The sequence below is a fragment of the Sarcophilus harrisii genome, chromosome 5 (assembly GCF_902635505.1).
Source record: "Sarcophilus harrisii chromosome 5, mSarHar1.11, whole genome shotgun sequence".
Taxonomy (NCBI): Eukaryota; Metazoa; Chordata; class Mammalia; order Dasyuromorphia; family Dasyuridae; genus Sarcophilus; species Sarcophilus harrisii.
Window position 1 is genome coordinate 198,291 of NC_045430.1, and position 71,449 is coordinate 269,739.

Genomic DNA, 71,449 nt, shown 5'->3' on the forward strand with positions numbered 1-71,449 from the left:
GATTACTGTATTTCCTTTCATCCTTCTTTTTTTTGGTTTTTCATATTTCCTTTCATCCCATTTTTTTGTTTCTCTCTCTTCTAATGAGAGTTTGTTAAGGGTTAGGGAGAACTGGGCATATTTGTAGCCAGCAGGGAAGCCGTTGGTAATTAGGAAGAGAGAACAGGGATGACAAGCTTAATGGGAAGAAGGCAGGAGGGGATGGCATGGAGGGTGCACAGAGAAGGGCTGGTCTAGACAAGGGGAGGAGGCATCTCTGCATTTGAGAATGGAATCAAGGATGGGAAAGGAGCAGATCATGGCAAGAGGAAGGAAGGAAGAGAGAAGAGGGAATTCATAGCAAGTGTTTTCAGGTTTCTTGACACAGGACAGAGATGAGGTTTCCTCCTGGGATGATGGGAGGGGACTCTTTTGGACACCTGGAGAGGAGAGAGAACCACAGCAGCACTTATGGTAGTCAAAAAGTGGAAGCAAAGTGGGTGCCGATCATGGGGGAAATGTTAGAACTAATGATGGTCAAAGCACGGGATGGAATATGATTATACTGTCCAAAATGGGTTCTGAGGACTTCTGAGGAAACCTAGAGACTGACCCAGAGAATGAGGAACAGAAGCAGGGAAGTAAGCCAATGAATCCTGACTTCAATAACGCCAGTGCAGAGGCCATTAGACCAAACTTTTCTGACAGGAACTGTTACTCTTGGTTGACCCAATGGAGCCTTTAACTCCTTCCTCTGGACACAGTCTGGGGGACTGCAGGTACAGAAAGGTGAATATCCTGTAAAAACTGATGATTGGGTCATTTGGATGTCAGGAGGAGGTGCCCATGGTATTGGGGGATGTAGCGAAAGAAATGTGATAGAAAGCCAAAAGACATTAGAAATGTGTATTTTTTTTAAATTATGAAAAGACAACTGGAGTTTGGGCCTCTTGGCTCAGGGATTGGGTCTGGATCTTCAAAACACCTGGTCCTTGATTTAGGTTGATGGGACCCAAGGACAAAAAGTGATGGGCTATGTTTAGTACCCCTAAAGGAAGGACGGGACAAGTCTTGTTCGGGAGTTCCAGGAAAGAAACCACCCAAAGAGGCTTGGCACAGGCCAGGAAAACAATGTGAAAAAAGTCTGCCTGAAGTTTAAGGAGATCGAAAAAAGAGAGAAGATGAAAGTGGGGAGGGACTGCGGACTCGGAAGCGGCCATGGCTGGAAGGAAAAGGCAAAGTTGCCCAGAGTCATTGTGGGGAAGGATGGAAGGAGGAATGGAATTTGGAGGAGGAAAAAGAAGGAGGAGAGAACAGGAGGAGTTCAGGGGATAAGACTGGGATTTAAAGTGGGGAGAAAGCACAAGTTATCTAAAGGGTCAAAGGCTGGCTTTTTCCTGTGGGCCTCGAGCTCTGAAGACTTTTGTGCGCACTATCTTTGATCCAGAAGCACTGGCTCTTGGACGGACTATCAACCTTAGGTTGGAATCCCAGGGGGAGAGCTACCCTGGCCCTAGTCTACATTGGGGGCCTGGGGCCAATAACCCTTGTTGTATATGTAGGTCTTCGCCAAACTCCCCAGGGTAGGGTTTCCTGAGCTCCAAAAGCACTGCCACACGAGATCCTGAAAGCTCCAGCAAGGACAGACTAAGGTTCCCAGGAGGCTCTCATCGTGAGGGTGGAGCTTCCCAAATTCTTTTGGGGTAGAGCTTCCAAAATGAGGGAGGTTCCCCACATCCCAAAGGAGTGGGGGCGTGGTTCCCAGGAGCCTTTGTTGTCTAGGGGCGGGGTTCCCCAAATCACCCTGGAGACCTGATGTTCCCGGTGGTCCCTGCTGGACGTAGGAGGAGGGCCTCCTGGCCTCAGTGCTTCTAACTTGTTCCATCCTTACAGACTAGACCTGAAGGCGACCTGACAGCTCCAAAACGGTAGGTAGAGACCAGCTGATCAGTTCATGTTAGCCCTGTCTCAGTTAACAGCAATGGGGTGGGTGGCAAGTAGACCCCAAGTTAGTGCCATGTTGGACTACATTAATGCGGGAGGTATTGGCTCAGCTCGTCACATCATGGGGCCGGATTAGTGCGGGCAGTGCCGCTGGGCTCGCCTCCCCTCCCACCACCTGAGCAGCCCGAGCCCCTACACTTTGGGTTGTATCATTGCAGGTTCAGATGGGGGAGCCCAGTTTGCAGCCAAGCCAGCCAGGGTTTCTCGGCCTCTTTGATGCAGGAGCTGCAGACCCTGCAGCCGCCCAAACCGAACCCCTGTGGGCTATATTACTGTGGAGGAGCATGGCCTGCAGAAAGAGTTAGCATTCTTCTTGCCTCCTATGAGCCTTCCAAATTGACTCCGGGGTCTTCTGAGTCCCGGGGTGTGAGACGGGCACCAGTGAATCAGTGGGCGTCTTGGAGAAGCCAGCCAGCATGGGAGGGCCTGGAGCTCCCATGCTCTCATGGATTTGGAATTGGTCAGAAGAGCCAGGGGATTCAGAGATTTCCAGTATCTGAAGTTCTGTCCCTGGGAGGAGGGTTCAGCCTTGTTCAGCTGGGCCCCAGAGAACTGAAAGGGGGCGGGGAAGAGGATTAGCAAAGAAGCCCACTGAGGCTGGAGGCAGGAGGAAAGTCTTCCTCCTGAGAAGTGACCTCCTGTGAAATGGAGCCCCTTCCTTGCAGCCTGGAAAGTAGACTAGAGACCACTTGAGCCCCTCCCAGTTCTCACGGCTTCTTGTGTCCATACCTCCATAGGTGATCCAGACAGACGCAAAACCCAAGATGTATAAGTTGGTGGTGATGGGCACCGGTTCTGTGGGCAAGACTGCACTGATCATGCAGTTTACTAAGAATCATTTTGTGACCGAGTATGATCCCACCATCCAAGATACCTACTGTAAGCAAACAATAGTGGACGAAAAGCCGTGCCAGCTGTACATTGTGGATACCGCAGGCACTGAAGAGTATTACCCTCTGAGGAACCGTTCCATGCTCTGGGGAGAGGGCTTCCTCTTGGTCTATGCAGTGAATGACCCCCACTCTTTTGACAATGTGAATGTCTTCTGGGACATTCTGCAGAGGCTCAAGGTTACCGACCCTATACCCATGGTATTGGTGGCCAACAAAGTGGATGTGACCGACAGGCTGGTGGACCCCATACTGGGCCAGGAGATGGCCAGGAGATTCGAAGTCCCTTATGTGGAGACTTCAGCCAAGACTGGACAAGGTGTAGAGCAAGCCTTCCATGAACTGGTTGCTGAAATTCGTAGGATCCAAGCTGAGGAGGAGCTCAAGAGACTCTCTAATACTGAGGAGAAGGAGGCCTGTGGGTGCAAGTGTTGCACAATCCAGTGAGCAGGTACTCCATTACCCTGATCCTGACCCCTAATTCCCTTCTCACTTGTCCAGGAAAACCTCCAAATCCCCTAGCCACTCCCCAACCTTCAAGACCTTCATCTGGACCCTGCCTTTTGCCTGCTTTTCACTGCCAAGTCCTTTGGGACCTTATCGGGATTTCTCCAGGACCCTCTTGGAAGGACCCATCTGTGTTTCTCCATTAGGGACTTTATGGATTTTTGCTTTTGTTTCCCCTTTTGAGCAGGAATGACTACCTCAGTGCTTGGGTATCTTGAACAGGCAAGGAAAGACTCCATTCCTCCTTGAGTGTGCAGCCTGCCCCTGCGTCTCAGCCTGCCAGAGGCCCCAGAGACAGCCAGCTCCCTGGCTGCTTTATCTCCAGTCTGCCACTCATCTTCAGCAGCCTCCTCTGCCTTCCTGGAGGATGTGTGAGGGATTTTCTTTATTGGGCTTTCCCCTGCTCCCCCAACCAAGACTCTGCCTCTGGAGACCAGGACATCAGTGCCCCTGGGATTGGTGTATTTGCTGTCTGGAGCCAGATCACCACCCCTGTGACGGCCCAGACCACCTTGTTTGTGGTGTTGGTGAGCAGCCCTGCTCTGAAGTGGTCCCCATTCAGTGACCCTCAAGACCAGACAGGGGGAATATATTTTTTTTGGTTACTCACATTGAGTGTGTTTATTCTCAACTTTATCATCTGAAGCATTTTGGATAGCGGTGAGAGGTTGAGGTGGAATGGGGCTGCCTCCTCCCAGCAGGATGTCTTTAGACATAAGTGCCATTAAAATTATAATTTCTGTTTTAGCAGCCAGATACACCCCTTTTGGAGGGGCCTGGCTGTAAATGTTCTGAGTAGATACCTCACAGCTGCAGGTCAGGTGGGGAAAGCAGGTCTGAGCTTTCAGACCTGGGCATCTTTGCATTAACTCAGGAACTCTGGTTAAAAGGGCAGTGGGTGATTCTCCTGTTTCAGTTATAAGTATCAAGAATTCTAAAGCTACCCTGTGGCTTTGGGCAGGGAGGGGGGAGCTTTGAGTAGGAAGAACAATTCATTTTAAAGGGACTTCATTCACACCTGGATTCTAAGTTGATTATTTTTCTTGTTCTAGGATTTCTTATAAAGTTGTTGATTTGTCTGTAAGTGTGTTTCTGGTAGTTTCTCATGGGTTGATATGCTTGGGGTAGGAATCACATGAGGGCAGTATGGCCTAGTGGAGAGAGAGCTGGGCTTGGGAGTGAGGAAGGCATGGGTGTTTTAGTTGAGAGCTTGGGCTTCAGTCTTCTCACCAGTAAGATGTGGGGGAGGAGAAAGGGAGAGTTATTCTAGACTCTCAGGTCCTTCTTAACTTTACCACTGGAGTGGGTCTAAGTCTATGAAGTTCAGGTTAATGAGATGATAGTGATCCCTAGAAATAGTCTTATGTATCATCTGGCCATCATGTATCATAATATTTATCTCTGAGTCTCTCATCTCTATAGTAACTAATCATCTCTCTTATTGTCATCTATTGGAGATCAGTTCTATACCATCTATTATCTCTCATCTTTTTATATAGTTTTCATTTCTCTCTCTCTCCACACTCTTCCCTCACCTCATTTTTAATTTAACATAATCAAAAATACTCATTTTGCATTCCATAATGTTCTCCAATTCTTATTTGTCCAAAATTTCCTCTCTTCTCCAAATATCTAACAATGTAGACTATGCTTTGCTCTTTTAATTTGCCCATAATATCACCCTTTATGTTTAAATAATGAACCCATTTTGACCTTATGTTGGTGTTGGGTGTTTGAAGTTAGTCAAAGCCTAGGTTCTGCCATAGTATTGTCCAATTCTCCTAGCAATTTTTCGTCAAATAACGAGTTCTTATCCCAGAAACTTTGGGCATCTTTGATTAAGGGATGAAGTATTTGATAAAACCCAGTCATTGACCATTGTGTCTTATATACTTAATCTATTCCAATCTAATCTACTTATATACTTTACTCTTAGTACACCAAATGAGTCTGAAGATTGCCTCTTAATAAATATGGGATTAGGTCCAGTGTAGCTAGGCCACCTTCCTTTTTTAGCATTTGTTTACAAGATTTTGAATTCCCAACTTTTTTCCCCTCCTTCCTTCCTCTCCCCTCTTCTGAAGAGGGGATGTAGTTTGATCTAGTTTATACCTGACCTATCATGTAAGACATAATTCAACATGAGTCACAGTATGAAAGATCAAAAGGAAAAAGTGAAAAAAGAAAAAAAAAGTGCTTCAGTCTGCATTCATTGTCCATGAATTCTTTATCAGGATATGGCATTTTCTTTTATGAATTCTTTGCACTTGTCTTAGATCATTTTGTGGCTGAGAAGAGCAGAGTTTCTCATAGTTGATCATCATACAATGTTGCTGATGCTGTGCAGTGTTCTCTTGGTTCTGCTCATTTCACTTTGTATCAGTTTGTACAAGTCTTTCCGGGTTTTCTGATATCTGCCTGTTCATTTCTTAGTACACAATAATATTCCTTTATATTCCTATACCACAACTTATTCAGTCATTCCCCAATCAATGGGCTTCCTCTTAATTTCTAATATTTTACCACCCCACAAAGGACTGCTATAAATATTTTTGCATATGCACATATTTATGTATTTATATCCTTCCCTTTTTATATGATCTTTTGGGCTTACAGACCTAGTACTGGTATTGCCCAGTAAAAGTGTATGCACTGTTTGGTTGTCCTTTGGGCATAGTTCCAAATAACTGAGAATGGTTGGATCAATTCAGGACTCGAACACTACATAAGGTGTTTCAATTTCCTCCGTTTTCAACATTTATCCCTTTTTTGTGTATCATATTGGCCAATTTGATCAATGTGAAGTGATCTCAGAGTTGTTTTAATTTGTATTTAATTTCTCTTAGAGCACTTTTTCATATGTCTAGAGATTGCTTTGACAGTTTCATTTGATATCTACCTGCTCATATTCTTTGATTTATCTTTTGGGAATGATTTTTATTTGGCTCATATTTCACCAAAGAGGCTTTTTTTGGGAGGTACTTATTGTAAAAATTGTTTTCTGCTTTCTGCTTTCTTTTTAGTCTTGGTAGCATTTGGTTTGTTTGTGTAAAAGCTTTTCAAATTTAATTTAATCAAGATTATCTATTTTGCATTTTGTAATGTTCTATTTGATCAAAAATATTTCCTCTTCCCTTAAGTTTGATAAATAGACTATTTTTTGCTCTAATTTGCTTATTATCCCCCTTTATCTCTAAACCATGTAGCCATAAAGACTTATCTTAGTATAAATTAAGAGATACTGCTCTATACATACTTTGTGTCCAATGCCCCCCCCCCAGTTTTCCCATTTTTTGTCAAATAGTGAGTTCTTACCCCAGAGGTATTTGGGTTTATCAAACAGATTCACTATGGTCTTTGGCTATTATATCTTACGGACCTAATTTCTTTCACTGATTCACTATTTCTTGGCCAGTACCAGATGGTTACTGCTTTATAATGTAGTCTGAGATGTGATATTGCTAGACTACCTTCCTTTGTTATTTTGTCCCCTTTATTTCCCTCGATGTTCTTAACCTTTTTTTTCTTCCAGATGAATTATTTTTTTAAACTTCTCTCAGATATTTTTGGTAGTTTGATGGACATGACACTGAATAAGTAAATCAAATAAAATATATTTAAAATCAAGAGTTAACATTATCTATAATGGAGATAAACTACAATCTTTTCCCATAAATTCAGGGTGCAACAGTGATGTTCATTGTCACCACTTCTGTTTGACATGGTATGAGAAATGTTGACTGGCACCAAGATGAAAAGAAATAACTAATATGGGAATAATATAGGAAGCCAAGAATATTCAGTTATTACCTTTGCAGATGATATATTGATACCTAAAGAATTTAGATTCAAGTAAAAATTAATTGGAACAAAAAATTCAGCAAATTTGCAAGAGATAAAAATATCCCCACAAATCATAGTCATTTCAATGTAACACAAATAAAAACCTCAGTAGGAAGATAGAGAAAAATATCACTTACAATGACTATAAAATATATAAAGTACTTTGGAATTTCCCTACCAAGATATATACATAAGAATTATAAAAATACAATTGCAAGTAACTGCTTACTTACCCAACTGAAAAACTGAAAAAATAAATCTTACCTGCTCATGAAATTAAATAAAACAGTTTCTGGCAGATATGTACCTCAAAGCATTGTATAGTATTCATGTTAACATTTTGTATTAAATACTAGTAGCATCCCATAGTATCAATTGGGGGAGAGGGGTTATTACTGCTCTTGTTAGTTATTCCCATTGCTCTGGGAATTTGTGGGAACCAATGAACCAAGGGTTGATCTGCATGGATCATTAGAGGGAGTTTTCTCACTCACTGGTACAGGAGTACATTTTACTACCATGGATCCAGTCCCTGTACACATACACACCCCAGTTCTGAATGTTATGCAACAATTAAAATAATTCCTTGTAAAATTATTAGCAAACACTGATTGTTAACTTCTCTGGGCAAGACCCTTGGCTAGGCACAGTAGGGAGACATAAAAATGGATGAATCGTACATTTGACTTAGAGACTAAGAGAGAGAGTTTAAGTTGAGAAACTCTTGGCTATGGCTTCACACACAGCATAAGATTCTATGAGCATCCCTCTCTGTCTCCTGCGTGGTTCTCTGCCATCTTGTAGACCAGCGATCACTGAAGGGTGCAGGGCCCCAAAAGCTTAATTTTGAACCAAACACTGGAAAAAGAGGATGGGAATTGGAATCAGTATACCTGCATATAAGTATGATAGGGAGCTGTGTGTGTATTAGCATCTGCCTCAGATTTTGATTATCCATGGGATAATGGACTGTGAGAATAGTAAGGAAGCTGACTTTATATCAGGAGTGTAAAAGGGTGATATGGGAGGAAGGTCAGATGGCCTGTGAGTATATGATGTTTTTATTTGAGGTCCAGCTGCACTACACAGAACAAGAGGAGTTTCATTCAGGTTGGCTTCTGTTTTACAGGAAAGAATTCCACAAGAAATTTAAAACAAAATAATAAACCCAAAAACTCCAGGGACTTTTAAAGCCATATTTGCTTTCAATTTAGATTATAATCTAACATTAAATAGTAGACTAAATTGCAATATGTAAAAAGGTTTATTTTATGCTGCTTGGAAAATAAATGTGTATTAATCCAAAATTATAGTACTGGACTAGAAACAATAGTCAAGAACTATATTACAAGACTTCCTTTAAAGCACATGATCAGATTACACTGTATACACATGTAGTAATTCTTCAGGACCGGTAAGTTCTTTCACACACTTTTGATCATATTTTGAATTCCTTACACCATGCCAAGTTTTTAAGTAGCAAAATACAGATCATTCTTGTTTGACACACAATGCAGTATTTCCTTTTACTTTAATTCTGGGTATTTTAAAGTATTTTCTACAGTTACATTTTATGTATGCCTGATCAACTTGCTGTCTGGTTTACTGGTCAAGGGCTTGGTTAGATTTATACTGTAGTATGTAGGAGATGAGTAGGAAGTAGTGTGAATGTAAAATTAGAGATCACGTATTGTAGAGGGTCGGAATTCTGGAGAAGCATACTTACAACAAGGTGTTAACTCAGTGGAATTGATGAGATGATGGTTCTTTAGTACACATATATTTAGTACTTAGTATAGTGATGTATAGTGATATAATGGTCCTGTAGTTGGCACACATATTCAGGATGCTGTAATGAAGTAATTATAAAAAGGTATTTAAAGGCCAAGAGGACTAGAAATGGGACATTCCATTGTGATGACTGTCCTACCTTCATCATTTCTCCACTAAGACCAAGGTCTCAAGGTCCTCTAGGAAAACTAGCCTGACCATTACATTTTGGTCAAAACGTGAACATAAGGACCTACACTCATCAGTTTGAGTGATGAGATCTTAACAACAGTGGAGAAGTCCCTGTGACCAGGAAATAGGGTGAGTAAACTAATCACTTTCATTTTTCAACTGAAATGGGGGAAAAAAAAGCCTTCCCCACCCTCCCAGGAAGACAAGATAGAATGAAACCTTCATAAAAATAGTACAAGGCCCAAATGAACCCTTTGCTGATTTTGTGGGACGTTTGTAGACAGCTGTCATACAAACTATTGGTGAAAATGCAGCAACAGAAATTATGATAAGACAATCTGCTAAAGAAAATGCTAATGTGGTTTGTGGAAGAATTATACTAGGACTACGCAAGGATGCTCCTTTAGAGGAGATCATAATACGCTGTGCCACAGTGGCACAAATGCCTTTTATACTCAGGATATGATGCAGAACGTGGGAAGACAGGGCATTGTCTTGGCAAGGAACTCCCAGAGAGACTCATCGAGGCTTTCAATGTAGTAAAGTAGGGCATCTGAAAGCACAAGGTTGGCATAGAGACAGAGTGAGAAAATAGGGTGGGAGAACAAGATCCAACACCCCATGTCCAAAATGCAACATAGGCTTCCATTGGGCCTCAGAATGTAGATTGACTCAGAAATAATAACAGAGGCCCAGCCCAAGGGCCCCAGGCAAAAAAACAGGTGGGCATGGTGGCAGCAGAGGTTACACTCAGAGAGTCTTTAGAAGTTCAGTACCCAGACATAATTAATCCATCAAGAAGGAACCTGATGGGGGGAAAGATTACAATTGGGGAGAATAGAGTTGTATGCAGCTGGGACTAATGAGATACCCCCTAGAGAAGTCAAATCTGTCCCTGTCTGACCTTTGCCTCCAGCCTCATGGTGGCTCCTCTGCCTTCATCCTTTGCTTCCAGGCACAGTCAACTTGATCATTTCACTTCCCAAGAGTACATACAAAACAGTGTCCATCCATACACTGATGTGGGAAACTGGGGAATATGCAGCAAATATCCCCGTCACTAATACAGGTAGACAATGTGTGACTTATCACCCAGGAGAAGTAGTAGCACCAGGTTTACTGACACAGACCCTAACAAGCAACCTAGTGGTAGTCACCCAGATTCTGACTCCAAGCAACAGAATCTAGGAATATACTAGACAGCAGCTGTGACAGCTGACCGACCTATGCTCACAATCTATATAAATGGCATACCACTAGAAGGATTGGTAGACACGGGTGCAGATCGTACAGTCATTAGAGGTGCCAACTGGCCCACTCTCTGGCCAAAGATTAAAGCAGACACCTACATGTCTGGCGTAGGGGGATCAATAGCAGCCGAAGTTAGTGCTACCCCTTTGGGATGGATTTTGAAGGTGAAATGGGAGTTTTTACTCCTTTTATAGTTGAAAAAATCCCCATTATTCTATGGGGAAGAGACGTTTTACAACAATTAGGGTTAAAAATGAGTACTTCGGTTTTTTAGGCAGGGCTGCCGTTGAAGGCCTGCCAACATGCTCACCCGTTCCTCTCCAATGGAAAACTGATACACCAGTGTGGATAGAACAGTAGCCCTTAGGTAGTGATAAACTTCCTTATTAGATATAGTACAGGAGCAACTTGACCAAGGACACTTACAACCTTCTCTAAGTCCCCAGTATTGGTTGTAAGAAAGAAAGCTGGAAAATGGAGGATATTGACTGATTTAAGAAAGGTGAATGAACAGATGGAAACTATGGGAATTCTTCAGCCTAGACTTCCATCTCCTACTCAGTTGCCTAGAGAATGGCCTCTTTGGGTTACAGACATTAAGGATTGTTTCTATTCTATCCCTCTAGATAAGGAGGATATGAAAAGATTTGCCTTTTCAGTGCCCAGTGTTAACTAAGCTGAACCTTATAAAAGATATGAAAGGACAGTTTTGCCACAGTGAATGAAAAACAACCCTACTATGTGTCAAATGTATGTTGCTGCTGCTCTTACTCCAGTAAGAAAAGCATTTCCAAAAGTTATGTTATCACATTACATGGATGATATATTGGGATGTGCACCTGAGGAACAAATAATAGAACATGTCTACAAAAGACCATGGAAACACTGAGGAAATACAAATTGTACATAGCTCCAGAAAAAAAAATCAAAGACATGCTTCTTTTTAATATTTAGGATATGAAGTATACCCTAAGGTGCTCACAGTACAAAAACTGTCCTTAAGAACAGAGAAGCTAAACACCTTGAATGACTTTCAGAAATTGACAGGAGATATCCAATGGATGCATCCAGTGTTAGGCTTGATTACCTATCAATTGCAACCGTTATGATATTTTAAGGGGAGACAGTGCTTTAAATTCACCACGCCAGCTTACAAAAGAAGCTCAAGATACTTTGAGAGAAGTTGAACTGGCTTTATCCAATATGGTTGAAAGAGTCACTCAAAATACCTTGGAAATATCAGTTTTTGCCACACAAGAAGCACCCACAGCAGTCCTTCATCACGTAGACTGTGATAGAGTGGGTGAACCTCCCAGCACAACCAGATCAAAGCCTTACTCCTTACCCAGTGCTTGTGGTTAGAATTTTATTAAAGGCCATTAAGCAAGCAGTACAATTATCTGGGATAAGACTTGACAAGATATACACCTTTTATACCAATACACAAATTAATGTGTGCTGTGAGACCATCCCAGAGTGGCGAATTTTATTAGCCATGGCTCCAAATTTTACCCACGGGTCTCCATTAAAGATAATCAGACTATTACGTAATTGGCGATGGATTCTTGAAGAAAAAGTTTCTAAAGTTCCTCTTAAAGGACCAACTATCTTTACAGATGCATCCAAACATAATATTTGCACCGTATACTCTCATGACTTAACTATAGAGTACTCAGAACTCCTTTTCAGTCCACTCAGCAGAATGAATTGTATGCAATCATTCTAGCTCTTACTTATCCAGGAGATATAAATATAATATCTGATTCAGCCTATTCAGTAGGTGTGGTACAAAGAATTGCCACAGCCCAAATACAATTTGTAGCCTCTAATATATATCAGCTCTTTAAGGAACTTCAAGAGCAAGTGAGAAAGCATCCAGGTAAGATCCATCCACTGGCATGTCGGGGCTAGGAGGGGTAAGAGAGAGAGGAGCCAGGTATAGGAGAGGTAGGCTAAGAAAAATCGGGGAGTGGCATCACCTAATATGGAGAGGGCCCTTTGGCTTCCTTAGTTGCTACCTGAAAAATCATAGTGAAAAGAGAAGGGAGGGGTGAGGGATGCAACAAAGGGGGTGGGGAAGAACAGGACCCGCAATCATTTTGTAATATTTGCATGGCCAAGCCCCTTGCTGAACCAACTTCTTGGTGGCCAATTATTGAAAAGTCCCCGACTTCTATGCTAGGATGTCATAAAGCATGTGGTCTTATCAACCATTGAAACCAATATTGGCTATCTTTGGATAAAAGATCTTGAGGTTTTGTCTAAAAGAATAGCTTCTACAATTATAGAAATGCTTTGTCATTTTTCTTTTCATCTCTGCCCTTAAATGGGGAACCTTTTCTTATCTTGATAATATAACCAGTTACCAGTTACATTCTCCCTACTTTTCTCCCTTGGCTGATTCCCTTTCCTCTACAATGCTTTCCTTGTCTGCTACAGTTGCTACAGAATACTGTTATTTGACTGTGTACTCTAAACTGGCCTGGAAAGTTAGAGAAGCACTGAATCTATATCCCAAGAAAATGAATCTGTTCCATCTGACAAGTAGCATAGGTATCCTGGCCCATGACATTCTATATAGCCGGGGCAGGTCAAACGTGGGTAAAAGGTACAGGAGAGAAGACATGGCTCTTGGAGAATGCCCTTAACTTTTTTTCTGTAAAAATGAGGTATAAGGTTCTTAGTTGAGGGAGGGTAGTAATGAAAGGGTTGAGGAGGAGTGAGAAGGTTTGCGAGATCTGCTGTGGAGAGTGGGAGAGTGAGCCAGTGAGGGTGATCTGTCTTCTTGGAGTCTCAAGGGAGAGTTGAGTGCCAGGTGGATCCCAAGGGTATCCAAGGAGAATGAGCATCTCTAATGTGACGGCTTCTCAAAGTGTTTCCAGTACACTGATAGTGTCACAGGGGTCCTCAAACTACGGCCCAGATGCTGTAGCCGAGAATGATTATCTCCCTCACCCAGGGCTATGAAGTTTCTTTATTTAAAGGCCCACAAGACAAAGTTTTTGTTTTTACTATAGTCCGGGCCTCCAACAGTCTGAGGGACAGGGAACTGGCCCCCTATTTAAAAAATTTGAGGACCCCTGGACTGTTACACCTTGAACGTTAAACTCTTTTAGTAAGTCATTTGGTTGAGAGAATAAGAACAATTGGCAAAGTGCTTTGCAAAAGTCAAAGCATTACAGAAATGCTAACTATCCTTACTTCTGCAGAGGCAACTGGATGGCACAGTGTAAATCCTGAGTCTAAATCCATACCCAGAAACTTTGTAGCTGGGTGACTCTGGCACTTTGGGCATCCTTAATCCTCTGCCCCTGGAGAAGGAAACGAAATCCGCTCCAGTATCTTTGCCAAGAAAATCCCAGGGACAGCGACCTATGGGGCCACAGAGTCACTGAACAACAGTAACGGCAAGAGTCAAAGAGCTCTGAGATCTTTTGGGGGCATTAAAGGCAATCCTGTAGGGATAAGAGACAGAGAGAGGTAAAGTTTCTGCTCCGAAGCCCAACATAGGTGAGTGTCTGGGGCAGGATCTGAATTCAGGTCTCTGATTACAAGCTAAACCTTTCCTCTGGTAGGGAAGAGAGGGATTCCTAGGGACTAGGAGCCACAGAGCCAGGGAGACAGTGAGAGCTTCAGACTCCAGCAGAGTTAGAGGGACGGCCTGGGGCAGGGACATTGGGGATTGTTGGGTCAGAGGCAAAAATGACCAGACGGGTTGGAAGAGGTTACAGACACAGGTAAAAGGCAGAGAAAGGTGCTGAGAGAAGTGTGTGAGGGCGTGTACACACACACACACACACACACACACACACACACACACACACTCCCCTACCTAGTCCTCTGGGGCTTCCTGCACACAGGTAGGTACCGCCCTTTTTCCCTGGCAGGGCAAAGAAAAGCTGACCTGGAAAGAGGCTGAGGGAGGGATGGGGGGAAGCAGGCAGGTCTGGGAAGAGACAGTGATTGGGAAAGGAAGAAAAAAAATAGGCATTAGAACCAGGAGTAGATTATTATACAGGACAACAACAAGATTATACAATGATCAATTTTGATGGATGTAGTTCTCTTCAATGAGATTATTCCGGCCAGTTCAGTAATGAAGAGAGCCATCTATACCCAGAGAAAGAATTATGGGAACCGAGTATGTAACATAACATAGCATTTTCACTCTTATTTTTTGCTTCCATTTTTGTTTTTCTTCCCAGGTTATTTTTACCTTTTTTCTAAATCTGATCTTTCTTGTGCAGCAAGATAACTGAATAATTATGTATACATATACTGGATTTAACATATACTTTAACATATTTAACATGTATGGGACTACCTGCCATCTGCGGGAGGGGAAAATTTGGAACAGAAGGTTTTGCAAGGGTCAATATTGAGCAATTACCCCTGCATATATTTTGTACATAAAAAACTATAATAAGAAAAATAGAAAGAAAGACATTTTTAAAAAAGAAAGCATTGATTAAAGACTTACTGTGTGCCAGATGTATTAAGTGCCTGGGACACATACAAATACAATAGTATTTTTTTTTTTTTACATTCAGTCCCCATAGTCCTCTTTCAGGTTACAGATGACTCTCTCCATCAAAATTCTATAGCCTGAATTATTGTTTATTGAAGAGAGTCAAGTCAGAGTGGATCATCATATAATCTTATTTCTCTGCACAATTTACTCTTGGTTCTACTCACTTCTTTTAGCATCAGTTCATGTAAGTCTTTCCAGGCTCAAGGTGTTCTTTGTTATCACTTCTCCCCCCATCCCCTAGATGGCAGGTAGTCTAATACATGTTAAAAATGTTAAAGTATATGTTAAATCCAATATATGTGTACATAAATAGTCTTTTTTAAAAGAGTATTTATGATTTCTGGAAAGAGAAAGACATGGGAGACTAGATAGAATTAGTGGGGAAGGCAATGGGTACTCTGAGCATGGTTTTGTCAAAAGCAGAACCTGGAGAAAGGGCTGTCCTTGCCCCTCCCTCCCAGAGCCTGGGAGAGAACTCTTCCTGATCCTCATCCAAATCCTTGAGGGACAGCTGAAGAAACTGAGGTAAACAAGTACCTCAAAGAGTGAGGGAGAAGCAGGACTAGAACTCAGTTCTTATTCTTTTTTTTAAAGTAAAAATACTAGGCTTTGATCCACATTCAATCTCCATTACTCTCTCTGGATGCTGACAGCACTTTCTTTTACAAGTGTAATGAATTACCTTGAATTTCCTCATTGTTGAAAATAGCCAAGTCTATCATGCAATCTTGTTTTTTTCCCCTGATGCAATTAGAGTTAAGTGACTTGCCCAGGGTCACGCAGCTGGGACGTGTTAAGTGTCTGATATCAGATTTGAACTCGGGAGCTCCTGACTTTGGTGTTCCAGCACCATGGGGGAAGAACATCTCCCTCCCCCCAGCTCCCTTTCTTCCTGCTTCCTTCCCTCGTCAGTTCTCAGATCTCGCTCTCCCTCCCTCAGCTCACTAATGCCGGGCTCCTCTCCCCATTCCCGGCACGCACGAGGTCCTAAGGGCGCTCTTCTGCCCTCTGCTCTCTCTCCTCTGACTCTGACCCTGCTCCCCCTCCTTATCTCCTACCTAGACTGTTATTACACCTGCTGGGGGGGGGAGTGGTGTATCTTAAGTCTCCCTCCAGCCCAGGTCACCTCTGATCTTTCCGAACCTCAGGTCTGAGCCTGTCCCCACCCTGTTCAATCAACTGCACAGACTATTCCCTTCAGGAGAAAATATCCAATAAGCATCGCCCTTACTAAGGGCCAGACACTGCCGAGTGTCTTATAAACACTGGCTCTTCTGATCCTCATAACCACCCTAGGAGGTATTTGCTTTTTATTATTCCCATTTTACACATGAGGAAACTGAGGCAAACAGCAATGAAGTGACTCACTCAGGATCACCACAGAGGGCGGATTTGCATTCTAGTCTTTCCAAGTCCGGGCTCAACAGAAGGCTCTCTTTGATCCGACTTACCAGCAAAATGACAGGTAGGACTATTAAGTGGCACGGCCAAGGGCTCTGCGGCATTTGCCAGCATCTTTATCTTTCTTCCTTCAGAAGGAAAAGGGGACTGGCTGAAGCTGAGCCACGGCCAGACGGTGAGAAATGCTTGCCTTGCTCTGCAAGGCCCTTGGACTTGGACTATACGTACAGAAGACGATTTTGTTCTGTTTACAAACAGTTCACAGTATTATTTAACAACACAAAGCTGTAGAACTGTACAAGTTTGTTCCTGTGGGGGGGTTTGGTTTTTAAAACTCCTTATAACCTCGCTCCTCTAACTTTTCAGTCTTATCTCAGCCTCTTCCCCCAACCTCCTCTGTAATTCTCTGATGCAGTGAAAACGGCCCCCTTGCTGTTCCTGGCACATCTCACTCTGCCTCTAGGCTCCTGGCCTTCTGTAGTAGCTGTGCCCATGGCTAGAATCTCTCCCTCCTCATATCCCCCTTTGTTTCTCTGGCTCCTTCAAGTTGTAGGGAAGCCCGACCTCCTGCAAGAAGCCTTTCCTATCCTCCTCAACCTAAAGTTTCTCTTCTGAAATCCCAGCTACTTCATCCTGTATTTATTTCTTATACAGAATTGATTGCATGGTATTTCCCCCATTGGATTGTAGGTTTCTGTTTCTTGCCTTTTTCAACAAGATGTGTCTTCAGAGCTCAGCACATTTCCTAGCACATAAGAGGGGGGAGAAGAGGATCAAGTATTTGAGTACCTACTATATGCCAGTCTGTACTAAATGCTTTATAGATCTCGCTTTATTTAATCATATTTATTTGTTGAGTAGGCTTCAAGAAATCCTAGTTGACTTCCGTTTTTTTCTCCGAGAGCAATGAGAAGTTGAGGGATTTGCCCAGGTTCACACCAGCAGGACTTAATCCAAGCCTTTCTACCTCCAAGGCAAGCTCTAGTCACGACATTACATGGGCTTTACATTTAAAAATAACTTTAAAAATATAATCATAAGTAATTTGTTAAAGGAATTCAACAGGCAGGAATGTATTAACTCCGTGCATACCAGTTATACAGTGTAGAAAAGCACACTCAGAAAAAACCAACCCACTGACAGTGAGAGAAGGGAAAGTGTTGAGCATTCACATATTCTGCAGATGAGATGTGCTGTTATGTTTTTCTCCTTTTAAAAAAAGGAAAGTATTATCTTTTTTTCTAAAAGCCAGTGGAGTCAACTGGTTGATGGTCATATATGAGTGAGGGCTGAGGAAGTTAGTTGCTCTTATAATCCTGAGAATAAGTTCAGGCGATCTTATTGGTTCTCTTTTTATATTTACATGGATATATTGGGAAGAGGAGCCCACCAAAGTCATCTCCAAAAAGATTAAGAATTCCTATCGTAGAGAACATGACAATAAATACTATGTGTTTTGTGACCCACCTTCCTATTACTCTTTTTAAGAGAGGGATAAAATGTTTGGGGATTTTCTCCACAAGGGTATTTGTTCTACAGTACATAAAGGCAGTTTCCCAGCTCAAATGGAAGAGAGGATCTCTGGAGAGGACTCTCCCTGCCCTGGTCTCCCACGTGATCCTGTGTGTGTCAAACAGAGTCCGTCAGGGTCTCCGAAATGAGACCCATCATCACTCAAAGTCATTTGACCTGACCACTGGACAGCAGGGGAGACCAGAGTAGCAGGGGAGAGTTCTGCTGTCCACCCTGATGACCTTACTTGCCAAATGTAGCCCACCCAGAGAAGAGAGAGCGAAGGGCACGAGGCAGGAGCGAAGGGCACGAGGCAGGAGCGAAGGGCACGAGGCAGGAGCGAAGGGCACGAGGCAGGAGCGAAGGGCACGAGGCAGGAGCGAGAACTGTCTGTGAGACTTCACAGTACCTGTACTAGGCCTGGAGACCCAACTCAGGCCTGGTGTTCCTGTTAAACCACCCATGCAGGGGCTCGAGAGGACAAAGATGTAGAAGAGTAAATTACACACAATGGAAATGCCTTAAGATCTCCCAGAGAGCTCCAGTTCAAGACCCCACCCATACCTGGAAACCATGAGGATCATGGTTTGCCAGGAAGGATTTTGCCATGCAGAAAGCTGAACTTTTAAGTGGAAAATGGCTAAAGACCATCCTGATCTTCACACTGACCAAAACACTGTATGATTTGAATCAAGTGACCTGTCCTCTCTGGGGCTATTTTTTCACCTAGAGAATTAAGAAGGTGGACATGATGGTCCCCAATAACCTTTCTGGCAGAAAATCTCTGAATCCCCCAGCCTTATAGTAAATCAGGTAAATGTGTATTATTGTTATTAAATATTACTCCCTCTTGAATATTGATTTTGCCAAATATGTCAACGAGAAGGGCCAACTCAAAGCAAAGCCCCCCCATTTAAGACAAACAGCAAGAGCTGAAGGTCGTCTTCACCACCTTTCTGAAGCTAACACCTTTCTTTCTCAGTTTCCTACCTCAATTTCTCCGATGTTGCTTTTGAATTTGGAGACTGTACTCTTGTCTCCTCAGGCTTCCGAGCATGCTCCACCGAGCCACTACTCCATGTGGACAACATCCTCCACGCTGATGGGAGTGGGACGGGTATTTTTGTGAAGACTGAATTGTCCTGGAAAATGAACAAAGGTTTGAGTGTCCCTGGTGTTAAACATGTAATGATGAAGTTGTTAGTTATGTTCTGTACAGTCATTCCTAGCCAGTTATAAACCTTTCCTTTGTTCAGTCACTTCCATGGTAATCATGAAAAGTTTTATTTACAATAAAGGAAAAAACCACCAATCCACTGAGCTGAGGTACAAACCCCAAAGGCAGATGGATAAGTCTAAGTCTGCTTTAACTAACACTTACCCAGCAGCCTGGGAGATACAGAAGGTCAGCTAAACAAGCTGCCACATGGCCAGGAACTGGACTCTGTACCAGAATTTGCAGTTGGCTGGACTAAGTGACAAAGGACGTCCGAGGACTCTGCTTGAGCCAGCATCCAGATCGGGACAAGGTAGCCTAGAAGAAAAACCCATCCATGCATCCATCCATCGTCTCCTCAGCCACAGTCAATATGAAGGAGCAAATAAGATGGAGCAACCACTTAAACATGGAGTCCTGGCTTTCTCTCCATCTGAGGGGGTGTAGGGAGAGGGGGTGCTGCCGCATTCAGAAAACACTTTGTAACAGCTATTCTTGCTGTCCTCTCAATAAGTCTTCCTTTATGAAAGCTAATTGATATCAACTGGTGAAATGATTCCCGCACCTTTGGCTAGTTTCAAAGCTATAGGGGGGGGGGGGGGATACAGAACTTAAAGGTTGGTAAACACTGGGGAAGGATACACCCGAATGGGAACTCAAGCCCTTAGCCACAGGTCAGCCTCACTTCTGTCAGGGCAAGCCATGACACAGGAGGAGCTTTGCTCTGGAGAACCAGGTTCATCACTGAGTGTAGGAGTTAGGATGAGGCTCCCTCAGGCTCATAAAAGCTCCGTGGGCACAAAATACAGAACACATGCAAAGCAGAGACGGGATAACTTGGAAAGAGGCACTAACTGGTACTGGATGAGGCACAGGGATGGGTGCTGGGGGCGAGGGGAACCAGAAGGGCCTCCTGCAGCCGATGGCTCTGCATCCTGAAGCAAGCCAGTAATTTCCAGGTGGGGCAGGAGGGAGGGAGAGACTTCCAAGCCCTGGGGTGGCCGACGCAGAGGAACTCGGGAGGGAGAGGTGTGTGACGAATGACAAGAAGGCTGCTTCCGTTGGGTTGTGATGTGTGAGTAACAGACCCGGAGTGGGGGGCAGGCTGGGAAGGGCATCAAATGTCGGATTGCTCTCCTGTCTGACGGGAGAAGCAGTTTCATTCTTTGTACTTATATCCCCCCCATCCACCACAGAGCTCGGCACACAGCAGAAATCCTTGGGGGAAATCATCGTGCAGCCACGGTGAGGTTTCCCGAGCTCCAAAAGCAGGGGCCCGCAGGATAATCAAAGCTCCAGCGAGGGTAAGCCAGGGGTCCCAACAGACTCTCACAGTGAGGGGTGGGGCTAAGCAATTTCCTTTGGGGTAGAGCTTCCAAAATGAGGGAGGTTCCCAACATCCCAAAGAAGTGGGGGCGTGGTTCCCAGGAGCCTTTGTTGCCTAGGGGCGGCGTTCCCCAAGTCACCCTGGAGACGGGACGTTCCCGGTAGTCCCTGCACTACGGAGGAGCAGGGCCTCTCAGTCCCGGTGCTCTAATTTCTTCCACCCTTACAGACTAGACGTGACTGCGAGCTGGCTGGGGATTTTTACAGCTCCGAAGCGGTATGTAGAGGCCGGCTCTCAGCAGCAATGGGGTGGGGAGCAAGTGGACCCCAAGCCAGTGCCATCTTGGACTGCATCAATGCGGGAGGCATTGACCGAGCTTGGCTCCTCGTGGGGCCGGAATAGTGCCGGCAGTGCCGCTGGGCTGGCCTCCCTCCCCCCACCTTAGCTGCCTGAGCCCATACAATGTTACAAACTTTGGGTTTGTACTATTGCAGGTACACTTGGGGGAGCCCAGTTTGCAGCCGAGCCGGGCAGAGACTCTCGGCCCCTTTGATGCGGGAGCTGCAGACCCGGCAGCCACCCAAACCGAAGCCCTGTGGGCTACATTAGTGTGGAAGAGCATGGCCTGCAGAAAGAGTTAGCACTATTCTTGCCTCCTACAAGCCTTAGGAATTGACCTCAGCGTCTTCTGGGTCTCGGGGTTTGAGACGGGCCCCAGTGAATCCGAGGGTGTCTTGGAGAAGCCAGGCAGGATGGGAGGCCCTGGAGCCCACGTGCTCCAGTGGGTTTGGAATTGGCCAGAAGAGGCAGGCGATTCAGGGATTTCCAGTATCTGAAGTTCTGTCCCTGGGGGGAGGGTTCAGCGTTGTTCAACGGGGCCCCAGAGAACTGACAGGGGGCAGGAAGAGAATTGGCAAAGAAGGCCACTGAGGCTGGAGGCGGGAGGAAAGTCTTCCTCCCGAGAGGTGACCTCCAGTGCAATGGGCTGACTTCTTGCAGCCCTTCCTTGCAGCCTGGAAAGTAGACGAGACCACTTGAGCCCCTCCCAGTTCTCATGGCTTCTTGTGTCCATATCTCCATAGGTGATCCAGACAGACGCAGAACCAAGATGTATAAGTTGGCGGTGATGGGCACCTGTTCTGTGGGCAAGACTGCACTGACCATGCAGTTTACTGAGCATCGTTTTGCGACCCAGCATGACGCCACCATCCAAAATTTCTACCGTAAGAAAACAGTGGTGAACAAAGAGCGGTGCCAGCTGCACATCGTGGATACCACAGGTACTGCAGAGTACTACCCTCTCAGGAACCATTCTGTGCACTGGGGAGAGGGATTTCTCTTTGTCTATGCAGTGAATGACCCCCACTCTTTTGAGAACGTGAATTTATTCTGGGACCATCTAAGGAGGCTCAAGGGTACCGACCGTGTACCCGTGGTGTTGGTGGCCAACAAAGTAGACGTGACCGACAGACTGGTGGACCCCACACAGGGCGAGGAGATGGCCAGGAATTTAGGGGTCACTTATGTGGAGGCATCAGCCAAGACTGGACAAGGTGTGGAGCAAGCCTTCCATGAATTAGTTCGTGAAATCCGTAGGATCCGAGCTGAGGAGGAGCCCAAGAGTCACCCCAGTCACCCCAATATTGAGCAGAGGGAGGCCAGCGGGTTCAACTGTTGCACAATCCAGTGAGCAGGTACATCCTTACCCTGATCCTGCCCTTTCAGGCATCATCAGGATTTCTCCAGGACCCTCTTGGAGGGGCCCACCTGTGTTTCTTTGTTAATCGGTTTGTGTTGGATTTTTGCTTTTGTTTCCCTTCTTGAGCAAGAACGACTACCTCGGTGCCTGGGTATCCTGACCAGGCAAGGAAAGACTCCATTCCTCCTTGAGTGCGCAGCCTCCCCCCCATCCCCAGCTTCTCAACCTGCCAGAGGCCCCGGAGACAGCCAGCTCCCTGGAGGCTCTCTGTCCAGTCTGGTCCTCATCTTCAGCAGCCTCCTCTGCCTTCCTGCAGTCTGTGGCAGGAGGGACTCCTCCCCCAACTGAGACCCTGCCTCAGGAGCCCAGGGCACCAGTGATTCTCTCTCCTGCCCCTGGGCTTGGTGTAATTGGTGTCTGGAGCCAGGTCACCACCCCTGTTGTGACCCAGAAGACCTTGTTTGTGTTATTGGTGAGCAGCCCTGCTCCGAAGTGGTCCCCATTCAGTGACCCTCAAGACCAGACTGGAGAACATTTTTTTTGGTTACTCACATTGTGTTTATTCTCAACTTGCTTATCATCTGAAGCACTTTGGATAGTGGTAAGGGATTGGGGTGAATGGGGCTGCCTCTTACCAGCAGGATGCCTTTAGACATAAGTGCCATTAAAATTATAAATTTCTGTTCTAGCTGCCAGATACACCCCTCTAGACATTGCAAGTTGAATTACTTTAATTGCCTCCAAGAGAAGTGGAGTGGGGGGGCCTGGCTGGAAGTGTTCTGAGCAGATACCTCACAGCTGCAGGTCAGGTGGGGGTCTGCTTGGGAACCTTCTGACAATTCTGGTGAAAAGGGCAGTGGGTGATTCTCTGATTTCAATTATAGCTATTAAGGACTCCAATGCAATTTGTTTGGCTTTTTTGGGAGGGGGGAGTACGAAGAAAAATTCATTTTGAAGGGACTTCCTTCACACTTGGATTCAAAGTTGATAATTTTTTTCCTAGAATTTCTTATAAATAAAGTTTTGGTTTGTTTATACGTGTGTTTTTGGTAGTTTCTCATGGGTTTATATGCTTGGGGTAGGAATCACCTGAGGGCAGTACGGCCTAGTGGAGAGAGAGCCTGGGTTTGGAAGTGAGGAAGGCTTGGGTGTTGTAGCTGTGGGACCTTGGGCTTCAGTTTTCTCACCAGTAAAATATGGGGGACTGTTGGAGGGCCAGACTATAGTAAAAACAAAAACTTTGTTTTGTGGGTCTTTAAATAAAGAAACTTCATAGCCCTGGGTGAGGGGGATAATTGTCCTTGGCTGCTACATCTGGCCTGCGGGCCATAGATTGAGGACCCTAGAGACTCAGGTCTCACTTAACTCTACCACTGGAGTGGGTCTAATTCAATTAAGCTCAGTTCAATGAGATGATAGTGATCCCTAGGAATAGTCTTATCATCTGGCCATCATAATATTTCTCTAGATCTGTCATCTCATTATTTTTCCCTTTGATCAGGTTCTTTCACACTGTGACTATTGTTGAATTATATCTTATGATAGCTAATTATTCACTAATCTCTATTAATGTCATCTTTCATTAATTATAGGCCTGTTTGCTATCATCTATTATCTCGCATCTTTTTATATAGTTATTTCTCTCTACACTCCCCTCACCTCATTTTTAACTTAACATAATCAAAAATACTGATTGTGTTTCATAATGCTTTTTACTTCTTTACCCAAAATTTCCTCCCTTCTCCGGACAAGTTGTCTCCCTTTATTTCTAAATCATGAACCCATTTCTACCTTATGTTGGTGTTGGGTGTTAAATGTTAGTCGAAGCCTAACTGTCGGAGTATTTTCCAATTTTCCTAGCAATTTTTTGTCAAATAGAAAGCTCTCATACCAGAAACTGGGATCTTTGGATTTAATCAGACACTTGATCACTAGTCATTGACCACTGTGTCTTGTATACTTCATCTATTCCAGCGATTCTCTACTCTTAATCCACCAAAAGATTTTGATGACTGCCTCTTAATAAATATGGGATTAGGTCTCTATGGCTAGGCCACCTTCCTTTTCAGCATTTATTTTACAAGATTTTGGATTCCCAAGTTTTCTCCCTCCTTCCTTCCTCTCCCCTCTTCTGAATAATGGATGTAGTTTGATTTAGTTTATACCTGAGCTATCATGTAAGACATAATTCAACATGAGTCACAGTATGAAAGATCAAAAGGAAAAAGTGAAAAAGAAAAGAAAGTGCTTCAATCTGCATTCAGAGTCCATGAATTCTTTATCAGGATATGGATAGCATTTTCTTTAATTTGTTCCTTGCACTTTTCTTAGATCATTTTGTTGCTGAGAAGAGCAGTTACTCATAGTTGATCATCATACAATGTTGCTGATGCTGTGCACAGTGTTCTCCTGGTTCTGTTCATTCACTTTGTATCAGTTTGTATAAGTCTTTCTGGGTTTTTCTGAAATCTGCCTGTTCATTTCTTAGTGCACAATAATATTCCTTTATATTCTTATACCACAGCTTATTCAGCCATTCCCCAATTGATGGGCCTCCCCTCAATATCTAATATTTTTATACCCCACAAAGGACTGCTATAAATATTTTTGCATATTCATATATATATTTTTGTACTTATATCCTTTCCTTCTCATGATTTCTTTTGGATACAAACTTATCAGTGGTATTTGTGAATCAAAGTGTACGCACTGTTGGTTGCCCTTTGGGCATAGTTCCAAATAACTGAGAATGGTTGGATTAGTTCAGGACTCCAGCACTACATTAGGTGTTTCAATTTTCCCTGTCTCTAACATTTATCACTTTCCTTTTTTGTCATTGGCCAATCTGAAAGAGGTGAGGTGGTATCTCATTGGTGCTTTAATCACCAATCAAGTGATTTGGAGCACTTGTTCATATGCCTAGAGATAGCTTTGATTATTTCATTTGAAATCTGCCTGATCATATCCTTCTATTTGTCTCTTCAGGAATCCTTTTTATTCTTATAATTTGGCTCATATTTCACCAATGAAGCCTTTATGGGAGACACTTACAGTAAAGATTGTTTTCCCGCTTTCTGCTTTCCTTCTAATCTTGGTAGCATTTGGTTTGGTTTGTGTAAAAACTTTTAAAATTTAATTTAATCAAGATGATCTATATGCATTTTGCAATGTTCTCTCCATTTGATCAAAAATATTTTCTCTTCCTATAAGTTTGATAGACTATTCTTTGCTCTTTTAATTTGATTATCCCCCTTTATCTCTAACTCATATAGCCATTCAGACTTATCTTGGTATAAATTAAGAGATACTGCTCTATACATACTTTGTGTCCAATGCCCTCTCCACCCCCCCCCCAGTTTTGTCAAATAGTGAGTTCTTATCCCAGAAGTCTTTGAGTTTAACAGTAGATTACTATAGTCTTTGGCTATTATATCTTATGTACCTAATTTCTTTCATCAATTCACTATTCTTAGCCAGAACCAGATGGGTTTGAGGGTTAGTGCTTTATAATATCGTTAGAGATCCGATATTGCTAGACTACCTTCCTTTGTTATTTTGTCCCCATTACTTCCCTTGATATTTTAACCTTTATTTCTTCCAGATGAGTTATTTTTTTAAACTTTTTTCAGATAGTCTTGGTTGTTTGATGGACACAGCACTGAATAAGTAAATCAAATTGAATATATTTAAAATCAAGAGCTAACATTATCTATAATGGAGATAAACTACAATCTTTTCCTATAAATTCAGGGTGAAACAGTGATGTTCACTGTCACCGTTTGACATGGTATGAGAAAATTGAGGGAATAACTATCGGAAGCCAAGAAGATTCACAGTTATCACCTTTGCAGATGATATATTGATACACCTAAAGAACTTAGATTCCAATAAAAATTAATTGAAACAATACTTTTAGTAAATTTCCAAGAGATAAAAACATCCACACAAATAATTGTCATTTCAACCTAACACCAATAAACCTCAGTTGGAAGATAAAGAGTAATATCACTTTCGATTACTATAAAATATATAAAGTACTTTGGAATCTCCTACCAAGATATAGACATAAGAATTATAAAAATACAACTGCAAGTAACTGCTTACTAACAGTACTACACAATTGGAAATTATATTTTATATATATAAACTGCTCATGAAATTAAAGAAGTTTCTGACAGATGTGTGCCTCAATGCAGAGGACAGTATTCATATTAACAGTTTGTATTAGATACTTGTACCATCCCATAGCATCCATTGGGTGAGAGGGGTTATTACTGCTCTTAGTTATTTATTCCCATTGCTCTGGGAATTTGTGGGAGCCAATGAAGCAGGGTTTTTTTTTTGGTAATTTCTAGAGCCATTCTTGGGAGATGCAGAGCTTAGAGTCCAGCCGAGCTTGTGCCTTCGCTTGTGGTGTGAAGGCCACCAGCCTAATCCTCGGGAGAACATTTGGAGAGAATCCTTAGTCCCCAGGAAGGATAGAAGCAGAAGAGCCAGGGGCCTTCTTGGCCTCTGTGGCCAGGCAGGGATGGAGAGAGCCCATGGAAGCAAGGCAGAGCTGTGTGACAGTGTCAAGCAGTTGATTCTTTCCACTTCTTGGTCAGTCACTCTACATATTATATGCATATGAACTGACCAGGTTTCTGGAGTAACCATATGCCTGCCCTAAAAGATATTCCTTAATAAAGATGCCAGGAGGATGGCCAATCCTCTTAATGCTTCCTGAGATTGATCAGATTGTTAGCTAGGAGTGCATTTCAAAATTCTAAACAAATTTGCACAAAGGCATGCCCGAGACTCACCGGGACTCCTCACTTGGATTCCCTACAAAGACTCACTCACTAATACATCTGTAGTTGATATCTATTGCTCTGGATTCTGGCACAAGACTGGTTAACAATGGATAAATCTTAAGTATACATATCCATAAGAGACAGAGTAACAGTAAATGGAAGCCTGGCCTTGGAGCCAGGAAAGCAGCTTGACTTTGTGCTCCTGGGCAAGTAATTTCATTTCAGTTCCCTCTCAAGGACAAGTACCAGAGAAGAGGCCAGTCTGCACGGATTTTTAGAGGGATTTCTTCACTCCTTGTACAGGAGTTCATTTTACTACTAAAAAACATGGATCCTGTCTTTGTAAGCACACCTAATCCAGTTCTGAATATTTTGCAACAAATATTAAAATAACATCTTGTAAAGTAATTTAGCAAACACTGATTGATAACTTCTCTGGGCAAGACCCTGGGCTGGGCACAGTAGGGGAACATAAAAATGGATGAATCCTTTATTTGACTAAAAGGAAACTTAGAGGCTAAGAGGGAGAGTGAGTTCAGGAACTCTTGGCTATGGCTTCACCCACAACATAGGACTCTCTGAGAATACCTCTTCTCCTACATGGGTGTCTGCCATCTTGTAGACCAGCAATCACTGAAGGGGGAAGGACTCCAAATGCTCAATATTGAGCTTAACACTGGAAAAAAGAGGACAGGATTTGGAGCCGGTATACCTGCATGTAAGTATGATATAGATTTGTGTGGTATTAGCATCAGGTTCAGATTTTGATGATACATGGGATGATGGACTGTGAGAATAATTAGGATTCTGACTTTCTATCAGGTGTGTAATCAGATGAAATCATATGTACCTGAGAAATAAGAGACTGTTAGCATGTGAGATAAACAATAAGGTAGTCTGTGACAGTATGTTTGGACATTTCAGAAAAGGGAAGATGTGAGTGAATATTAAACTCTTTGCATATAGTTTAAGATAAAAAGCCATTATTTAAAATTAAATTAAAACCTATTATTAAAAATAATAATAAAAACGTTCTATTTAAGAGCACCAAAAGGACTAACACAGGACTCTATTGAAGTCTGAACAGTCATCAATGAATTGGTGTTCCAGTGGTATTGGTGCTCACTAAAAGGCTTTGCCTTGTGCCACCCATATCAATAAAGTATTTTTTCCCCAGGTCTGTTTGGGAGCATCTGTCACAGAGGTCATCAATCAGAATCCAGGGTTTTAGTCCTACCCAACTAAGGATGCAGGGAAGGATTTAGTTGAGTCTGAACTGATGTAACAAATGGCAGAAAGAGAAACCGGGGATAATCTTATAAATAGCAGAATACCATCGATTTGGTCTGATAGTCAGAAAATAAATGGATCAAAGATTTTAATAGTTATAAAAATGAACTATATTTTAAAAATTTATCAAGAGAGTACAGGCAATTTTAAAAGCTATGATATGTGGTTATACAGATGGTAGGACTAATTGTCAGGGTTTTAGAGAAATAATCCAGGAGGTCTCACTAGCATGTCTGATGCCAGCAATCTTAAATGAATATTTTTAGAAAAGATATGGAATGGGTGCTTGCTTTGAAAGCACATATTCGAAAATTGGAATGATACAGAGAAGATTAGCAAGGCGTTTGCACCAGGGAGATATACAAATTCATTAAGTATGTTTTCTTTGTTTTTTTTTTTTAAGTATATGGAATGGAGAAAGAGGTGCATAGAACCAACATGGCAGCCACCCAGTTGAACTTTCCCAACATTCTTCTCTAAACAACTTTACAATGACTCCTGAAACTAATTTGAGTGGCAGACCAACAAAGGCTCAAAGAGAGACATTTTCTCAGCCTGTGTCAATTTAAGAATCAATGAAAGAGGTCTGTGGGGGCCTTGAGGATGGGAGTGACAGTAGTGGCAACAGTTGCTTTGGGAGCTCTTACCTGAAAGATGAAAAAGATGTCAGACAACTTGGCACAGGAATTACAAGTAATCCTTTCCCACACTAGGGGGTAGCACTGATCTGCAAGCTTATTATCCATAAGCAGTTCCTGGTTCGCCGTTTCAGAGTGCAGGGGAGGGCTTGTGATCACTCACAACTGAGCGGGGGTCCTGGTGGAATTCCAAGGCAGAGAGGAGCACTAGCACTTGTGGTTTCAAGGGAGCAATGTCCCTCTCTGGGTAATACTCTCCTGCTCCTTATTCTGGGAGTGACCACACCTCTCCCAAGATCATACTCTTTTGGAAGCACTGAAGATCTGGAGACCACTAGAACTAGTTTTAAAAACAGTAGGATGAAAAAGCTTGAGGGTTAAGACAATATCTCCTCACCCTAAGATGAGCAGAACAACTTTAACATAAAATCCAAAGTCCAGTAAGAAGCTGAAAAATGAGTAAGCATAGAAAATTGCTAAGGTAGCAAGGCAGGCAACAATGGGAAATCAGTTACATGGAAAGTCTCAAAGAACAATCCTAAGTGGAGCCAAGTTCAACAAAAATTGCAGCAAGTTTTAAAGATGAGAGTGGTAAAGGGAAAAACTGGGAAGGAAAATAAGTGATGCAAGAAAATTAACAGCTTGGTCAAAGAAGCACAAAAAAATAGTGAAAGAAATCATACCCTAAAATCCAAACCTAATTGGTTTAAAAAAAAAAGTTACAAAAAGTCACTGAAGAAGAGCACTGTTTAAAAATCAGAACTGGCCCAAATGGCAAAAGAGGTACAAGAACTTGCTGAAGAAAATTTCCAGGGGAAGATTCTGGGAAGCAGGTGGTATAAGTCAGTAAATTTAATATTCAATGAGGAGAAATGGACATTTCATGAATTTGTGGATTTTCAGAACTTTCTAGCAACCAAACCCAAATTCAATTAACATATAAAACTCAATATCAAAGATTAAGTTCAAGGAACTTAACATGGACAAATTATGTCTTTAAACATGCCAATGTATACCATATGTTTAATACTGACATCAGCAATAAGGTAGCTCAAGAGAAAGACTGAAGAGTTAAGGTGAAAATAGTAATGAGGTGAAGAGGAACAATAGACACAGGTATTAGAGGGGAGAAGGATTTCTAGTTCTAACAACCTATTGACATGGGCAATGGGTTAAATAGACAATACCACATATACCATGAAGGGTATAGCACCCTTCAAAATTTATAAAGGAGGAGGAAAAAATTAATAAGGAGGAGGAATAAATGGATGGGGAGAAGACAAGGGAAGGATCCATGGGTGGGGGGAAATTAATATCAAGGCAAGTTAAGGAGCAAAATTAAAGAAAAGAATTAGGAGGGATAGGAAAGATATATATGTGTGTTTCTCATGCTCTCCACCTTCCCCTAATAGTCTATAGTTAAGTAAGGGAATATGAGAAGGAAAAAAAAGTTTTAAAAAAATGTACACAGCACAAAAGAATCACCTGTAAAGTAAAGCTGGAAACTTATGAATATAATTTCTTGTACTATCACATATTCTGCCTTGAACTGTAGTTTGTTATATATTTTGAATTCTCCCTGATGATCTGCTGGCACATGACAATGTTCTGGTTCGTCTAGTTTTGTGGTTCTTTTCTGTCTCTTTTTCTGAGGTAAAAAATATCCTAAAGGGCTAATAAACCCAAGGCTAAGTAAGCAGACATATGTGGTCAGCTTTGTAAAATTCTTCCTATTTTGTTGGTTTATTTGTAGAATTTATGGAGTACACACAGATCAGTGACATTTTAGGTATAGTTCCAAATTGCTTTACAAATTGACTAAAACAACTTAGAACTACATCAAAAGAATGTCACTGTTAGTTTTTCCAAGAGAGTTTCCTATATTTGATATTTTCGCTTTTTTGGTCAAATAATCAATCTGACTGAGGTAGAATTTTGTAATTTGTATGTTTCCAATTATTAATGATTTGAAACATTTTAAAAATATCCTATGCATTTTTGGGGTGGATGCATTTTTTATGTGGCTATTGAGAAGTGGGCTCTCTTTTGAAAACCCCTACATCATCCATTTCCTTGACAATTTATCAATTACAGAATTTGTTCCTGTTATATATTTGAATTGTTTACTTTTTAAAAAGACCTTTATTATAGAAAAGTGATGCAAAGTCTTTTCTACAGTCAATTGTTCCTAGCCACATAATCCATAGCTCTAAAAACAGTCATGTAAAATAGTTGGTGGTATACCATTCACACCAGCCATGTTTTATCAGAGGTTTTTTGTCCCCCTCTGAGAGTTAGAAATTAAGGTTAGTGTTTGATCTCTCAAGACTTTTCAAAAGCTTTCTGTTTCTCATCAAGCTGGCTTTCTGTCTCACATGTTTCCCCCATCCCATTCAGTAATATAATATGCCTTCATTAGAAGAGGAGAGTATCTAATATGAATATTATCTCCTCTCCTTGTCTTATCATTTTGCGCAATATATAATGTAGGAATCTTATTTATTATCTTCAAATGGAATTGAACTATTCATGGCAATTTTAGTTTCAATCATTTCTCCATGTTTTGGGTTCTATTCTTACAAAAAGAACCCAAAGCAGCGTATCTGAACAACTGATTTTATCAACAAGCATTTCAATAATTGCTTGTGATGGGTGACACTGCCAAGCCCCGAGGATAACAAGGAGAACAAAACAAAAGAAAACCTAAACCACTCCCTGCTCAAGCAGGTCAGTCTAAAAAGAAAGCAAGCATGCAAAGAGTTATGTGCAAATAGTATCTATCTATAAATTATATTGTTTATGGGTGTGTGTAACTGTAAAACTAGATTCTGCCTTTATGTGTGTATATGTATAATGTCTATATATACCTGTACACACACACACACACAAAACCAGCAGCCTCCTTCCATAGCAAAGGTAATTGCCAAGAAGGGTACAAGTGAAAGTTCCTGTGGCTGGTGTGGGTAGCCTCTGCCCATGGTCCTGGGTAATAACCCAGTAATAATTAATTTAGTAATAACTAAAAGAGTAGCCACATCATTTCTAGGTGAGATTTTAGACATGAAAAAAGGAGATGGAGGGAAGCACACACATCAAAGGAGAATAGGAATTAGGAAAGACTTCTGGAAGTAGGTGAGACTTAGCAGAGATTTGAAAAAAGATAGAGAATGGTTTGAAGCCATTATTGGCTCCCTCTGGATAAAAGATCTTGCGGTTTTGTCTACAAGAAGAGCTTCCCCTCGCCTCCTCCTCTTCCCACCCCCTCCTTCCCCCCCCCTTTCCAACTTCCTCCAGATGACAAAGGCCGATTCTCTGGGGAATGGTGTCCCAGAGCAACCAGAAATCCTCACACCTCGACCGCGGTGACTGAGGCCTCCCCTGGAAGGCAAGACCGCGGTCCGGGGGGCCTTGCAGGAGACACGGTTCTTTCGGGTCCACTATCTCGGAACCGCCCTCTACAAGTGCCGGGCCCCCAGACCTACCTGCGCCACCGCCACCTCTGGAGGTCTTCCCACCTTCGAATCCAGGTCCCCGGGTGAGGAAATTTCTCCGGAGGTCAGCAGTGGCCACTGCGGACTGACCAAGGGCCCGGAAACCCCGCCCCTTCGGGCTTTCGCCCCCAAGCAGATCAGCACTCTGGAGAGCTCCAAACGCCCGCACTAACTGGGCGCCCCAGAGAGGAGGAAACTGGCGGCAGGAGGCAGCTGGCGCAAGTTCAGATCAAAACCTGGGTCCAAAGTCCCCGCAAGAGGTTGAAACGCCAGTTGCAGGACTTGGGGCCCCCCGACCCCCTCCAGGCTTTCCCCTCCACTTTGACAGCCCCCTGCCCCAGTGCTCAGCACCAGCGCCGCCGCGGGCCTGCCGTACGTGTACCCCGGTTGGCTGTAGCTCCCAGGCCCCGAGCTTGCCAGGAGCCTTTTGCCGCTGCCCTGGCCCTCCCCCTCTGCCCTCTCTGCCCTTTCCCCGGCTCTTGCCAAGTTGCCCCTCCTGCCATCGCGTCAGTGCTGGTTCGTCTACTAAGCGGCTATCCGAACCAGACCCCCTTCCTGAGGGCCATGTGATCTTAGAGGCCTATAATCCCCCCTGGTGGGGAGCGACTGGTACTGAGAGAGGAGAGAGAATAAGGGAGCAAGAGACAGATCCCTCCGGGAGAGAGTCTAACTCGGAAGGCTTCAGGAAATAATGGTCTGCTCTGTCTTCTGCCCCTGGAAGGACTCCATACATGAACTTGTACATATTTGCGAAATTATTTGAAGTTGATTATGAACAGAGAATTCTTTATGGACATAGTAAACATGGGTTCTTTTCAATATAGTTTTCAAAATAATTTCTGCAATTGTAAAAATGCTTAGTCTTTTTCCCTTTCATCTCTACCCTTGAAAGGGGAATCTTTTCTTATCTAGATAATAAATCTTACCAGTTACATTCCAAAGATTTCCTTTTCTTCCTTGGCCGATTCCCTTCTTTGTCTTCTCCTCCCCCTTCCCTCTAAAATGCTTTCCTGCTCTGCCCCAAGTTCCCACAAAATAAATATTGTCATTTGACTGTATACTGTAAGCTGGCCTGAAAAATTAGAGAAGCACCGAATCTATATTCCAAGAACCTGAATCTGCTCCGTCTGACAAGTAGCACCGGTATCCTGGACCATGATATTCTATATAGGAAGGGCAGGTCACAGAAGAGGGTAAAAGATAGGGGAGATGTGGAAGAGGAGAGAAACAGAGACAAATGGAGAATGCTCTTAACTTTTTTTTTTCTGTAAACATAAGGTATAAGGTTATTAGATGAGGGAGGGAAGCAATGAAAAGATTGAGGAGGGGTGAACAGGTTTGGGTGAGTGGCTGTAGAGAGCAGGAGAGTGAGCCAGTAAGGGAGATATCTTCTTGGAGTCACAGGCAAAATTTGAGGGCCAGGTAAATCCCAAGGATATTCAATGAAGATGAGTATCTCTGGTGGGAGGGCTTGCAAACTGTTCTAGGTGTATTTATAGTGTTACACCTTGAAAGTCAAACATTTTTGGTAAGTCATTTGGTCGACAGGATAAAAACAATTGGTGAAGTGCTCTGCAAAAGTCAGAGCTGCCTCAACGAGCCTCGATGGTGGCTTTTCCCAGAAAACCCCCGTCTGGGCTTTGTCTAAGGGGCCTCTCCCTCTCCCCGAGGCCCGCTCTCTCCTATCCAGCCTGTGTGTCGCCTGGAAATCCAGTGTATATATAGGACCAGGGTTGTTCATCCGCACAAGAATCCCCGAGTTAGGGTGCAGACAGATCATGAACCTCCTTTGATGTTTGAGGGTAAAACAATTCCCGGCTCTGTGCAAGGGAAAGGCTCCTGGGATCAGCATCCTGTTTATAAGAGAAAGCCCCAGATAGTTGGAGCAGAAAACCCAGATTGTGCTTCTTTAGAAGAAGAGAAGGAGTAAAGGTGGGAAAAGAGTATGGGTGGGGAAGGGGGAAGAGAAACACATAGGAAAGGGGGAGAGAAGATGTAAACAAGAGAAAAGAGGAGATATTTCTCCTAGGAAACCTGTTAGCAATTCTGACCATCTTGAAATCATTATGGAAATTGCCACAGTGCCCAAAGGACGCTGCCTTTGAGCCTCCAGTAAAAATAGCTGGCTTCAGAAATTCTGCAGCAAGCCCCTGGATTTGGGGCTTCCAAATAGCAATCAAGCTTGGAAGGCAAGAGGAGCCTGGAGGGTGAAGAGTTTCCCATTCCCCAACCTCAAGCAGGTCTGCAAAGTTCTCAGATCTTTCCAATCCTGAAGTCCCAGCTAGATTTCTAAGCCTTAAATTGGGGTGTAAGCCAGCCTTTACTGAAATTATTTGATGCTGATTCAGAAAGGGAACAGCTTGGGAAGAGGAAGCATCATGAATAATCACACGCAAAGAAATGGGGGATAAACCTGAGAACATAATTCCTGGTAGGAGAACGTTGTAATCCTCTGGAATGGTCAACGTTTGGAAAACGGAAAGCATTTTGGCAGAAACTGGGTTTAGAACAACAACTTACACCCAAGATAGTCCTGAGCGCTGTGTGAGAAAGGTCAAATAAAGGGACTGTCTGCATTACCTAGGACCGAAAGCAATTTCTGAATATGCTTTCTTTGCCCACAAATTATAGCCAGACTTTCTTGATGCAAGAGACAGGAAAGGAGCTTTAGGATTTAGGATGAAACGATTAGGATTTTTGGAATTGTCTGTGTTGTTAAAATACCTAGCACCACTCAGCTTTTAGTTGTCCCCTTCCCTCCCCATTTCCTAATTGCCACTTGCCTTTTGAAAGATTTCAATGGTAGCATGTTCTGGATGGTCAGGAGATCTGAGTTCTAGTCCCGTTCCGTCTGTGCCCATGAATAGCTTTGAGCTCATGAGAATATATACCTGCACAAGCCAAAGTGATTGTAAAGGAGTTAGAATGAGTGAACTCTATGTTTTATAAGCCTTAAAGTTCTATACAAATGTCTGTTATCATTGTTGCTGTTGTTGCTATTATCGTCATTATCCAATCCAAAATAATATGAAGTGAGATGAGGGATCTCAAAGCTTTTTCAGACCCTCAAAGTAATAAAATAACCGTGAGGGGGCATCACTTGCACATTTTATTCTCCAGGTTTGTTTTCTAATCTAAAGAAAGGGCCAAACAAGTCTTGTCCTTGAGTTCCGAGGAAGAACCCACCCAAAGAAGCTTGGGCACGGGCCAGGAAAACAACGTGAAACAAGTCTGCCTGAACTTTGGAAAAAGAGAGAAGATGAAAGTGGGGAGGGACTGGGACTCGGAGGCAGCCGCGGCCGCAAAGAAAGAGGTGAGGTTGCCCAGAGTCATTGTGGGGGAAGGATGGAGGGAGGAATGAAATTTGGAGGTGGAAACAGAAGCACAGAGACAATGAGGAGTTCTGGGGATAAGAATGGGGTGATTAAGGGTGTGAAGTGCAGATTAGGCAAAAGAAAGCCAGGGTGAAAAAGCCTGCTTTTCCCCTGAGGCCTGCAGGATTGAGGACTTTAGTGCGCACTATCCTTTGGTGCAGAAGCACTGGCTCTTGCACCTTCATCCTTACCCCAGAATCCCAGGGGCAGAAATACCGTGGCCCCAGGCTACATTGTGGGACTGGGGCCAGGAACCCTTGTGATATATGTAGGGCTTCCCCAAATTCCCCAAACACTGTCACACGGGATGCTCAAAGCTCCAACAAAAGTAGGCTAGTGCTCCCTGAGATGCTTTATGTGAGGGGTGGGGCTCCCCAAAGTCTTTTGGGGTGGAGCTTCCAAAATGAAGTAAATTACTCCCATCCCAAAGGAGTGGGGGCGTGCTTCCGGGGAGCCTTTGTCGCCTGGGGGCGGGGTTCTCCAAATCACCCTGGAGACGTGGGGTTCCCATAAGCCCTTGCAGTACGCAGGAGGGGGGCCTCTACTTCCCTGCTTCTGAAGAGTTGCGTCCTTAAAGACTAGATCTGAATGCGAACTGACGGGGTATTTTTACAGCTCCGAAACGGTATGTAGAGGCCAGCTCTCAGTTAACAGCAATGGGGTGGATGGCAAGTAGACCCCAAGTTAGTACCATATTGGACTGCATCAATGCGGGAGGTATTGACCGAGCTTGGCTCCTTGTGGGGCCCGATTAGTGCGGGTGGTGCCGCTGGGCTTGCCTCCCCTCCCACCACCTTAGATGCCTGAGCCCATGCAATTTGGGATGTATCATTGCAGGTTCAGATGGGGGAGCCCAGTTTGTAGCCAAGCTGGCCAGGGACTCTCGGCCCCTTGGATGCAGGAGCTGCAGACCCTGCAGGCCCCCAAACCGAAGCCCTTTGGGCTACATTATTGTGGAGGAGCATGGCCTGTAGAAATGGTTAGCACTGTTCTTGCCTCCCAAGAGCCTTTCGAATTGACCCCGGGGTCCTCTGGGTCCCGGGGTTTGATAAGGGCCCCAGTAAATCAGAGAGTATCCTGGAGAGGTCAGCCAGAATGGAAAGGCCTGGAGCCCACGTGCTCTAATGTGTTTGTAATTGGTCAGTAAGAGCCAGGGGATTCAGAGATTTCCAGTATCTGAAGTTCCATCACTGAGGCTGGAGGCAAGTCTTCCTCCCAAGAGGTGACCTCCAGTGAAATGAGCTGACTTCTTGCAGCCTGGAAAGTAGACTAGATTCCACTTAAGCCCTTCCCAGTTGTCATGGCTTCTTGTATCCATACCTCCATAGGTGATCCAGACAGACGCAGAACCAAGATGTATAAGTTGGTGGTGATGGGTGCCTGTTGTGTGGGCAAGACTGCACTGACCATGCAGTTTACTGAGAATCGTTTTGTGACCGAATATGACCCCACAATGCAAGATTCCTACCTTATGCACTCAATGGTGGACGAAGAGCCATGCCATCTGGACATCGTGGATACCACAGGCAATGAACAGTTTTATGCTCTGAGGAACCAGAATGCTCGCTGGGGAGAGGGCTTCCTCTTGGTCTATGCAGTGAATGACCCCCACTCTTTTGAGAATGTGAATTTCTTTTGGCACTATCTGCGGAGGCTCAAGGGCACTGACTGTGTACCCGTGGTGTTGGTGGCCAACAAAGTCGACTTGACCGACAGGCTGGTGAACCCCACACGGGGCCAGGAGGTGGCCAAGAGGTTAGGGGTCCCTTATGTGGAGACATCGGCCAAGACTGAGCAGGGTGTGGAGCAAGCCTTCCATGAGCTGGTTCGTGAAATTCGGAGGCTGCGAGCTGAGGAGGAGCTCAAGATTCTCCCTAATACTGAGCAGAGGGAGGCCTGTGGGTGCAAGTGTTGCACAATCCAGTGAGCAGGTACACCCTTACCCTGATCCTGCCCCCTAATTCCCCTCACCTGGCCTAGAATACCTCCAAATCCCCCTAGCCACTTCCCAGCCTTCAATACCTTCATCTGGACCCTTCCTTCTGCCTGCTCTTCACTGCCAAGCCCTTTGGGGCATTATCGGGATTTCTTCAGGAGCTTCTTGTAGGGATCCAACTGCGTTTCTCTGTTAAGAGATTTGTGTTGGAATTTTGCTTTAGTTTCCCCTTTTGAGCAGGAATGACTACCTCACTATCTCGGTATCCTCAACAGGCAAGAAAAAAAGACTCCATTCCATCTCGGGTGCTCAGCCTCCCCTGGCCAGAGATCCCAGAGACAACCCGCTCCCTGAAGGGTCTGTCCAGTCTGGCCCTCGGCTTCTGCAGCCTCCTCTGCCTTCCTGGTGGCTGTGTGTGGGATTTTCTTTATTGGGCTTTCCCTGCTCTCCCAACAGATACCCTGCCTCTGGAGACCAGGCCACAAGGGATTCTACCTCCTGCCCCTGGATTTGGTGTATTTGCTGCCTGGAGCCAAGTCACCACCCCTGTTGTGGCCCAGAAGACCTTGTTTGTGATGTTGGGGAGAAGCCCTGCTCTGAAGTGGTCTCCATTCAGTGACTCAAGGTCATACTTGGGGGATATGTGTTGGGGTTTTTGTTGTTGTTGTTGTTACATTGATTGTGTGTTCTTGTTCTCAATTTGCATATCACCTGGAGCACTTTTTTTGTTTTGTTTTTTTCCTTTTCTTTTTTTTGCTGAGGCAATTGGGGTTAAGTGGCTTGCCCAGGGTGTCTCATACAAGATTTGAAGTTGGGTCGTCGTGCATTGGGGACTGGTGCTCTAGCCACTGTGCCATCTACTTGCCTCTGGAGCACTTTCAATAGCAGCTAGGGGTTTGGGTGGAATGGAGCTGCCTCCTATCAGTAGGATGCCTTTAGACATAAGTGCCATTAAAATTATAGTTTCTGTTTTAGCAGCCAGATAAAGCCCTTCAGACACTGCACGTTGCATTACTTTAATTGCCTCCAAGAGAAGTGGAGTGGGGGAGCCTGGCTGCAAATGTTCTGAGCAGATACCTCACAGCTGCAGGTGAGGTGGGAGTCTGCTTAGGAACCTCTTGACAGAGGCATGTTTGTATTACCTCAGGAGTTCAGATGAAAAGGGCAGTGGGTGATTCTCTGATTTCAGTTAAAAGTATTAAGGACTTGCAAGTTACTTGTTTGGCTTTGGGGGTGGGGGGTGAGTAGGAAGAGGATTTCATTTTAAAGGGACTTCCTTCACACTTGGATTCAGAGTTGATTTATTTACAAGTAATCCAAGAAAAAGAAAAATAAAGTTTTGGTTTCTTTATACATGTGTTTCTGGTAGTTTCTCATGGGTTGATATGCTTGGGGTAGGAATCACATGAGGGCAGTATGGCCTAGTGGAGAGAGAGCTGGGGTTGGGAGTGAGGAAGGCATGGGTGTTGTAGCTGTGGGACCTTGGGCTTCAGTTTTCTCACCAGTAAAAAGTGGGGGAGGAGAAGGGGAGGGTTGGTCTAGATTCTCAGGTCCCTCTTAACTCTACCATTAGAGTGGGTCGAAGTCTAGGAACTTCGGTTCGATGAGATGACAGTGATCCCTAGAAATAATTTTATCTATCATCTGGCCATCAGGTATCATAATAGTTATCTCTGAATGTTATGCCTCAGTTCTCTTTAACTGTTCTGACTTGGTTTCCCTGAACTAGTTTCCTTTGTTTCAGTTTCCTTAACTGTTCTGTTAAATCCTCTTAGTCGGAAAAACCCACTCTGGTCCATCAAGACTGGGGACCGTTTACTCTAAGGTTATAAACTGCTAGCAAGATAAACAAGAGAGCAGAACCCCTGACCCTCCCCTGTCCTCAAGAATTTACAATATCCCTCTAAAATATTCCAAGATACCTCACTGACATCTTTATCTCTAGGTATTCAGACATCCTGTCTCTGGGCTTTTAGGAGTTATAGTCTCCCCCCAACCTGACAGAAGCCTTCCTGCCTTTTTACCTTCTTTGTCTAAAGATTATTTAAGGTCCTGAGATACTCATTCTTTGCTGCATTCTTTGAGATGACAGCCCTGGGACCAACATGGTTTCCTTGGTCCCAGTATATCTTTATTTCTATCTGACTGGATAATTTGAGACGAGAGTCCTGTCCAGTCAATTATACTCTCCAATTAATAAACTATTGAAAACTCTCTGATCTCTCTCCTGCCTCAGTTTCTCCGGCATTACATGAATTGGTCATCTCTATTAACTAATAATGTATTAATATCATCAATCAATTATTGGAGATCATCTATCATCCCCCATCATTTTATGGGGTTTTCATTTCTCTCTATACTCTCCCCCCAACCTCATTTTTATCTTAATCAAAAATGCTCATTTTGTATTTCATAATGTTTTCTAATTCTTTGTCCAAAATATCCTCCCTTCTCTAAAGATTTGGCCAAATAGACTATTCCTTGGTTCTTCTAATTTCCCCATAATCTCCATTTATGTCCAAATCATGAACCAATTTCGACCTTATGTTGGTTCAGGATGTTCGATGTGTTGTGCCACAGTTCTTTAATCATCCTGCCTCTGTTTCCCTAAACTGTTCTGCCTCAATCCTCTTCGTAGTAAACCTCCCCCCCTCTGGTCCATTAAGACTGAAGACTATTTGCTTTAAGATTATTAATTGTCAATGTGAGACTCAAGATAAAGGGGAGTTCAGACTTCCTGGATTCTAACTCCTGTCCTCAAGAATTTATGACACTAACCCCTCTATCTGGGATAGCTTATTGACATCTTTACTTCTGTTTATTCAGGGAGCCTGACTCTGGCTTCCTAGTTTTCCCCCTTGTAAGAACCAGATTCATAGTCCGTTCCCACTCTCAATGTTCTGACTCTGCCCCTGCCTTGTTCTACCCCTGTAGTTAAGCCATGTGGGTATCTATGTCATTGAGCACTCACATTCACCACTGGATACTTTGAGATGAGAACCCTGTCCAATCAGTCACTCTCCAATTAATAAAATATTAAAAACTCTCTAATCTCTATCTTGCCTCAGTCTCTGGCATTATAGATGTTAATCAAGGCCTAGCTTCCGCCATGTTATTTTCCAATTTTCCTAGAAATATTTTGTCAAATAGAGCTCTCATCCCAGAAACTGGCATCTTTGGGTTTAATCAAACTCTTGATCACTATAGTTATTGACCATTGTGTCTTATATACTTAATCTATTACACTGATTGTCTACTCTTAGTACACCGAATCATTTTGAAGGCTGCCTCTTCATAAATATGGGATTATGTGTCTATGGCTAGGCCACCTTCCTTTTTAGCATTTGTTTTCACAAGATTTTAAATTCCCAAGTTCTCCCTCCTTCCTTCCTCTTCCGTCTTCTGAAGAAGGAATGTAGTTTGATCTAGTTTATACCTGAGCTATCATGTAAGACACAATTCAACATTAGTCACAGTTGCGAAAGAGGAACCTGAGCAAAAGGAAAAACAGGAAAACAAAAAAGTGCTTCAATCTGCATTCAGAGTTAGTCAGTTCCTTATCTGGATATGGCTAGCATTTTCTTTCATGAGTTCTTTGCACTTGTCTCAGATCATTTTGTTGCTGAGAAGAGCAATTACTCATAGTTGATCATCATACAATGTTACTGATGCTGTGCACAGTGTTCCTGGTTCTGCTCATTTTACTTTGTATCACAGTTTGTACAAGTCTTGCCAGGTTTTTCCGAAATCTGCTTGTTCATTTCTTAGTGCGCAATAATATTCCTTTATATTCCTATACCACAACTTATTCAGCCATTCCCCAATTAATGGGTTTCCCCTCAGTTTCCAATATTTTCCCACCCCAAAAAGGATTCCTATAAATGTTTTTGCATATCCACATATTTATTTATATATTTATATCCTTCCCTTTTTGTATGATCTTTGGCTTACAGACCTAGTACTGGTATTGCCCAGTCAAAGTGTATGCACAGTTTGGTTGCCCTTTGGACATAGTTCCAAATAACTGAGAATGCTTGGTTCAGTTCAGGACTCCAACACTACATTAGATGTTGGAATTTTCCCTGTCTAATATTTCTTTCCTTTTTTGTCATATTGGCCAATCTGATAGGGGTGAGGTGGTATATCAGTTGTTTTAATTTGCATTTCTTTAATCAAGTGATTTGGAGCACTTCGTTTTTCTAAAGAAAGCTTCAATTATTTCATTTGAAATCTGCCTGCTCATATCCTTTGATTTATCTATTGGGGAATAAATTTTATTCTTATAAATTTGGCTCAGTTCACCAATGAGGCTTTTATTGGAGCCTCTTACTGTAAAGATTGTTTTCCAACTTTCTGCTTTCCTTCTGGTCTTGGTAGTATTTGGTTTGGTTTGTATAAAAGCTTTTAAATTTTAATTTAATCAAGATGATCTATTTTGCATTTTGTAATGTTCTCTCTATTTGATCAAAAATATTCCCTCTTCCCATAAGTTTGATAGACTTCTTTGCTCTTCTAATTTCCTTGTCCCCCCCTTTTATCTCTAGATCACATGGCCATTCAAACCTTATCTTAGCATAAAGTAAGAGATACTGGTCTATACATAGTTTGTATCCAATTCTCCCCCTCCCCCAGTTTTGTCAAATGAGTTCTTATCCCTGAAGTTTTTGGGTTCATCAAACAGTGGATTACTATAGTCTTTGGCTATTATAACTTATGTACCTAATTTCTTTCTGATTCACTATTTCTTGGCCAATACCAGATGGTTTTGATGAGATCTGATATTGCTACACTACCTTCCTTTGTTATTTTGTCCCCATTATTTTACTTGATATTTTGACCTTTTTTTCCTAGTGCTCTGGAGAACATTTAGAGAGAATGCTTAACCCCCAGGAAGGATAGAAGCAGAAGAGCCAGGGACCTTCTTGGCCTCTATGGCTAGGTAGGGATGGAGAAACGGCCCATGAAGCAAGGCAGAACTATGTGACAGTGTCAAGTAGTGGATTCTTTCCACCTCTTGTTAGTTACTCTACATATTATATGCCAGGTACAGTGCTAAGTGCTGCCACAATTGCTTCACTTTTATCTAAAGGTGGGAACCACTTGACCACTCTGCTTTCCAGGCTCTTGTTACTTTCACAGGCTCTAGGTAAATGCCTTGTTGTGGTTTATTCTTACACATTTCAAATAAAAATATTCATGACTGATATTTTTGTCAGTCTTTTTCATCCCCTATTTCCTTCCCCATCATACATTCTATATCCAAAAGAAACAAAGTTTTAGATCATTTAATCCGACTGACTTATTTCAGAGTTTATGACTCACCCAAACATAACTGACATGGCCCACCCAGGACTCAACTGCTGTGCATTAAATATTAAGTGCTTAATATATATTTGGCAGGTTTTCATTCAAATGCCAAGGTATCTCACAAGCCAAGTAGTCTCTCTCATCTCTATCGTAGATATAGTAAATAAAATCATGTGCTTTGCTTGGTGTTGTCACAGAACGCCTAACAACTTTTGCATCAATTTTTGTTGGAATCTTTACTAAGTGTTAGGTCATTAGAGTTGATAGACATTATCTAATTTAGCATGGTTCAGTATGATAGATCTGATCCTACAAGGAGATGTTATGGGCCAGAACTTGAAACAAAGTACTAAGTACAACTGATAGAAACAATGCTTGTGTTCACACTTTTAGAGAGCTCATATAAGCGGGGACTATAACTCCTAAAAGCCCAGAGACAGGATGTCTGAATACCCAGAGATAAAGATGTCAGTGAGGTATCTTGGAATATTTTAGAGGTATATTGTAAATTCTTGAGGACAGGGGAGGGTCAGGGGTTCTGCTCTCTTGTTTATCTTGCTAGCAGTTTATAACCTTAGAGTAAACGGTCCCCAGTCTTGATGGACCAGAGTGGGTTTTTCCGACTAAGAGGATTTAACAGAACAGTTAAGGAAACTGAAACAAAGGAAACTAGTTCAGGGAAACCAAGTCAGAACAGTTAAAGAGAACTGAGGCATAACATTCAGAGATAAATATTATGATACCTGATGGCCAGATGATAGATAAAATTATTTCTAGGGATCACTGTCATCTCATCGAACCGAAGTTCCTAGACTTTCTTCCCCATACCTAATACTTGGTGCAAGTAGTAAAGTAGCAGAAAGCCAACCCCTGCACCCCATACTTCTGGAAAGAACTTCTAACTCGTCCTTAGCAAGGCTGCTTTTATAGACTCTCAGGAACTCCCCTCTCCAGGGGCTTCCTCCCATCTGCAACAACTTTACACAATCAGCCCCTCACCTAACAAAGCTGAAGGAAGCATTTGGAAGTCAGGTCCATTACAGAGATGAGGGAGGAGGAAGGCATTGGTGAGGATTAAGCTCACCTGCACACTGTAACGTGAGTTTGTAGTTGTTGGCTTTCATGTGCTTGGTCTGTTCTGGGAATAAAAGAGAAGTGTTCAACTCTGAGGTACAACTGTTCTTTTTCTTTTTTTTTTTGGCATTGCTCAGATCACCTGCTTAATGAAGGCATTCCTTTGCTATTCAGGGATCACTGAAGTCGGATTAATCTCCTTCACCAAGTAATAGCCTTCATGTGGAGTTCTGAGCCCAGCTCAGCTCAGCTTAGCTCTCTTGGCTATTGGATATTAAAACAACTTTAATTTCTAAGTGAAAAATCATGTCTCCTGTCTCCTGAGCCAGGAGTCTGCAAAGATTTGGGGGTCTCCTCTTAAGACTTTGAGGACTTTCTCTTTCTCAAGCTACCAAGGGCTTTAAAGGTCAATGAAGTCAAGCTTCTGAGGTGTTTCCCAAATACTTTTCTATGTGCTGAAGGAGAATTAGGCTGTCTTAAAACTAAGACTCTTTGCAGAGCTTGTTCTTTTACTTAAACTATAATAAACTTAACACATAATTATATGTTGTCCTGTTTATCTGTAATTCCTTCTGGCTGTCCTTCTGTTCTCATGGGTTTTAACTTGGGGAGAGGAACTGGATCACTGATCACCACAATGTTCCTTCTCCTCAAAATGATATGTGAAGAGGAACCTAATAAGAAAGCTACACATTCAAAAAATTCCACCTTTGTCAATGTGTAAAAAGAAAAAAAAAGTCTCCATCTTGAATCCATTCCCTCTCAGTAGGGGACATGGTTCCCCATCAGTCATTTTTGAGTAATTATTGGTCATGTTGCTATTAATAGGAGTTCTTATATTTTTCAAATTTTTGTATCTGTGCAAAGCCATATTTTATACTAAAAATTATTCTGCTCACTTCACTCTCTTTGTTAATACAAATTATTCTGCTTACTTTACTTGCTATTTGTTCATCAAAGTCTTTCTAAAACAACCCATCTTGTCACTTCTTACACAATATCATATTGCATCATTTACACTGTTGCCTTCATGTACTAAGATTTATTTAAAAATTAACCTCCATTTGATAAGTACTCTATACCATAGTTCCTATAATTTTTGTGCATATGGGTTATTTTTTGCCTTTCATGCCAGTGGATATCTTTGGAAGTCAGAAAGTACTCACAGTTCAGTGACATTTTAGGTACGTTCCAAATTGCTTTACAGATTGGCTAGACCAATTTATAGCTCCACCAAAAGTATGTGACTGTGTTAGTTTTTCTAGGGCAAGGTTCCTACATTTGCTATTCTCCCTTTTTGATTTACTTTTGTCAATCTGACTGAGGTAGAATTTTGTAGTTTGTATGTTTCCAGTTCTTAAACATTTGGAGCATTTTGAAATCCCCTATAAATTTTGGAGGGGGGGGTGCATTTTTATGTGGCTATTGAGAAGTGGGCTCTCTTCTTTTGAAAACTTCTAGATCATCCATTTCCTTGACAATTTATCAATTACAGAATTTGCTTTTCTCATATATTTCAATTGGTTACTTTCAAAAAGACCTTTATTTCAGAAACGTGATGCAGACGTTTCTCCAGTCCACTGTTTCCCAGCTACACACTCCACAACTATAAAAAGAGTCATGTAAAATACTTGCTGGAATACCATAAACAACAGCCATGTTTTTTCAGTCAGAGTTTTTTTCCTGAGAGTTAGAAATTAATTGAATTAAGGTTAGAGTTGGAGCTTTTTCAAAACTTCTCAAAAGCTTTCTGTTTCTCATCAGGCTGGCTTTCTGTCTCACGTTTCCCCCATCCTGATTCAGTAATATAATATGTTTTCATTAGAAGAGGGGAGTATCTAATATGAGTACTTTCTCCTCTCCTTGTCTTATCATTTGTGTGTAATATATAATGTAGGAACTTTATTCATTATCTTCAAATGAAATTAAACTATTCATAGCAATTTTGGTTTCGATCATTTCTCCATGTTTGGGGGCTCTATTCTTAGAAAAAAAAAGAATTCAAATCAACATATCTGAACAATTGATTTTATCAACAAGCATTTTAATAATTGCTTAGTATGTGTCCCCTGCCAAGCCCTGAGGATCCAAGGAGAACAAAACAAAAGAACAAACCCAAACCACTCCCTGCTCCAGCAGTTCAGTCTAAACAGGAAGAAAGCATGCAGTTATGTCTAATAATATCTATCTACAAATTATGTAGTTTATAGGTGTGTATACACCTATAAAACTAGATCCTGACTATATGTGTGTATATGTATAATGCCTATATGTACTTGTACACACACACACGTATACACACCGTAACTAGCAGTCTGTTTCCATATCAAAGATAATTGGCAAGAAAGGTACAAGTGAAAAGTTCCTGTGGCTGGTGTGGCTAGCCTCTGTCCATGGTACTGGGTTATTACTAAAAGAATAGCCACCTCATTTCTAGGTGAGACTAGACACATGGAAAAGAGGAGCTAAAGGGAAGCATACACATCAAAGGAAAATAGGGATTAGGAAGGACATCTGGTAAAAGACTTAGTTGGGATTTGAAAAAAAGTTACAGAATACTTTGTCCTTAATGCTTTCAATACACTTAGAGAATATTGGAAAGTATCCAGGTGACTTATAAATCCAGGTCTATTAGGTGACTTATAAATCCAGGGTTCAGTTTCCTTGGCAGTCAAGAGACCGACAGGAGAGAGACTGACAATTCTGAAGTTAGTGCAGAACAGCATTTTAAAGACAGGGAGCTAGTCAGGCTGGGCTGGTCATAACTGCAGACATGTGCTTCATCCGCTGCTGAGCAGTGTCCTCCATTGAGGATTGATGGGATACATGGCTTTAAAAAGATAGCAGAAATAAGTGTCCATTGAGGGAGACAACTGACGAGTCCAGGTACCTAAAGAATGAGTGAATCCTCTCCAGAAAGGGAAAATTCATCCTTTAAAGTTGTAACTGTTTTGAATTATGAGTGCCCCCAATCAGAAAGCCATCTGACAGAAAGTAGGGTGTCACTCAGCTTAGCCCCAGCCTCACCACCAAACCCCTGGTGTGGACTCCCAGAAATGCTTGCTGAAAACAATTTAAAAAGGAATATATGGTTCCAACACTGCCTAAAAGACCAAGAATTGGAAGCAGAATTGGCTCAGTAGAAGGTATCAAATGGGTTTGCTGGACCTTATCACAATCTACTATCCTCTGGCATGTCAGGGCTAGCAAGGGGAGGAGAAAGAGAGGAGCCAGGTATAGGAGGAGGTAGGCTAGGAAAAAATGGGAGTGAGACCACCCAATGTGGAGAGGTCTCTTTGGCTTCCTTAGTTGCTACCTGAAAAATCATAATGAAAAGCCAAGGGAGGGGTGAGGGATGCATCAAAGGGGGTGGGGAAGAACAGGACCCACAATCACTTTGTAATATTTGGATGGCCAAGCCCCTTGCTGAAGCAACTGCTCCGAGGCCAATTATTGAAAAGTCCCCGACTTCTTCGCAAGGATTTCATAAAGCAGCTGCTCTTGCCCATCGTTGAAGCCATTATTGGCTGTCTCTGGATAAAAGATCCCGCAGTTTTGTCTACAGGAAGAGTTTCTCCTCTCCATTTCCAACTTCCTCCAGATGACAAAGGCCGATTCTCTGGGGAATGGCTGTCCCAGAGCAGCCAGAAATCCTCACATCTCGACCACGGTGACTGTGAGGCCTCCGCTGCAAGGGAAGACCTAGGTCCAGGGGGCCTTGCAGGAGACACGGTTCTTTCGGTCGCTATCTCGGAACTACCTTCGACAAGTGCTGGGACCCCAGACCTACCTGAGCCACTGCCACTGTTGGAGGTCTTCCTATCTTCGAATCCAGGTCTCCGGGTGAGGAAATTTCTCCTGAGTGGCCACTGCGGACTGGCCAAGGGCCCAGGCCTGGACCCAGGCCCAGAAACCCCAAGCAGATCAGCACTCTGGAGAGCTCCTCCAAACACCCACACTAACTGGGTACCTCAGAGAGGCAGAAACTGGCGGACCGGATGCAGCTATCACAAGTTCAGATCAAAACCTGAGTGCAAATTCGCCGCAAGAGACTGAAACACCAGTTGCAGGACCTGGGGCCCCCCGGCCCCCTCCAGGATTCCCCCTCCACCTTTATACCTCACTGGCCCAGTGCTCAGCACCAGCGCCACTGCGGGCTTGCCTTATGTGTACCCCAATAGGCCGCAGCTCCGAGGCCCCGGGCTTGCCAGGAGTTTGTTGCCAATGTCCCCTATGCCCTTTCTGCCCCCTCTGCCCTTTCCTCAGCTCCTGCAAAGTTGCCCCTCCTGCCATCGAGTCGGTGCTGGCTCTTCTGCTAAGCGGCTGTCCGGACCAGGCCTCCTTCCTGGGGGCAATGTGACCTTAGAGGCCTGTAATCAATCCCCCCTGATGGGGAGTGACTGGTACTGAGAGAGGAGAGAGAATAAGGGAGCAAGAGATAGATCCCTCCTGGAGAGAGTCTAACTCGGAAGACTTTAGGAAATAATGGTCTGCTCGGTCTTCTGCCCCTGGAAGGACTCCATACATAAACTTGTACATATTTGTGAAATGATTTGAAATAGATTATGAACAGAGAATTATTTATGGACATGTTAAATAATTATTTTTAAAATAAATAATAAATAAAAGAATAGCTTCTACATTTAGAAATGTACTTTCTCTTTTTTCCTTTCATCTGTGCCCTTGAATGGGGAATCTCTTATTTTGATAATAAATTTTACCAGTTACATTCCAAATGTTTCTTTTTCTCCTTTATCTGATTCCCTTCTTTCTCTACTCCTGCCTTCCCCCTAAAATGCTTTTCTTGTCTGCCCAAGTTGCTTCAGAATATTGTTATTTTACTGTGTACTCTTGATGAGGGATGTGGGTTCCAATGAAGAGATTAGGCAGGAATTGGTGGGGTTCCTTCTTTCTAAAGTGTGAGTTCCGAGCCAACGAAATTCGGTAGACCCAGAGGCTATGGCAAAAAGCTTTATTGTTAAAGAGACATCAAAAGAGATTTTCTTGGCCGGAATATCATTCTCAAGGAAGAAGTGATCTGGGAAAAGTCATTTTTTGAAGTCCCATTTTATGTATGAATAAGGGAAGTCTCAAGTAAATGTAACATCTTTCCTGGGGTTGTGAGCTTCCCTAAGAAAGCTTATCTTGCTCTGAGTAGATGCAAGATCATTTGGGTTTGTAGACCAATGGAGACATTTTTTGTGATTTTACATAATTTTAGTGGGTTCACTCAAGTCAAACAGAGTTTACTCTAGTCACACAATGCTGGCCTGACAAGTTAGAGAATTATCAAGACTTTATCCCAAGAATCTGAATCTGCTCCATCAGACGAGTAGCACCGGGATCCTGGCCCATGACATTCTGTATATCAGGGGCAGGTCAAAAACGTGGGTAAAAGGTATGGGAGATGTGGAACAAGAGAGAAGAGGGAGCTCATGGAGATGAGCTGTAAAAATGAATAAGGTTCTTAGCTGAGAGAGTTGAGGGAGGGAAGCAATGAAAGGGTTGAGGAGGGGTGAACAGGTTTGGGAGATCTGCTGTGGGAAGTGGAACAGTGAGCCAAGGAGGGTGATCTATCTTCTTGGAGTCTCAGGGGAGAGTTGAGTGCCAGGTGGATCCCAAGGGTACCCAAGGAGGATGACCAGCTCTGGTGTGAGGGCTTGCTAAATTGTTCTGGTACATTCATAGTGTTTAACCTTGAACGTCAAACTTTTTAGTGAGTCCTTTGGTTGAGACGATGAAAACAATTAACAAAGTGCTCTGGAAAAGTCAAAGCTACCTCAATGAGCCTTGATGGTGGCTTTTCCTGGCAAACCCACTTTGCCTTTGTCTAAAGGGCCTCTCCCTCTCCCGGAGGCTGGCTCTCTCCTATCCAGTCTATGTGTGGCCTGGTGATCCAGTATGTATAGGACCAGGATTGTTCATCTGCAAAAGGATCCCTGAGTTAGGGTGCAGGCAGGTCATGGACCACCTGTAATGTTTCAGGGTAAAACAATTCCCAGCCGTGTGCAGGGGAGAAACTCCCTACATTAGCATCCTGTTTACAGCATAAAACCCCAGGCAGTCAGAGCAGATAACCCACATGGTACTCCATAAACAATCTGCTTCTTTAGAAAAAGAGAGAGAAGTGAAGGGGGGAGGAGAGTAGGGGTGCGGAAAGGGGAGAGAAACACCTTGGACAAGGGAGAGAGAAGATATAAATGAGAGCAAGGTGGTTTTTCTTCTAGGAAACCATGTTAGCAATTGTGGCCTCCTTGAAATCTTTATAGAAATTGCCACAGTGCTCAGAGGGCACTCGATTTGAGCCTCCAATAAAAATAGCTGGCTTGGGGATTTCTGCAGCAAGCCCCAAGATCTTGGGCTTCCTTTTATCAGTCAAACTTGGGGGGCAAGAAGATCCTGGAGGGTGTAGGGTAGCCCATGCCCCAACCTCAAGCAGTTCTGCAAAGTTCTCTGAGATCTTTCCAATCCTGAAGTCCCAGCTAGATTTCTAAGCCTTGAATGGGGATGTAAACGAGCTATTACTGAAATTATTTGATGCTGATTCAGAAAGGGAACAGCTTGGAAGAGAAAAAATCACAATGGTGGATAAATCTAAGAATTTAATTATTGGTAGGAGAAGGTTGTAATCTTCTGGAATGGTCAAAGTTTGGAAAATGGAAAGCATTTTGGCAGGAATTAGATTTAGAATAACACCTTACACCCGAGATATTCCTGAGCACTGTCCCAGATATAAATATGTGAGCAAGGTCAAATAAAGGGAATGTCTGCATTACCTAGACAGAAAGCAATTTCTGAATATTTCTCTCTTATGCCTTTTTGCCCACAAATTATAGCCAAAGAATGAGTTCAGATTCTAAGAATGGGGTTTAGAGTGGTGATTAAGGGTGTGAAGTGTGGATTAGGCAAAAGAAAGCCAGGGTGACAAAGCCTGCTTTTTCCCTTTGGGCCTGCAGGATTGAGGACTTTAGTGTTCACTCTCCTTTGGTGCAGAAGCACTGGCTCTTGGACCTTCATCTTTACCTCAGAATCTCAGGGGTAGAACTACCCTGGCGCCAGGTTACTGTGGGGCTCGGGCCAATAACCCTTGTGGTACATGTAGGGCTTCCCCAAACTCCCAAGGGCGGTGTGTCCTGAACTCCCAAAACACGGTCTTACGGGATGCTCAAAGCTCCAGCAAAGGTAGGCTAGTGTTTCCAGACGCGCTTGTACTGAGGGATGGGGCTCCCCAAATGCTTTTGGGGTGGAACTTCCAAAAAGAAGGAAGTTCCTCACATCCTAAAGGAGTGGGGGTGTGGTTCCCCGGAGTCTTTGTGGCCTAGGGGCGAGGTTCTCTAAATCACCTTGGAGACTTGAGGTTCTCAGAAGCCCTAGCACTGAGCAGGAAGCCGACCTCTACTCCACTTCGTATTGTTCCATCCTTAAAGACTAGACCTGGATGCGACCTGAGTGGGTATTTTTACAGCTCCAATACGGTATGTAGAGGCCAGGTCTCAGTTAACAGCAATGGGGTGGGTGGCAAGTGGACCCCAAGTTAGAGACATCTTGGACTGCATCAGTGCGGAAGGTATTGACCAAACTCGGCTCCTCGTGGGGCCGGATTAGTGCGGGCAGTGCCGCTGGGCTCCCTCCCCTCACCTTAGTTGCCTGAGCCCATACACTTTGGGTTCAGATGCAGGTTCAGATGGGGGAGCCCAGTTTACAGCCAAGCCGGCCAGGGACTCTCGGCCCCTTGGTTTCAGGAGCTGCAGACCCTGCAGCCGCTCAAACCAAAGCCCTTTGGAGTACATTACTGTGGAGGAGCATGGCCTGTAAAAAGAGTTAGCACTATTCTGTGGCCTCCTAGAGCCTTCGGGATTGACCCAGGGTCTTCTGTTTTGGGGTTTGAGAAGGGAGCCAGTGAATCCGAGAGTGTTTTGGAGAAGCCAGCCAGAATGGAAGACCCTGGAGCCCAAGTGCTCTAATGGGTTTGGAATTGGTCAGCAAGAGCCAGGAGATTGAGAGATTTCCAGTATCTGAAGTTCTGTCCTTGGGGGGAGGGTTGAACCTTGTTCAGCTGGGTCCCAGAGAGTTGAAAGGGGGGTGGGGAAGAGGATTGGCAAAGAATTGAAACTGGAGGCCAGAGGAAAGTCTTCCTCCTGAGAGGTGATCGCCTGTGAAATGGGCTGACTTCTTGTAGCTTTTTCCTTGCAGCCTGGAAAGTGACTAGATTCCAAATGAGCCCTTCCCAGTTCTCATGGCTTCTTGTGTCCATACCTCCATCTGTGATTCAGAAAGACAGAGAACCAAGATGTGTAAGTTGGCGGTGATGGGCACCTGCTCTGTGGACAAGAGTGCACTAACCATACAGTTTAGTAGGAATCATTTTGTGACCGAGTATGACCCCACGACCCAAGATTTCTACAGTAAGGATACGGTGGTGGACAGAGCGGTACCAGCTGGACATCATGGATACCACAGGCAATGGAGCATTTTATTATCTAAAGGATGAGTCCATAAGCTGGGGAGAAGGCTTCCTCTTAGTCTATGTAGTGAATGACCGCCACTCTTTTGAGAATGTGAATTTCTTCTGGGACTTTCTGCAGTGGCTCAAGGGCACCGCCCCTGTGCCCGTGGTGTTGGTGGCAAACAAAGTAGACATGACTGACAGGCTGGTGGACCCCACACTGGGCCAGGAGGTGGTCAGGAGATTCAGAGTCCCTTATGTGGAGACATCAGCCAAGACTGGGCAAGGTGTGGAGCAAGCCTTCCATGAGCTGGTTCGAGAAATTCGGAGGATCCAAGCTGAGGAGTAACTCAAGATTCTCCCTAATACTGAATAGAGGGAGGCCAGTGGGTACAAGTGTTGTACAATCCAGTGAGCAGCTACACCCTTACCCTGATCCTGCCCCCTAATTCCCCTCTCACCTGGCCAAGAATACTCTAAAATCCCCTAGCCACTCCCCAGCATTCAAGACCTTCATCTGAACACTTCCTTCTGCCTGCTCTTCACTGCCAAGCCCTTTGGGGCCTTATAAGGATTTTCCCAGGAACCACTTGGAGGGACCTGTCTGTGTTTCTATATTAAGAGTTTTGTTTTGGATTTTTGCTTTTGTTTCCCCTTTTGAGCAGGAATGACTACCTCAGTGCCTGTGTTATGTCACAGTTCTCTTTAACTGTTCTGACTTGGTTTCCCCTGAACTAGTTTCCTTTGTCTCAGTTTCCTTAGCTGTTCTGTTCAATCCCCTTAGTCGTAAAAACCCCACTCTAGTCCATTAAGGTTGGGAACCGTTTACTCTAAGGTTATATATTGCTAGCAAGATAAACAAGAGAGCAGATCCCCTGTCCTCAAGAATTTACAATATCCCTCTGAAATATTCCAAGATACCTCACTGACATCTTTATCTCTGGGTATTCAGACATCTTGTCTCTGGGCTTTTAGGAGTTATGGTCTCCCCCCAACCTGACAGAAGCCTTCCCGCTTTTTGGGGGGGCGGTCTTTGTCTCTAGGGTTATTTAAAGGAAGAGGCCGCTCTTATTCGGGGATGCTTCATTCTTTGAGATGACAGCCCTGGGCCAACATGGATTCCTTGGTCCCAGTATATCTTTATCTCTATCTGACTGGATAATTTGAGACGAGAGTCCTGTCCAGTCAATTATACTCTCCAATTAATAAACTGTTGAAAACTCTCTAATCTCTCTCCTGCCTCAGTTTTCTCCGGCATTAAACCTGGGTATCCTGAACAGGCAAGGAAAGACTCCATTCCTCCTTGAGTGCACAGCCTCCCCCCTGTCTCTCAGCTTGCCAGAGGCTCCAGAGACAGCCAGCTCCCTGGAGGCTTTATGTCCAGTCTGGCCCTCATCTTCAGCAGCCTCCTCTGCCTTCCTGGAAGCTGTGTGTGGGGTTTTTTTACTGGACTTTCCCCTGCTCCCCCAATCAAGACCCTGCTTCCAGAGACCAGGGCAAATGTTTCTCCTTCCTGCCCCTGGGCTTGGTGTAATTGCTGTCTGGTCACCACCAGACCACCAGACAGGAGACCCCTGTCTCCTCCCGAATACCTTGTTTGTGGTGTTAGTGAGGAGCCCTGCTCTGAAGTGGTTCCCATTCATTGATCCTCAAGAGCAGATTGGGGGAATATGGTTTTTTTTTTGTTTGTTTGTTTTTTTTTTGTTACTCATGTTGAGCATGTTTGTTCTCAACTTGCTTATCATCTAGAGCACTTTTTTTTTGTTCTTCTTTCATTTTCTTTTTTTTTCCTGAGGCCATTTGGGTTAAATGACTTGGCCAGGGCCACACTGTGGGGAAGTGTTAAGTGTCTGAAGCCATATTTGAATTCTAGTCTTCCAGAGTTTGGGGCTTCCTAGAGTTCCTGAGTCAGCCCCTGAGTTTGGGGCTGGTGGTGTAACCTTTGCCCACCTAGCTGCTCCTTGGAGCACTTTGGATAACTATGAGGGGCTGGAGTGGAATGGGGCTGCCTCCTACCAGCAGGATGCCTTTGGACATAAGTGCCATTAAAATTATAATTTCTGTTTTAGCAGCCAGATAAAGCCCTTTAGACATTGCAAGTTGAATTACTTTAATTGCCTCCAAGATATAAAGGAAAAAGGCGAGGTTGTCCAGAGTCCTTGTGGAGAAGGATGGAGGGCGGAATGAAATTTGGAGGTGGAAACAGAAGCACAGAGACAATGAGGAGTTCTGGGGATAAGAATGGGGTGATTAAGGATGTGAAGTGCGGATTAGGCAAAAGTAAGCCAGGGTGACAAAGCTTTTCCCCTGGGGCCTGCAGGACTGGGGACTTTAGTGCGCACTATCCTTTGGTGCAGAAGCACTGGCTCTTTGGACCTTCATCCTTACCTCAGAATCCCAGGGGCAGAACTACCCTGGCCCCAGGCTACATTGTGGGGCTGGAGCCAATAACCCTTGTGGTACATGTAGGGCTTCCCCAAACTGCCAAGGGTGGGGTTTTCTGAGATCCCAAAACACGACCTTGCGGGATGCTCAAAGCTCCGCCAAAGGTAGGCTAGTGTTCCCTGAGGCGCTTGTACTGAGGGGTGGGAGTCCCGAAAAACTTTTTGGGTGGAGCTTTCAAAATGAAGTAATTTCCTCACATCCCAATGGAGTGGGGGCGTGGTTCCCGGGAGTTTTGGCCCCTAGAGGCGGGGTTCCCCAAATCACCCTGGAGATCTGGGGTTCCCTTAAGCCTTTACAGTTTGCAGGAGGCAGGCTTCTACTTCTCTGTGTTTCTGAGGAGTTCCGCCCTTCAAGATTAGACCTGAATGTCAACTGAAGGGGTATTTTTACAGCTCCGAGAGGGTATGTAGGGGCCAGCTCTCAGTTAACAACAATGGGGTGGGTGGCAAGTAGACCCCAAGTTAGTGCCATGTTGGACTGGATCAATGCGGGAGGCTTTGGCTCAGCTCGGCTCCTCGTGGGGCCGGAATAGTGCGGGCAGTGCCACTGAGCTCGCCTCCCCTGCCCCCATCTTAGCTGCCTGAGCCCATACAATTTGGGCTGTATCATTGCAGGTTCAGATGGGGGAACCCAGTTTGAAGCCAAGCGGGCCAGAAACTCTAGGCCCCTTTTATGCAAGAGCTGTAGACCCTGCAGCCGCCCAAACCAAACCCCTTTGGGCTACATTACTGTGGAGGAGCATGGCCTGCAGAAAGAGTTAGCATTATTCTTGCCTCCTAAGACCTTTCTGAATTGACCCCGGGGTCTTGGAAGGGCGCCAGTGAATCCGAGAGTGTCTTGGAGAAGCCAGCCAGAATGGGAGAGCCTGGAGCCCATGTGCTCTAATGGGTTTAGAATTGGTCAGAAGAGCCAGGGCATTGAGAGATTTCCAGTATCTGAAGTTCTGTCCCTGGGGGGAGGGTTGAGTCTTGTTTAGCTAAGCCCCAGAGAACTGACAGGGGGCGGGGAAGAGGATTGGCAAAGAAGCCCACTGAGACTGGAGCAGGGAGAAAAGTCTTCCTCCTCAGAAGTGACCTCCTGTGAAATGGAGCCCCTTCCTTTGCAGCCTGGAAAGTAGATTAGAGACCACTTGAGCCCTTCCCAGTTCTCATGACTTCTTGTGTTCATACCTCCATAGGTGATCCAGACAGACGCAAAACCAAGATGTATAAGTTAGTAGTGATGGGCACCTGTTCTGTGGGCAAAACTGCACTGACCATGCAGTTTACTGAGAATCATTTTGTGACCGAGTATGACCCCACCATCCAACGTTTCTACCATAAACAAACAGTGGTGGACAAAAAGCCGTACCAGCTGCGCATAGTGGATACCACAGGCAATGAAGAGTATTGCCCTCTGAGGGACCTTAACATTTGCTGGGGAGAGGGCTTCCTCTTGGTTTATGCAGTGAATGACCTCCACTCTTTTGAGAATGTGAATGTCTTCTGGGACCGTCTGCAGAGCTTCAAGGGCATCAACTGTGTACCCGTGGTGTTGGTGGCCAACAAAGTAGATGGGACTGACAGGCTGGTGGACCCTACACGGGGCAAGGAGATGGCCAGGAATTTAGGGGTCCCATACGTGGAGACATCAGCCAAGACTGGACAAGGTGTGGAGCAAGCCTTCCATGAGCTGGTTGGTGAAATTCGTAGGATCCGAGCTGAGGAGGCGCTCAAGAGATTCTCTAATACAGAGCAGAGGGAGGCCTGTGGGCGCAAGTGTTGCACAATCCAGTGAGCAGGTACACACTTACCCTGATCCTGCCCCCTAATTCCCCTCTCACCTGGCCTAGAATACCTCCAAATCCCCTAGCCACTCCCCAGCCTTCAACAACTTCATCTGTACCCTTCCTTCTGCCTGCTCTTCACTGCCAAGCCATTTGGGGCATGATGAGGATTTCTCCAGGATCCTCTTGGAGGGATCCGTCTGTGTTTCTATGTTAACATATTTGTGTTGGATTTTTGCTTTTGTTTCCCCGTTTGAGCAGGAATGACCACCTCAATGCCTGGATATCCTGAACAGGCAAGAAAAAACTCCATTCCACCTTAAGTGCACAGCCTCCCCCAGCTTCTCTGCCTGCCAGAGGCCCCAGAGACAGCCAGCTCCCTGGCTGCTTTCTGTCTAATCTGCCCTCATCTTCAGCTGCCTCCTCTGCCTTCCTGGAGGCTGTGTGTGAATTTTCTTTATTGGGATTTCCCCTGCTCTCCCAACAGAGATGCTGCCTCTGGAGACCAGGGCACAAGTGATTCTCCCTCCTGCCCCTGGGCTTGCTATAATTGCTGTCTGGAGCCAGGGCCCCACCCCTGTCTCCCCCAGAAGACCTTGTTGGTGGTGTTGGCGAGGAGCCCTGCTCTGAAGTGGTCCGCATTTAGTGATGCTCAAGGCCAGATTGGGGGAATATGATTTTTTTTTTGTTATTCACATTGTGTGTTCTTATTCTCAATTTGCATATCTTATTATCGTGATAATAAATATTACCAGTTACATTCTATATGTATTTCTTTTCTCCCTTGGTTGAGTCCCTTCTTTCTCTACTCCTCCCTTTCCTCTACAATGCTTTCCTTGTCTGCTACAGTTGTTACAGAATATTGTTATTTGATTGTGTACTCTAAGCTGGCCTGAAAAGTTAGAGAAGCCCTGAATTTATATCGCGAGAATCTGAATCTGTTCCATCTGACAAGTAGCACCACTATCCTGGCCAAGAGATTCTATATAGTAGGCCCTGGTCACAAAGATGAGTAAAAGGTACAAGAGATGTGGAACAGGAGAGAAGACATGGCTCATGGAGAATGCCCTTAACTTTTTTTTCCTGTAGAAATGAGGTATAAGGTTCTTAGCTGAGGGAGGGAAGCAAGGAAAGGGTTGAAGAGGGGTGAGCAGGTTTGGGAGATCTGCTGTGGAGAGTGAGAGAGTGAGCCAATGAGGGTGATCTATCTTCTTGGAGTCTCAGGGGAGAGTTGAGTGCCAGGTGGATTCCAAGGGTATCCAAGGAGGATGAACATCTGTGGTGTGAGGGTTTACCAAATGGTTCTGAGTACATTGATAGTGTTACAGGGGTCCTCAAACTAGGGCCAGATGCGGCAGCTGAGGACGATTATCCCCCTCCCCCAGGGCTATGAAGTTTCTCTATTTAAAGGCCCACAAAACAAAGTTTTTGTTTTTACTATAGCCGGCCCTCCAACAGTCTGAGGGACAGTGAACTGGCCCCCTATTTAAAAAGTCTGAGGACCCCTGGACTGTTACACCTTGAATGTCAAACTTTTTTAGTAAGTCATTTGGTTGAGAGGATAAAAACAATTGGCAAAGTGCTTTGCAAGTCAAAGCATTACAGAAATGCTAACTATCCTAACTTCTGCAGAGGGAACTAGATGGCACAGTGTAAACCCTGAGTCTAAATCCAGCCCCAGAAACTTTGTAGCTGGGTGACTCTGGCACTTTAGGCATCCTTAATCCCCTGCCCCTGGAGAAGGAAACGGAATCCGCTCCAGTATCTTTGCCAAGAAAATCCCAGGGACAGCGACCTATGGGGCCACAGAGTCACTGAACAACAGTAACGGCAAGACTCAAAGAGCTCCGAGGTTTTTCAGGGGCATTAAAGGCAATCCTCTAGGGATAAGAGACAGAGAGAGCTACAACTTCCGCTCCAAAGCCCAGCATAGGTGAGTGTCTGCGGCGGGATCTGAATTCCGGTCTCTGACTACAAGCTAAACCTTTCCTCTGGCAGGGAAGAGAGAGGGATTCCCCGGGACTGAGAGACACAGAGCCTGGGGAGACAGTGAGAGCTTCAGACTCCAGCAGAGTTAGAGGGACGGCCTGGGGCAGGGACGTTGGGGCCCTTGGATCGGAGGCAAAATTGACCAGACTGGTTGGAAGAGGTTACAGACACAGGTAGAAGGCACAGAAAGGTGCTGAGAGAAGAGGTTACAGACACAGGTAGAAGGCACAGAAAGGTGCTGAGAGAAGTGTGTGAGGGCACCGTATATACACACACACACATACACACCCTTCCCTACCTAGTCCTCTGGGGCTTCCTGCTTCCTGCACACAGAGGTCGGTACCGGCCCCTTTTCCCTGGCGGGACAAAGAAAAACTGACCTGGAAAGAGGCTGAGGGAGGTATGGGGGAAGTGGGTAGGGGAGGGTTCTAGGAAAAGACATTGATTGGGAATGGAGGGAAAAGAAATAAGCACTGACTGAGGACTTACTGTGTGCCAGGTGATTTCTGGGAAGAGAGAGACATGGGGGTGGGGGCTAGAAGGAAGTAGTGGGGAAGGCAAAGGGGCTCTGGGCATGGTTTTGTCAAAAATAGAACCTGGAGAATGGGCCATCCCTGCCCCCCCACCACAGCTTCGGAGAGAACTCTTGCCAATCCTCATCCAAATCCTCATGGGACTGCTGAAGAAACTGAGGTAAATTAGTAACACAGAGAGTGAGAGATTCCCCAATCAAGTAAAATCAAGTAAAAAAGTAAAAAAAGTTTTCTTTAAGGTAAAAATACTAGGCTTTGATCCACATTCAGTCTCCACTCTCCAGATGCTGACAGCACTTTCCATTACAAGTTTATTGGAAAGGGCTTGAATCACCCCATTGTTGAAAATAGCCAAGTCCATCACTCAATCTTTTTTCCCTGATGCAATTAGGGTTAAGTGACTTAGCCAGTGTCACACAGCTGGGAAGTGTTAAGTGTCTGAAGCCAGATTTGAACTCAGAATCTCCTCACTTCAGTGCTGGTGCTCTAAGCACCATAATCTTTTTGAGGCTGTGTACAGTGTTTTCCTGGTTCTGCTCACTTCCCTCAGCATGAGTCCATGAAAGTCTTTGAAGTTTTATTTGAAATCAGCCTGTTCAGCATTTCTCATAGACTAATAATATTTTGTTACATTAATATGCCATCGCTTGTTCAGCCATTCCCCAATGATGGGCAGCCGCTCAGTTTCCAGCTGAACTCCCTTCTTTTGCTTGAGGGAGGTAGGAGATAGGATTGGCCAAGAGCTCCTGGCCGGTTTCTCTCTCCTTGCTATCTTGTGCTGATGGACTGCAGAGATGGGTTCAGCTTCTTTGGGCTGTCAAGATATTGACAGGGGAGAGGGTGACAATTCTGAAGTTAGTGCAGAACAGCATTTTAAAGATAGGGGGAGCTACTCAGTCTGGACTGGTCAGCCTCTCTGAAAGAGATGTCATCCCTGAAAATTGTATCTGTTTTGAATTATAAGTGTCCCTAAACAGAAAGCCATCTGAGAGAAAGTAAGGTGTCACTCAACTCAGCCTCCAGCCTGAACCTCAAATCCTGGGTGTGGATTCACAAAAATGTTTAGTTAAAATTTAAACAATTTATAAAGGAATATATGGTTCCAATTTGGCCTAAAAGACCAAGAATTGGAAACAGAATTGGTTCAGTAGAAGGTATCACATGGGTCTGTTGGACCTTGTCACAAGCTATCAATTGGGATGTCAGGGCTAGCAAGGGGAGGAGAGAGAAAGGAGCCAGGTATAGGAGGAGGTAGGCTGTAGTGTTCTTCTTTTTCTATAATATGATGGTTCTCTGGGAGCAAGTTTCTTGGGGAGGTTTCTGGAGGCAGCTTTAGTTTCAGTTCCGATCAATAATCACCTCAAATACAGCCGGGAGTTAAAATCTAATCTTTTAGTCTCTTCCAAAATAGCCCAGTGAGCTTTCCTTGGTTCTGAGAGCTCTTGTTGCTAGTCCTTTAGCTCTTCCAGCTTCTGCCTCTCTCCAACTGACTCTCCCTGAGGCTGAGACCTTCTTATATATGATCTCTTAAAGGTGTGAACCCAAAGGTTGACTCCTCCTCTGAAAGAGTGGGATTGTGGGAGGTGTAAACTTGGATATCTCCCCACTTGTGAACTCCAATGTCTGACCTCTCAAAGGTATAAAAATAATCATTGTTTCTATCAATTCCATTGAGTTATCACCTTGTTTCAAGTTCTGGCCCATAACAGTAGGCTAGAAAAAATTGGGGAGTGAGACCACCCAATATGGGGAGGGCCCTTTGGCTTCCTTAGTTGCTACATGAAAAATCATAGTGCAAAGCCAAGGGAGGGGTGAGAGATGCAATAAAGCGGTTGGGAAAGAACGGGACCCACAATCACTTTGTAATATTTGGATGGCCAAGCCCCTTGCTGAACCAACTGCTCCGAGGCCAATTATTGAAAAGTCCCCACTTCTATGCAAGGATTTCATAAAGCAGCTGTTCTTGCCCATCGTTGAAGCCATTATTGGCTGTCTCTGGATAAAAGATCTCACAGTTTTGTCTACAAGAAGATCTTTCCACCCCCCTCTATTTCCAACTTCCTCCAGATGACAAAGACCCATTCTCTGGGGAATGGCTGTCCCAGAGCAGCCAGAAATCCTCACACTTCGACCACGATGACTCTGAGACCTCCGCTGGAAGGGAAGGCCGAGGTCGGCGCGGCCTTGGGGGAGGCCCGGTTCTTTCGGGTCTGATATCTCGGATATCCTCTACAAGTGCCGGCCCCCAGATCTACCTGCCCCACCGCCACCGTTGGAGGTCTTCCCAACTTCGAATCCAGGTCCCCGGGTGAGGAAATTTCTCAGGAGATCAGCAGTGGCCACTGCGGACTGACCAAGGGCCCGGAAACCCCGCCCCTTTCGGACGGTTTCGCCAACAAGCAGATCAGCACTCTGGAGAGCTCCTCCAAACGCCGCACTAACTGGGCGCCTCAGAAAGGAGGAAACTGGCGGCGGGAGGCAGCTGGCGCAAGTTCAGATCAAAACCTGGGCGCAAAGTCCCCGCAAGAGGCTGAAACGCCAGTTGCAGGACTTGGGGTCCCCCGACCCCCTCCAGGCTTCCCCCTCCACTTTTACAGCCCCCTGCCCCAGTGCTCAGCACCAGCGCCGCCGCGGGCCTGCAGTACACGTACCCCGGTTGGCCGTAGCTCCCAGGCCCCGAGCTTGCCAGGAGCCTTTTGCGGCTGCCCTGGCCCTCCCCCTCTGCCCTCTCTGCCCTTTCCCCGGCTCCTGCAAAGTTATCCCTTCTGCCATCGCGTCAGTGCTGGCTTGTCCGCTAAGCAGCTGTTCGAACCAGGCCTCCTTTCTGAGGGCCATGTGACCTAGAGGTCTGTAATCCCCCCTGGTGGGGGGTAACTGGTACTGAGAGAGGAGAGAGAACAAGGGAGCAAGAGACAGATCGCTCCGGGAGAGAGTCTAACTCGGAAGACTTTAGGAAATAATGGTCTGCTCTGTCTTCTGCCCCTGGAAGGAATCCACACATGAACTTGTACATATTTGCGAAATTATTTGAAGTAGATTATGAACAGAGAAATCTTTATGGACATGTGAAATAATTAGGTTTTTAAAAAAATAAATAATAAATAAAAGAATAGCTTCTGTAATTGTAAAAATGCTTTTTCTTTTTTACTTGATTGGGGAATCTCTTCTTATCTTGAGAATAAATCTTACCTGTCACATTCCTAGTGTTTCCTTTTCTCCCTTGGCTGATTCCCTTCTTTCTCTACTGCTCTCTTCCTTCTAAAATGCTTTCATGCTCTGCCCCAAGACCCTACAGAATATTGTTATTTGACTGTGTATTCTAAACTGGCCTGAAATTTAGAGAAGCACCGAATCTATATCCCAAGAACCTGAGTCTGCTCCGTCTGACAAGTAGCACCGGTATCCTGGACCATGATATTCTATATAGGAGGCCCTGGTCACAAAGGTGGGTAAAAGGTATGGGAGATGTGGAAGAGGAGAGAAGAGGGAGCTCATGGAGGATGCCCTTAACTTTTTTTTTTTTTTTTGCAAAAATGAGGTATAAAGTTCTTAGCTGAGAGAGTTGAGGGAGGGAAGCAAGGAAAGGGTTGAGGAGGATGAGCAGGTTTGGGAGATCTGTTGCAGAGAGTGGGAGAGTGAGCCAGTGAGGGTGATCTATCTTCTTGGAGTCTCAGGGGAGAGTTGAGTGCCAGATGATATCCCAAGGATATCAAAGGGGGATGAGCATCTCTGGTGTGAGGGCTTGCTAAATGGTTCTGGGTACAATCATAGTATGACATCTTGAACATAAAACATTTTAGTGAATCATTTGGTTGAGACAATGAAAACAATTGGCAAAATGCTCTGGAAAAGTCAAAGCTGCCTCAATGAACCTCGATGGTGACTTTTCCTTGCAAACCCGTCTGGGCCTGGTCTAAGGGACCTCTCTCTCCCCAGAGGCCGGATTTCTCCTATCCAGCCTATGTGTAGCCTGGTGATCTAGTATTTATAGGACCAGGGTTGTTCATCCGAAAAACGATCCCTGAGTTAGGATGCAGGCAGGTCATGGACCGCCTTTGATGTTTCAGGGTAAAACAATTCCCAGCCGTGTGCAGGGGAAAGGCTCCCTAGATCAGCATCCTGTTTATAACAGAAAGCCCCAGGCAGTCAGAGCAGATAATCCATATGGTGCTCCATAAAGAATCTGCTCCTTCAGAAAAAGAGAGAGAAGAAGTGAAGGGGGGAAGAGAGTAAGAGGTGGGGAAAGGAGAGAGAAACACCTTGGGAAAGGGAGAGAGAAGATGTAAACTAGAGAGCAAGGTGGTTTTTCTTCTGGGAAACCATATTAGCAATTGTGGCCTCCTTGAAATCTTTATAGAAATTGCCACAGTGCCCAGAGGGCACTGGATTTGAGCCTCCAGTAAAAATAGCTGGCTTGGGAATTTTTGCAGCAAACTCCAAGATCTTGGGCTTCCTTTTATCAGTCAAACTTGGAGGGCAAGAAGAGCCTGGAGGGTGAAGGGTGTCCCATGCCCCAACCTCAAGCAGGTCTGCAAAGTTCTCTGAGATCTTTCCAATCCTGAAGTCTCAGCTAGATTTCTAAGCCTTGAATGGGGGTGTAAATGAGCCATTACTGAAATTACTTGATGCTGATTCAGAAAGGGAACAGCTTGGAAGAGGAAGCATCATGAATAATCACATGCAAAGAAATGGTGGATAAATCTAAGAACTCAATTATTGTTAGGAGAAGGTTATAATCCTCTGGAATGGTCAAAGTTTGGAAAATGGAAAGCATTTTGCAGACATTAGGTTCAGACCAACGATTTACACCCAAGCTATTCCTGCGCGCTGTCCCAGATATCAATGTGTGAGCAAGGTCAAATAAAGGAACGTCTGCATTACCTAGGACAGAAAGCAATTTCTGAATATTTCTCTTAGGCCTTCTTTGCCCACAAATTATAGCCAGAGAATGAGTTCAGATTCTAAGAATGGGGTTTAGAGTGGTGATTGAGGGTGTGAAGTGCGGGTTAGGCAAAAGAAATCCAAAGAGACAAAGCCTGCTTTTTCCCCTGGGGCCTCGAGGATTGAGGACTTTAGTGCTCACTATCCTTTGGTGCAGAAGCACTAGCTCTTGGACCTTCATCCTTATCTCAGAATCCCAGAGGCAGAACTACCCTGACCCCAGGCTACATTGTGGAGCTGGGGAGAATAACCCTAGTGGTACATGTAGGGCTTCCCCAAACTCCCAAGGGTGGGGTGTCCTGAACTCCCAAAACACGGTCACAGGGATGCTCAAAGCTCCAGCAAGGGTAGATTAAGAGCTCCCTGAGGCGCTTGTACTGAGGGGTGGGGCTCACCAAATGCTTTTGGGGTGGAGCTTCCAAAAAGAAGGACGTTCCTCACATCCTAAAGGAGTGGGGGCGTGGTTCCGCAGTCTTTGTGGCCTAGGGGCGGGGTTCTCTAAATCACCCTGGAGACCTGGGCTTCTTAGGAGCCCTAATACTGAGCAGGAAGCGGACCTCTACTCTGCTTCTTATTGTTCCACCTTTAAAGACTAGATCTGAATGCGACCTGAGAGGGTATTTTTACAGCTCCGAAACGGTATGTAGAGGCCAGCTGATTAGTTCATGTTAGTGGGATGTTCTGGTTACTCACTGAGCCCAGTCTCAGTTAACAGCAATGGGGTGGGTGGCAAGTGGACCCCAAGTCAGTGCCATCTTGGACTGCATCAATGCGGGAGGTATTGACCGAGCTCGGCTCCTCGTGGGGCCGGATTAGTGCGGGCAGTTCCGCTGGGCTCCCTCCCCCACCTTAGTTGCCTGACCCCATACACTTTGGGTTCAGATGTAGGTTTAGATGGGGGAGCCCAGTTTACAGCCAAGCCGGCCAGGGACTCTCGGTCCCTTTGATGCAGGAGCTGCAGACCCTTCAGCAGCCCAAACCGAAGCCCTTTGGGCTACATTAGTGTGGAGGAGCATGGCCTGCAGATATCGTTAGCACTATTCTGTGGCCTCCTAGAACCTTTGGAATTGATCCGGGATCTTCTGTTTTGGGGTTTGAGAAGGGAGCCAGTGAATCCGAGAGTGTTGGAGAAGCCAGCCAGAATGGGAGGGCCTGGAGCCCAAGTGCTCTAATGGGTTTGGAATTGGTCAGCAAGAGCCAGGGGATTGAGAGATTTCCAGTATCTGACGTTCTGTCCCTGGGGGGAGGGTTGAACCTTGTTCAGCTGGGCCCCAGAGAGCTGAAAGGGAGCGGGGAAGAGGATTGGCAAAGAATTGAAACTGGAGGCCAGAGGAAAGTCTTCCTCCCGAAAGGTGACCTCCAGTGTAATGGCCTGACTTCTTGCAGCTTCTTCCTTGCAGCCTGGAAAGTGACTAGATTCCAACTGAGCCCTTCCCTGTTCTCATGGCTTTTTGTGTCCATACCTCCATTGGTGATTCAGACAGACGCAGAACCAAGATGTATAAGTTGGCCGTGATGGGCACCTGTTCTGTGGGCAAGACTGCACTGACCATGCAGTTCAGTAGGAATCATTTTGTGACCGAGTATGACCCCACGATCCAAGATTTCTACAGTAAGGATACAGTGGTGGATGAAGAGCAGTGCCAGCTGGACATCATGGATACCACGTGCAGTGGAGGATTTTATTATCTGAGGAACCATTCCATGCTCTGGGGAGAGGGCTTCCTCTTGATCTATGCAGTGAATGACCGCCATTCTTTTGAGAATGTGAATTTCTTCTGGGACATTCTGCAGTGGCTCAAGGGCACCAACCATGTACCCGTGGTGTTGGTGGCCAACAAAGTAGACGTGACCGACAGGCTGGTGGACCCCACACTGGGTCAAGAGGTGGCCAGGAGCTTTGGGGTCCCTTATGTGGAGACATCGGCCAAGACTGGGCAAGGTGTGGAGCAAGCCTTCCATGAGCTGGTTCGAGAAATTTGGAGGATCCAAGCTGAGGAGTAACTCAAGATTCTCCCTAATACTGAATAGAGGGAGGCCTGTGGGTGCAAGTGTTGCACAATCCAGTGAGCAGGTACACCCTTACCCTGATCCTGCCCCCTAATTCCCCTCTCATCTGGCCTAGAATACCTCCAAATTCCCTAGCCACTCCCCAGCCTTCAATACCTTCATCTGGACCCTTCCTTCTGCCTGCTCTTCACTGCCAAGCCCTTTGGGGCCTTATAAGGATTTTCCCAGGAACCACTTGGAGGGACCTGTCTGTGTTTCTATATTAAGAGTTTTGTTTTGGATTTTTGCTTTTGTTTCCCCTTTTGAGCAGGAATGATTACCTCATTGCCTGGGTATCCTGAACAGGCAAGGAAAGACTCCATTCCTCCTTGAGTGTGCAGTCTTCCCTGGCCTCTCTGGCTGCCAGAGACCCCAGAGACAGCCAGCTCCCTGGAGACTTTCTGTCTAGTCCGGCCCTCATCTTCAGCAGCCTCCTCTGCCTTCCTGGAGGCTGTATGTGGGGTTTCTTTATTGGACTTTCCCCTGCTCCCCCAACAGAGACCCTGCCTCCGGAGACTAGGGCAAAGTGATTCTCCCTCCTGCCCCTGGGCTTGGTGTATTTGCTGTCTGGAGCCAGATCACCACCCCTGTCTCCTCCAGAAGACCTTGTTTGTGGTGTTGGTGAGCAGCCCTGCTCCGAAGTGGTCCCCATTCAGGGACCCTCAAGACCAGACTGGGGGAATATGGGGGTTTTCTTGTTCCTCACGTTGAGCTTGTTTGTTCTCAACTTGCTTGTCATCTGGAGCACTTTTTTTTGTTTTTCTTTTGTTTTCTTTTTTTTCCTGAGGCCATTGGGGTTAAGTGACTTGCCCAGGGCCACACTGTTAGGATGTGTTAAGTGTCTGAAGCCAGATTTGAACTCTAGTCTTGCTGAGTTTGGTGCTGGTGCTGTAACCTCTGCCCACCTAGCTGCCCCTGGAGCACTTTGGATAGCGGTGAGAGGTTGGGGCTGAATGGGGCTGCCTCCTTCCCGCAGGATGCTTTTAGACATAAGTGCCATTAAAATTATAATTTCTGTTTTAGCAGCCAGATAAAGCCCTTTAGACATTGCAAGTTGAATTACTTTAATTGCCTCCAAGAGAAGTGGAGTTGGAGGGGCCTGGCTGTAAATGTTCTGAGTAGATACCTCACAGCTGCAGGTCAGGTGGGGGTCTGCTTAGGAACCTTCTGACAGGGGCATCTTTGTATTATCTCAGGAGTTCTGGTGAAAAGGGCAGTGGGTGAGTCTCCTGTTTCCGTTAAAAGTATCAAGGATTCTAAAGCTACCTGTTTGGCTTTGGGGTAGGCTTTTGAGTAGGAAGAGGATTTCATTTTAAGGGACTTCCTTCACACTTGGATTCAGAGTTGATTATTTTTCTTCTTGAATTACTTATAAATAAAAATTTCGGTTTGTTTATACGTGTGTTTCTGGTAGTTTCTCATGGGTTGATATGCTTGGAATAGGAATCACATGAGGGCAGTATAGCCTAGTGGAGAGAGGGCTGGGGTTGGGAGTGAGGAAGGCATGGGTGTTGTAGCTGTGGGACCTTGGGCTTTAGTTTTCTCACCAGTAAGAAGTGGGGGAGGAGAAGGGGAGGGTTGGTCTAGACTCTCAGGTCCCTCTTAACTTTACCACTAGAGGGGGTCTAAGTCTGAAGCTCAGTTCAATGGGTTGATAGTGATCCCTAGAAATACTCCTGTCTGTAATCTAGCCATCAAGTGTCATAATTTTTATCTCTGATTCTGTCATCTCTATAGTAACTAATCATCTCTATTAATGTCATCACTTATTATAGACCAGTCCTATACGCTTTATTATCTCTTATCTTTTTATGTAGTTGTCATTTCTCTCTGCACACTCTCTCCACCCCATTTTTAATTTAACATGATCATAAATACTCATTTTGCATTTCATAATGTTCTCTACTTCTTTGTCCAAAATTTCCTCCCTTCTCCTGACAAGGTAGACTATTCCTCATTCTCCTAATTTGCCTATAATATCTCCTTTTATATTGAAATCATAAACCCATTTTGACCTTATGTTGGAGTAGGGTATTAGATGCTAGTCAACGCCTAGCTTCTGCCATAGTATTTTCCAATTTTCCTAGCCATTTTTATCCAATAGAGAGCTCTCAGTCCAGAAACGGGCATGTTTGGGTTTAATCAAACACTTGATCATTATAGTCACTGAGCATTGTGTCTTATATACTTCATCTATTTCACTGATTCTTTACTCTTAGTCCAACCAGCGATTTTGAAGACTGCCTCTTAATAAATATGGGATTAGGTCTGGTATGGCTAGGCCACCTTCCTTTCTAGCATTTGTTTAACAAGATTTTGGATTCCCAAGTTTTCTCCCTCCTTCCTTCTTCTCCTCTCTTATGAAGAAGGAGTGTAGTTGGATCTAGTTTATACCTGAGCTCTCATGTAAGACACAATTCAACATTAGTCACAGTTGTGAAAGAGTCACCTGATCAAAAGGAAAAAATGGGAGAAGAAAAACAACGCTTTGATCTGCATTCAGAGTCCATGAGTTCTGTATCAGGGTATGGATTGCATTTTCTTTCATGAGTTTTTTGTACTCATCTTAGATCATTTTGTTGCTGAGAAGAGCAGAGTTACTCAGAGTTGATCATCGTACGATGTTACTGATACTGTGCACAGTGTTATCCTGGTTCTGCTCATTTCACTTTGTATCACTTTGTACAAGTCTTTCCAGGTTTTTCTGAAATCTGCCTGTTCATTTCTTAGTGTATAATAATATTCCTTTATATTCATATACCAAAATGTATTCATTCCCTAATTGGGAATTCCTTCCTCCATCCTTCCCCACAATGACTCTGGGCAACCTCGCCTTTTTCCTTGCAGTCCCCAGTCTCTCTACACTTTCATCTTCTCTTTTTTCTGATCTCCTTAAATTTCAGGCAGACTTGTTTCACGTTGTTTTCCTGGCATGTGCCAAACCTCTTTGGGTGGGTTGTTTCTTGAAACTCCTGGGACAAGACAGGACCTGGACCAGTCAGTTATCTCTCCAAATGAACACATACTCATACAGTATTGTTGTTGAAGTGTCTAATGATCTCTTGGTCCTGCTCATTTCACTCAGCATCAGTTCATGCAAGTTTCTCCAATCCTCTCTGTATTCATCCTGCTGGTCATTTCTTACAGAACAATAATATTCCCTAACATTTATATACCACAATTTACTCAGTCATTCTTTGATGAGCATCCATTCAGTTTCCAGTTTGTAGTCACTTGAACTCTACCACTAGAGGGGGTCTAAGTCTATGAAGCTCAGTTCAATGGGATGATAGTGTTCCCTAGAAATAGTTTTATCTATCATCTGGCCATCAGGTGTCATAATATTTATCTCTGAATCGGTCATCTCTATAGTAACTAATATGGCTAGCATTTTCATTGATGAGTTCTTTGTACTTGTCTTAGATCATTTTGTTGCTGAGAAGAGCAGTTACTCATAGTCGATCATCACACAATGTTGCTGATGCGGTGCACAGTGTTTTCCTGGTTCTGTTCACTTCACTTTGAATATTAAACTCTTTGCATATGTTTTGAAAATAAGAAGCAATTATTTAAAATTAAATTAAATCTATTATTGAAAAAAGAAAAATGTCCTATTTAAGAGCACCAAAAGGACTAACAAAGGACTCTATTGAAGTCCAAAGGGTCTTGAATGAATTGGTGTTCCAATGATATTGGTGCTCACTAAAAAGGCTTTGCCTTGTGCCACTCATATCAATAAAGTCTATTTTTTCCCATGTCTGTTAGGGAGCATCTGTCCTCTCAGAGTCCTACCCAACTAAGGATGCAGGAAATGATTTAGATAAATCTGAACTGATGCAATAAATGGCAGAAAGAAAACCAGGGGATGATCTTGTAAATAGCAGAATACAACCAATTTGTTTTCATAGAAAATAAATGGATCAAAGATTTTAAAAGTTATAAAAATGAACCATATTTTTAAAATTTATCAAGAGAGTAAAGGCAATTTGAAATACTTTGATATGTGGTTACAAATACCACTCTGTCGGTGCTGGCTCGCCTGCTAAGCGGCTGTCCAGACCAGGCCTCCTTCCTGAGGGCCATGTGACCTTAGAGGCCTGTAATTCCCCCTGGTGGGACTGACTGATACTGAGGGAGGAGAGAGAATAAGGGAGCAAGAGACAGATCTCTCCAGGAGAGAGTCTAATTTGGAAGACTTCAGGAAATAATGGTCAGCTCTGTCTTCTGCCCATGGAAAGACTCCATACATGAACTTGTACATATTTGCTAAATTATTTGAAGTAAATTATGAACAGAGAATTTTTATGGACGTGTTAAATAATTATTTTTTAAATAAATAAAAAATAAAAGAATAACTTATACAATTCTAAATGTACTTTCTCTTTTTTCCTTTCATCTCTGCCCTTGAATGGGGAATCTCTTCTTATCTTGAGAATAAATTTTACCAGTTACATTCCACATGTTTCCTTTTCTCTCTTGGCTGATTCCCTTCTTTCTCTTCTCCTCTCTTCCCTCTAAAATCCTTTCCTGGTCCCTTCAGAATATTGTTATTTGACTATGTGTGACTCTAAACTGGCCTGAAAAGTTAGAGAAGCACCGAATCTATATCCCAAGAACCTGAATCTGCTCCATCTGTCAAGTAGCTCCAGTATCTTGGCCCATGACATTTTTTATAGGAGGCCCTGGTCACAAAGGTCGGTAAAAGGTATGGGAGATGTGGAAGAGGAGAGAAGAGGGAGCTCATGGAGGATGCCCTTAACTTTTTTTTTTTCTATAAAAGTGAGGTATAAGGTTCTTAGTTGAGGGAGGGAAGTAATGAAAGGATTGAGGAGGGGTGAGAAGGTTTGGAAGATCTGCTGTGGAGAATGGGAGAGTGAGCCAATGAGGGTGATCTGTTTTCTTGAAATCTCAGGGGAGAGTTGAGTGCCAGGTGGATCCCAAGGGTATCTAAGGAGGATGAGCATCTCTGGTGTGAGGGCTTGCCAAAGTGTTCTGGGTACATTGATAGTGTTACACCTTGAAGGTCAAACTCTTTTAGTGAGTCATTTGGTTGAGAGGAGAAGAACAATTGGGAAAGTGCTCTGCAAAAGTCAAAGCATTATAGAAATACTAATTATAAAAATAATAGATTATAAGAGATCTATAGATCTAATCTAGATTATCTAACAATAGATCTATAGATCTAATAGGTCTGTAATAATAGATCTAATACTAGATGGCACAGTGTAAAACCCTGAGTCTAAATCCAGCCCCAGA

General features: G+C 44.2%; 1 protein-coding gene, 1 non-coding gene and 4 pseudogenes across 2 annotated transcripts; all 6 read left to right on the forward strand.

Annotated features, from left to right (window-relative positions):
* The first annotated feature begins 20,975 nt into the window (after positions 1-20,975).
* Positions 20,976-23,122, forward strand: LOC100921103 (annotated as a pseudogene).
* A 5,365-nt stretch (positions 23,123-28,487) lies between these two features.
* LOC111721257 lies at positions 28,488-28,594 on the forward strand. The gene has a single exon (XR_002770549.1). It is a non-coding gene; the product is annotated as a U6 spliceosomal RNA (small nuclear RNA).
* Positions 28,595-28,780: 186 nt separating this feature from the next.
* LOC100917618 lies at positions 28,781-33,204 on the forward strand (annotated as a pseudogene).
* A 1,587-nt stretch (positions 33,205-34,791) lies between these two features.
* LOC116419308 (ras-like protein) lies at positions 34,792-48,435 on the forward strand. Its single transcript, XM_031938528.1, has 4 exons — positions 34,792-34,887; positions 37,063-37,606; positions 47,627-47,868; positions 48,292-48,435. The coding sequence occupies exons 1-4, from the start codon at positions 34,792-34,794 to the stop codon at positions 48,433-48,435; spliced, it is 1,026 nt and encodes a 341-aa protein (XP_031794388.1).
* Positions 48,436-52,315: 3,880 nt separating this feature from the next.
* LOC100917882 lies at positions 52,316-52,847 on the forward strand (annotated as a pseudogene).
* Positions 52,848-65,641: 12,794 nt separating this feature from the next.
* Positions 65,642-66,175, forward strand: LOC100919794 (annotated as a pseudogene).
* The last annotated feature ends 5,274 nt before the right edge of the window (positions 66,176-71,449 follow it).

Coding starts and splice junctions, on each gene's coding strand:
- LOC116419308 (XM_031938528.1), top strand. CDS start 34,792: ATGGTCAACGTTTGGAAAACGGAAAGCATTTTGGCAGAAACTGGGTTT. Junction 37,607..47,626: donor TACTGAGCAGAGGGAGGCCT/GTGGGTGCAAGT, acceptor AACTTCCTCCAG/ATGACAAAGGCCGATTCTCT. Junction 47,869..48,291: donor CTTCGAATCCAGGTCTCCGG/GTGAGGAAATTT, acceptor CCCTTTCCTCAG/CTCCTGCAAAGTTGCCCCTC.